This window comes from Arvicanthis niloticus, chromosome 4 (genome assembly GCF_011762505.2).
Source record: "Arvicanthis niloticus isolate mArvNil1 chromosome 4, mArvNil1.pat.X, whole genome shotgun sequence".
Taxonomy (NCBI): domain Eukaryota; kingdom Metazoa; phylum Chordata; class Mammalia; order Rodentia; family Muridae; genus Arvicanthis; species Arvicanthis niloticus.
This window is the reverse complement of record NC_047661.1, coordinates 17,942,597-18,003,544: the sequence shown is the minus strand read 5'-3', so window position 1 is coordinate 18,003,544 and position 60,948 is coordinate 17,942,597. Positions and strand designations below refer to the sequence as shown.

Sequence of the window (60,948 nt, the reverse complement as noted above, 5' to 3'; positions counted from 1 at the left end):
ACCAGATAACCTTAGGTAGAGCTGGAATTTAAGATGGTTGTAAACCACCTAAGATGGGTGCTGGGAACCAAACCTGGGGCAACATGTGCTCTTAACCACTGAGTCATGCCTCCAGCCACAGAGATTTTTTTTTTTTTTTTTTTTTTTTTTTTTTTTTTTTGGTTGAGACAGGGTCTTAAATTTTCTATATATCTGAAGACCTTGAGCTTCTGCTCTTCAAATGTCTATCTCCAGAGTACTTAGGATCCAAGTGTGTGCCATTACATCCTGCCCCAGATTTTTAGTGAGTTAAAATGAGCACGGTAGGATTGACCATGATTAGTCATTTAATAAGGACACAGAGATTTGGGACAGTGTCAGATCAGGAGAACCTCGTGTATCACAAAGACTGTCATGGACAAGCTGAGAAGCAAGGGTTGGATCCTTCCCTAGTTGCCCTCAGAAGGAGCAACCTCTGCCAGTCATTTCAGAACTGAGAGTTGGTTAAATTTCTATTATTTATGAGACCTGTTGTATAGCTGTCACAGCAGCCACGGGAATGTAGACAAACTACCACACTAGAAAACGTTCATCTCCATTCCCAACTTGATGCTAATACTTTAGTGGTTCTCAATTCATAGGTAAATTTTTGTTAGAAGTTGGGGCATAACTTTGTAGTTCTATAACTGAGGAGGAAATACCAAGTGCTCTGGTAACAGGTACTTAGATGAAGATAAAATGCCAATTGGTTATAAAGAGTATAAGGTGCTTGCATCTTTACTGTCTCACACCTTCCTGGCCCTCCCCCATTACATTACATCCTTCAACTCAAGTAGAGCCTTAAAAAGAATTCATCAGTGTGGTATTTTATGCATCCTATCCCAGCACCTGAGTGGCTGAGGCAGGACTGATGACAGTTTGAAACCAGCTTGAACTGTAGGGTAAAACCATGTTATCAGTGCAGTTATAGCTGTTATTAACCCCAGTTCCAGGGGATCTGATGCCCTCTCCTCAGGCCTCCATGGGCACTGCACACACCTCGTGTGCTTACCAACAGGCAAACACCCCATGTAAATTATAAAAACACCTCCACCACCACACATACGTACTCTATGCCCTACTACTATAGTCAATACATGTAGCCTACTTCATACAAGGTTGTCTTGGGTTTAAAAAGACAAGACAATAGTTCTTGTAGTCAGTTTCTTCAGTACCTTTGTTTCCACTCATGAACTTGGAGCACAGGCAAGAAATGAGTAGTAGTCACCAAAAGTGATAACTGTGACTGTCATGTAATTGAAACCACCATCAATAAGTATAATTATATACTGAAAAACACAGTGATGCCAGAAAGCTTATCAAAAGTATTTCAGCTTGCCCATATTTAACATTAAAAAAGAATTTATTGTTTTACATAAACATTATATAAAGATAACAGTCAGGTAGTCTCGTGGACTGGAAGGTGACTGATCAATTCCCTTTCGTTCCCAAACCTCATCAAGCAGTCACTACATTTATGAGGCAAGTCAGCTGAATGCTTGAAATCTAGATGAATCTTAAGATCTTCAATTTGTCCTGTTGAATATTCACAATATTGGCATAAATAAATCCCTTCAGATAGATGTGAATTTAGATGCTTACAATATTCCAACATGCTGGAAAAGCCCTTCCCACAGTCATCACAAACATGAGGGAATATTTTAGTATGCTCGATAGCCACATGTCTGTTGACGTTTGTGTGAAGTCTACTCCGAAAGCCACATACTTGACACACAAAGAAATTTTTGCATTTGTCAAAGGTGATCTTGCTTAAAAGGCTGCACTGCCCATGGCTACCACTGCCGCACTTGTCACTCAGCTCGATCAGTCTGCGAGCATGCTCATTGACGACATGGCTGTGCAAGTCCTCAGGGTCACCTGTCTCATGCTCACAGAACTGGCACAGGTACTGCTCATCACGGCTGTGCTCCTGGAAGTGCAGGTAGAGCTCACTGCTTGAGGAGAACTGCACATCACACTGCTCACACCAGTAAAGGTGGTCACTGAAGTGGGTGTCTGCAATGTGCTGGCTGAGGTTCTCAAAGATCACGGTCTTGTAGTCACAGTACTTACAGATGTAGGGATCTTCTTCATGCAGTTTGGCGTGCTCAATGAGAAGCATATTGGTGGAGAAGCTTTCCTTACACACCCGACACACATTCGAATCAGTGCGCTTGTGTTTCAGGATCACATGTTGCTTTAGATCAGAAAAATACTTACTGTTGAATTCACAGAGTTCACACTTGTAGAGGCCACTGCTGTTGGCTCGCAGTAAAGGCCACTTCTGTTGGGCAGTCACATTCAAAGCTTGGCTCTTGTCAAGTATTTTACAGAGTTTAGCTGGTGGTTCTTCATCAGTCTGATCTTGGAGGCTCTCAGAGGAATTGTTCTCTGCCTCTATATCATAATCTTCAGAAATCGCATGAACTTCTACAGCAATTGGGACATCTTCTGAGGTATGAACCTCTATAGGGCTCTCCTCTGGAGGATGCTGATGCACGGACTCAGGTGAGGCACACTCTTCATCACAGATCTCAACATCAGCAGACTTTTCTGAAACGAAGAAAACCCACTGCTGTAGCACTGCACTAATCTAATAAAGCCCCTGTAGAAACGGGCGTCCTCACTGCAGTAGCACTGCACTAATCTAATAAAGCCCCTGTAGAAACGGGCGTCCTCACTGCAGTAGCACTGCACTAATCTAATAAAGACGCTGTAGAAACGGGCGTCCTCACTGCAGTAGCACTGCACTAATCTAATAAAGACCCTGTAGAAACGGGCGCCCTCACTGCTGTAGCACTGCACTAATATAATAAAGACGCTGTAGAAACGGGCGTCCTCACTGCAGTAGCACTGCACTAATCTAATAAAGACGCTGTAGAAACGGGCGTCCTCACTGCAGTAGCACTGCACTAATCTAATAAAGACCCTGTAGAAACGGGCGTCCTCACTGCAGTAGCACTGCACTAATCTAATAAAGCCCCTGTAGAAACGGGCGCCCTCACTGCTGTAGCACTGCACTAATCTAATAAAGCCCCTGTAGAAACGGGCGCCCTCACTGCAGTAGCACTGCACTAATCTAATAAAGACGCTGTAGAAACGGGCGTCCTCACTGCAGTAGCACTGCACTAATCTAATAAAGACCCTGTAGAAACGGGCGCCCTCACTGCAGTAGCACTGCACTAATCTAATAAAGACCCTGTAGAAACGGGCGTCCTCACTGCTGTAGCACTGCACTAATCTAATAAAGACCCTGTAGAAACGGGCACCCTCACTGCAGTAGCACTGCACTAATCTAATAAAGCCCCTGTAGAAACGGGCATCCTCACTGCAGTAGCACTGCACTAATCTAATAAAGCCCCTGTAGAAACGGGCGTCCTCACTGCAGTAGCACTGCACTAATCTAATAAAGACCCTGTAGAAACGGGCGCCCTCACTGCTGTAGCACTGCACTAATCTAATAAAGCCCCTGTAGAAACGGGCGTCCTCACTGCAGTAGCACTGCACTAATCTAATAAAGCCCCTGTAGAAACGGGCGTCCTCACTGCTGTAGCACTGCACTAATATAGCCCCATTAGAAACAATCCTGTGAAAGGAAGTTACAGTATACATTACTTTTAACTGATCTGAAGAAAATATGCTAAATGCTATTGATGAGTTCCCCTAACCTGTGGAAAAGACCGTGTGGTCTAGAATCCTAAGCACAGGGCTGGGAACCAGGTAGTTCTGATTCCTGTTTCTGGCCTTGGTTCCATCTGTAAATTTTGGCAAGTCATTTGCTGTCTCAGGATCAGAATCATCATCTGTAAGAAGAATTTGGAAAAACATTTTGTATTAAAGCATTAAGCATCATAAAATACTATTTTTAACAGCAATAGAAACTAACAACTTAGATTTAGCCTTGAAAGGACATATTACTTATTATAGATCCCTAAAGACATTGAGAATACACCAAAACTAACCCCCACTGCCTTTGTTTATATGCTACTTACACTAGAACACATTCTGAACATCCTAAGGAATTTTAAGATACTGAGTGAGACCAAATCATTATTGCTTTACTCTAATCTCGTTCTCTCCAAGTTAGCACAGAGACTGAAATAAGGGTCAACAGACACACTGGACCACAACATGTATGTTTTAATAGACTGTTTTTTAAAAGAAGAGTTTTAGGGGGGAAAAAAATGTGAAAATAGGATACAGCGCTCCTAATACATCACAAGCACTTCCCTACTACTAATTTTTTACATGAATATGAGGCGTTTGTTACAACTAATAACTGACACATGACTACCGATGATACATTATTGGTAATGGAAGCCCACACTTTATCCAGGATTACTTGGTTTTTACCAGTGTCATTTTGGATCCCACACTAAATTTAGCCATGTCTCTCTAGGTAACTGGAAACTGACTGTTCTGATGACCACATTATAGACATTTTGTAACATCCCATGAATGACATTTACTTTTTTTTTTCATGCCTAGATTGTAATGAGTTCCTGGAGGGCAGAACCCTAGTACACACTGCTGAGCTGCCCCTCCTGACCTGGCTAATGGAGAACTTAGGTTTCTGTACTGTCCTTTTCCTACCCTACTCCCTGGAAGTCACTGTGAAGCCCACACTAAGAAGCATGGGTTTCCATCTCCCTAAGGAAGAACATTGAAATAAATAAATGGGAATTCTCTTTTCTTTCTTTCTTTCTTTCTTTCTTTCTTTCTTTCTTTCTTTCTTTCTTTCTTTCTCTTTTCGAGACATGGTTTCTCTATGTAGCCCTGGCTGTCCTGGAACTCACTCTGTAGACCAGGCTGGCCTCGAACTCAGAAACCCACCTGCCTCTGCCTCCCAAGTGCTGGGATTAAAGGCGTGCGCCACCACTGCCCAGCATAAATGGGAATTCTTTTGTGCAGACAATTTTTCTCTTCTATCCCTATATATTCACAAAATCATTTATAGCAGTATAGATTCATGTTTTCTCAAATTACTTTAGTTCTGGCTGTTGGAGCTTTTTTTTTGTCTTCACTGCTAGAGTGGAAGGCAGAGCCTTATGTGTGGTAGACAAGCAATCTGTTAGCAGAGCTCCACCAAGGCCCTCCAATTGGCTCTGTGCTTTCTTAGCTCATTCATACTGTGTGTCATTTTGCTTTTTAATATTTCCCTATTTTCCAGTACCACAAGATAATCCAAACACATCTTGTCTATTTCCTTCCCAGATCTAGAACCAGCCATGTCTATAGAGGCCTTAGTGCCTAAGCCAAGATCTGGACATAAAATGTGCTCACTACTATGGTATTTCTTTTAGGCCTCTCAACTGAAAAAGCAAAACAGTTCTGTGAACTCTCACAGGTACAAGATGCAGGTCTGTGAGCATGTCTGTGTATGAGCATGCGAGTCAGTACTGTGCCAGACATGGGCTCACACTTATGACTGAGTCACAGATGGGGAGCAGCTGTGGGTGCTCTAGAAGAGCAGGCAACAGAGAACTGGAGACTGAGGAACACCAAGCAGCCGCTCTCCATCCTTCCTTCCCTCCATCAGTCAGCACTCCAGGCTGAGAAAGTGGGCAAGATGCTTCCTAACACCTGATTACCAACACTCCAATTCTAGGTCACTTCAGGTTTGTATCAACTCTTAGCCAACTAAAAAGGACTTAAAGAGTTTGCTTAAAAATGGAAATTACTAATTTGATTTTTAAGAGCTTATTTTTTACATGGTCACAATGAGAAATGTTTTCCTGTCTTGAAACCATAAACCATAAACCACATTCAAACTACCTTTCGAGATAGCTCCCAAGGGAAAATATACAAAGGCAGCTTTTGTTTTATTTTTCTGTAGTACTACAGAGAAGTCAGGTCTTATATGGTAGACAGAAACTTACCCACAGGGAGGCATCCCTAGGTTCTGTAAAAACAAGTTACACAGAGTATTCTGGAAAATAGGAGACATACCTTTGTTGTCAAAATATTTTAAGTCTGGCTGTCTCATAGAACAGACACTGTAACAATGATCAGAAAAAATTCCACTGACCCCATCTGCAATTCTGCTTATCCCGGAAGAATCTGAATGTAAAACAAAATGAAGACAATTCCCAGCACAGTATAGACACGCATCTAACAATGCACAAGCTTGCATCTTTTGTCTGCGTTTTTCTCCCAATGTTAGATTGGACCCAGTGCCTTGCACGTGCCAGGCAAACCCTCTACCGTGACCTATATCCCTAACATATATTTTCATGAGTTTCAGTAGGAAAAATATAGCGTGTTCTTCAGCTTTATACTTCAGATCAAACACTAACATTTGGCTTTAAAAGAGCCATTGATTAGACTGTAGTAGAAGTCAAATGATGCTTCATGCCTACAGTGTCAGCACGAAGGTGGATCAGCAGTGAGGCCAGTCTGGGCCTTAATTCTAAAATGAATTTAAGTAATATAGGAATTTAAAACTTTACTTCATTTTAGAAACAGAAACTGTCTGGAGAGATGGCTCAGACACCCTGTTGTAAAGGACCTGGGTTCAGTTCACAATGCCCACATGGTGGTTCCTAACTGTTAGCTCCAATTCCAGGGAATTTGTCTGACACCTTCTTCTGCCTCCACAGGCACAGGCTTGTGGTACACATATACACATGTGGGCAAAACACTCATACACATAAAAATATACCTTTAAGAGCTTTTAAAATACACAAGGAAACATTTGCCTTATAATTTGAATCTTATAAAGTATACATATGTAATAAATATTGTGCTAATATTTAAAACAGTGAATTAACTACCATGAACAAGAAGGCATGCCACATAGTACCAAGAAAGCATAATACATGAGGAGAAACTGTCTCAAGAACAGAGATGGCTTCTGAATAGCAGCCATCCCAAATGCCACCAATAAGCAGGAGACAGGCTCACTATCTTCAGAGGGTACATGGGCATGGAACAAGCTAATGGGTATGTGTGAAACAGTCCTGGCTGTCCTGAAACTCGCTCTGTAGAGCAGCCTGGTCTCCAGAGAGCAGCCTGCCTCCTGATTGCTGAGATTAAACATGTGTACTACCAGCGCCTAGCCTCTCTCCCCGACCCTTTTTTTGAGACTAAGTCTCAGGTAGCCTAAGCTGGCCTCACTGATCTTGCCTACCTCCGCTTCTCAAGTGATGGGATTAGACATGGACCCAGGGCTGCATGTATGCTAGGCAAGGACTCTCTCTGGGGAGCTGACTCCCCAGGCCAGACCTATTCTTATATTAACATAGGAGAGCCAACTCAATCACAGATTATACAATCCAAATGAAAACTGAGGTAGAGAGATGGCTCAGTGACTAAGAGCACTTGTTACTCCTTGCAGAGAACCTGGGTTCAATTGTACCACACAACTGATAGTTCACAACCACATGTAATTATAGTTCCAGGGTATCCAATACCCACTTTTGACCTCCCTAGACATCAGGCATGCACATACACATGCAAATAAACACACAAAGTTCACAGTTCCAAAAATGGTGTATAAGACACAGCTTCTTTTCCTCAATGCAAAATACTTTCTGCTGAAGTTATTGCTGCACCTGAAGCACAACTTATGACTCTGACAGGCAAAATCCAATTATTCCTCATGAGGAGGAAGCTTAGAAATCTAGTTTTAAGTATTCCTAGCCCAGAGACCTGACGAGTAGAATGAAAAGTTGTAAAGCATCCCTGTAGCACTCCATCCACATAATAACGTGCATGCTGAGGATTTAGTCTGTGTTCTCATACCAGGAAAAGGTCCAGATATTGTCTTATCATTTATGCAAAAATTGATGGGAATAACAATAATCCATCACTCTTTCAAAAATAATTCAATTATAGACCAACCTGAATAGCGAGAAGGGTGTAAAGTCTTCCTTTTTCTTTTTTTAGGATATTCATTCATATCTTTTCAATCTAAAAAATGAAAAACATTTTAACAAACATGGTACAATAACTGATATTACTATAAAAACTCTTTTGAGCCAAAGAATTTATTAGCAACAAATCCTGGGGAGAGGGGGTGCTGGAGAAATGGCTCAGCAGTTTCTAAGCAGACAGACAGTTCTCCCAGAAGACCTGGGTTCAATTCCCAGCACCCACAAGGCACCTCACTACTACCTATAATTTGAATTCTAGAGGCTCTGACTCCATTCTATGGCCTTCAAGGACACCTGATATGCAAGTGGTGTAAGACGCCCATCCATACAAACTATCTTATAAAGGAGTCTATGTGGACCATGAAAACAGATGTCAAGAAGCACAACAAGCACTGCACAGTGCCTCTACTGAAAGCATTATGCCTTCCAGACAAGCCTAAACTATGAGACTCTGTCTCATAAAACAAAGCAAACACACACCTTCTAGTCCCAGAACTCCAGAGGTTGAGACAGGCAGAGGTCAAGGCTAGCCTGGTCTTTAGTTCTAGGCCAGCCATGGTTACAAAGTGAGACCCTGTCAGACACACACAAACAAGCTATTATGCCTGTAGGCATACACTTTCTACAGATTTCAACCTAAAGATGGATATTTTTCCTTAAAAATATACTTGTGAGTCTATATCAATGTAAGGGCTTCCAGAAAAAAAAAAGTGTTGCACAGAATCTTAGAACATAAGTAATCTTCAAGAAGAAAGAATCTTATGAGGTCACATTCAACATTCTACTAAGAAGTGTAACAACCGCCCCAACAACTAAACTCCCATGAGCCATTAGAAAATGTATAATTAGCTTGCTGTACTCCACTTACTTGGTATAACTCTCAATACTGCAGTGAGGAAAATGAATTATAGGCAAGTTTCCACAAATGGCCAAAAGCACCTACAAGTAAAAGACAGCAGCAGTCATGTAAGCAGCAGCACCACCGAGTGAGCCGTACATAGCTCATAGGTAAAAGCCTTCCACGTCTTAAATTAGCAACAGAAAGTATAAACTCGGACGTCTTCCTTATGCTTCCGAAACTATTTATATATATAATATGTAAATATATGTGTGTATATGTGTGTGTGTAAATATCCAATCATATATAAAAGTTCCTATTTCTCTGGAACAAATGTACCTTTTTATAGTCATAGCTATATCTTGATATCAAAATCACTGAATGAGTCTATATTAGTTTATGCAATCATTAGAAAAAAATTGCAAATGGCTAGTCGAAGTGGCACACACATTTAATTTAATTCAGCACTTGGAAAGCTGAGGCAGGCAGATCTCTGTGAGGTTGAGGCCAGCCTGGTCTACACAGTAAGCTTCAGGCCAGGGCTACAAAGGGATAACTATTAAACTGTCCAAGTTTTTACACATCAGTGCTAATTTACTGAATATCAGTTACATACCAGATAGTACATCTTCGTTCACTCAGGTTATATATCTACATCTTGTCAGAACTGTTGGTTATATACCTTGTTATTAATTAGTAAACAGAGATATAACAGAGTCAAGTCAGCTGGATATTAAGTACATGTGATAGGGTTAGATTTGACCAGAAGTCAATTTTAAAGTCCATGTTTTTCAGTTCATTTTAGTTTTAGAAATAAGCACAGAAATAAAGTGACCCATTAACCTCAAATTAAATGAAAGCTCTGTCTCTCCACCGGGCTGAACACCTGTGTGCTGCTGCAGAGAGCAGGGAGGGAGCACCCTAATCACTGCCTTTACCTCCATCCTTCCTTTTTAGTTTCCTGAGAAGGGTTTACGTGCATAGTCCAGGCTAGCCCTGAACCCCAGGCAAATGTAAGATGAATCTCTCGTTTCTAGTGAAAACCTCCCTGAGGGGCACTTGCTACTTCTCTACGTCACATGATCACACACTTATTAAGCACATTCTTATTGCTTAGGTCATCTTCACAACAATCCTGGGAGGAAAACAAAAGGGTTCCCTTATCAAACTCACCTCATTCTAAGCACAGAAGAGATCAACACCATTAAAGTCCATTACGACATAGACGGAACCAAAGGACCAAATATGGAACACTTGTCTTCGAACGGCTGGCATCAGGGAACTAACTGTGTATGTGTGAACCCTCATTGTCCCATACTGCCACCAGCAAGTTCATCTTGCTTCAAGTTCTTAACCACAAGCAGGAGAGGGGAGGTGATAATCTGAAAAACTGACAGCCATACTCTTATAGAAATGTTAGATACACAGACAAAATGCCTCACCTAACACCATAAACAGCATTCTGTTGGAGACAAAGTTTCTTATAGCTCATATTCTGTTCTAATATTGGGGAGAACACAACTTTCAAGAAAATATTTCAAGTTGTTCAGAACATGAGCAAAAAAGAAAAGGAAACGAAACATGGTATTACAAGTACTTAAAATTGCAATTTGGATTTGGCTTGTCATGTGAGAAAGGTGGAGGAGAGTTTGACTTTTCAGGGCTGAACATCACCAAAGGTTCATAAGGTCACTCACAACCAAGACCTGTCAACCAGCCTTTACATAAGCCAACAGTATTGGATTTGTGTATGCACAGGTGCCTTCATAAAGACATCTGGAGTGTACACACATGCAAGTGCCAAAGCACAGGACTGGCTGAGTCCTGGGGACTCGACTCAGACTTGGCAGCAGGTACCTTACTCAGTAAAGTGAGCTGGCCATCTTGCCAGCTTGAGAAATTTGGCTTCTTAATGAAATAATGTAAACCATATAAACTCCTGCTCACTAGTTATTCGTTCAAAAAAGACTGTGAACCATCTGAAACTTATCCCTCCCCAATTATACACAGGTGTCACTGTAGAAAACCAGGACATTTGAAATTTAATCACCTAAAATCTATTCACTCAGGAAAAATAGTTAATATCCTGGTGATATAGCCATAGTTTATAATGTATCATTTAAAAAAAAAAAAAATCAGCCTTCGGTGGTGACACACATCTTCAATCCCAGCACTCAAGAGGCAGAGGCAGGGAGATCTCTGAGTTCGAGGGCAGCCTGGTCTACAGAGTGAGTTCCAGGACAGCCAGGGCTACACAGAGAAGCCCTGTCTCAAAAGACTGAGTATTGTGACCCATGCCTTTATTCCCAGCCCTCAGGAGTCTCTTGAGTTCCTGACCAGCCAGAGTACAGAGTGTTTCAAAAACGAATTAACAGATGGGATGTAGTCATGTGCTAATTCTGAATTTATATTTATGTTTGGTGTTAGGCAGGTTTTTTGTTTGTTAAAGGCATGCAGCAATACTTCTGTCTTGCTCTCCATTTTTTGAGAAAACATGGAAGAAAGAAAAAAAAATCCCATTTAAAAGCCCAACACCATTCTCAGGCAAAGGGCAGGCAACTTCCATATCAACAGCAGAGGTCAGTGGCTCACAGCTGACATCCCCAGCACTCAGGATGCTGAGGCAAGATTACACAGAAAGACTCTTGTGTCCGAAAAACAAAACAAACACACCACCCACACGTAGGCATCTTGGCTCCTGGCATCTCCAAAACACTTAATAGTGCTTCCCAGAGACAAACCTTTTCAAAGGTTTCTCATGCAACCTCAGGTGTCTTTACACAATGCCAAGGCATATTTTAAAAAGACTATTTTCGGGCGTGTGTGTAGCCTGAAACGGGTTATCAGATCTGGAGGAGTTAGGGGCAATCACGAACCTACTTCAAATGGGTGTTCTCCTCAGTCCCCAGCACCAAATCTTTTGAGACTGGGTCGTTACGTTTTTAAGACGTTTCTAACACTTTATTTTTCATCTCCATAAAAACAACTATTTCCAGGGTCGGTGTGATGGCTCAGAAGGCGCTTACTGCTAAGCCTGACGACTTAAGTGCTATCACCGGAACCCACATGGTGGGAAGAACAGCCTCTTTGAGAGTTGTCCTCTGACCTCTCTCCTTGCGCCATGGCACACGTGCGCATGCATACACGCAATAAGCACGTAAAAATTCAAACATAAAGAGAATTTTCACGTTCTAATTGAAGCCCGGCGTGGCGGCACACGCCTCTAAGGCCAGCCTATGCTACCCAAGACCCTGTCACAAATAACAAGAATTGAAGCGGGGTTCGAAGAGCACTTGTCTAATTTGGCCTCTCCTGAGAGCCGCTGTCCGTGAGGACGCTAAGCCCCGGCCCCGCTGGATTCCGGGGTCTCCGGCGGGAGCGGCCTCCTGCAGGCCGGCATAGGCCCTCGGCCGCGGAGTCCACCCGAGCGGCCGACACGCACCGGGCCGGGCAGGCCCCGCTCGCCCTGCGGCCCTCGCTTGGCACGCAGGCCCCGGAGGCCGGCCCTCACCTCAGGCAGCAGCGCAGCTCCGGCGACGCACGCCCGGATGATGGTACGGAAGGGGCTGCCGGGCCACCGCCCGCGCCCTCCCCGGCCGCCCGCGCCCTCCCTGGCCCTGCCCTTCCCTGCCCGCCAGGCCCAGCCGCACTCACCCGGTCACCCCGCGCATGCGCCACAGCAGGCCGCGAGATTAAAGATGGGGAACGGGGGGGGGGCGGGAACCCTACGGGTAGGGGCGTGGCCTGAGCGCGAAGTGGGCGTGGTTTGTGTTAAGGGCGGGGCCTGGCAGCAGAACTAGGAGAGGCTAGCGGTGCTGCGAAATCTAGCGCCCCCTGCGGGCACATCCCGCCGTGCCACCCGCCCCTCTGAGCTCAGCGCTTTCCCACACAACGGTTCCCTGGAAGCCCGCAGCGATTGATCCTCAGGGTCCTCAGGAGCATAAGTGTTTCAAGCATGGCGGTTGTACTCATCAAGTCCCGACATTCGGGCTAGATAAGTCCAGGACGAAGGAAAAAACACTATGTGACTCAAGATGGGTCCTTAGACCACACCCTGGGTTCTTGAAATCTTGGGAGGTTGGAGGTAGAGTTAGAGAAGGGAGGGCTGAAGAAATGGCTCCCCCCAGTTAAGAGAGTATTACTTTTCTTCCAGAGAAAGCATGCACATGGTGGTTCACAAACGCCTCGTAACTCCAACAGCAAGAGATATGAAGCCTCCACAGGCATACACCTCACCACCTAAATACTAAAAAAAAATAAATAAATAAATCCTAAGAAGAAGTCCTGGTGGAGTGAACCGAGGCGATCACAAAGGATTGCATCCCATCATTTAAATCCTTTTCATACCTTGACCGTCAATAAGCGAAGGATTAAATTAAATGAACATAAATAACTGTGAACATAGGTTTTGAATTATCCCTCGGGCTGGCAGTAGAGTTCAGTGGTGGTCTGTGCTTGGCAGGGTGAGTACTGAGGTTTGAGCCCTCAGCATTACAAGTAACAATCCAGAGTGTGGCTGTGTTTTCTCGCCCCTCCTTCAGTGTTAAGAATGGATCCCAGAGCCAGGTGATGGTGGCGCATGCCTTTTGTCCCAGCACTTGGGAAGCAGAGGCAGGCGGATTTCTGAGTTCGAGGCCAGCCTGGTCTACAGAGTGAGTTCCAGGACAGAATGGATTCCAGGTGCTGGAGAGATGGCTCAGCTGTTAAGAAAACTGGCTCCTCTACTAGGAGACTCAGGTTTAATTCCCAACACCCACAACGAGGCTCATGTCTGAGCTCCAGGATAAATCCAGTTCCAGGTCACCTGAAGCCTTCTGGCCTCCATAGGCACCAGGAACACAAGCGGTGCACAGACATACATTCAGGCAAAATGCTCATACAAATAAAAATAAATATTTTTAAAACATTTTAAAATGTAATCCTAGGTCTCCTCCATTGAGCTGCCTCCCCAGCCCCCTAATCTGGGTGCGAGTTGAAGTGTTTCAGTACAATTATAAAAAACAAGCTTGTGAATGTTACTCGGTTTTGTAATTTAAACCCTTGGGGTTCAACTAATTGTAAGTGAATTGCTAAATCGAATCGGAGTACCTTATATCCCAAGTCACCTGCAAAGTCCCAGCTGCGGTTCGTGTCTCACCAACCCTGCGCCCTGTTCTTGCTGTCAGTCACCTGGTATTCAGCCAGTCGTCACTGACCCCCGCCCCTCAGTCGCCACGCCTGGGGAAATCCAGCTGTGCGATATTGGAGAGACTCAGCTTGATTGTGAGGTTCAGTTTGGTGACCTCATAATCGGTAGGCGTTCTCATCTTAGATGAATGAATATTCAGGCACGTCGATGTGACCCAAATAGAGTAAGATAAGATTCGCAGACACTCTTTACTCCTAGCATCTGGCACAGAGTAGGGAATTGAGGCGTGATCGATACCAGCCTGTTGAATTTATAAAGACGCTGCCCTCGGCTCTTGGTTTCTCATTGTGAATCTAGAAGAGGTCACAAGGGGGCGCCATGCGATCACCGTCAGTTACAGGGTTTCTCACTCTTGCCCTTGGGTTTAATTTACAGAGCAGTTTTGTTCGCATGGTCCTCTTGCCTGCTCGCTAGAGTGAGAGGGGGCAGGAGAAGGGGAGCCATGCATCATTGTCACAAATTTGGTCCTCTTTTTTTTTTTCAGGGTTCCCCTTTCCCCCTCCCTATCAATATGTGCAGCGAGGTAAAATTTTGAAAGCCCTTGGATGACATCTTACAGGAATATTTAACCACTATCCTCCTAACTTTTCCCTACAGGGATATCATAGCTTAAATTTTTCCTGATCACACAAATGTTTGTTATACAGTGGATAGTAGAACAGAATAAAGAAAGAAAACTACCAACTCCCACGTCCCTGAGCTGATTCCTTTGATCTAAGTAGCAGGTTGGTTTTTTTTTTTTTTTCAGTTACATATTTTTTCAGAATATAAATATTCCTGATGAAATTAAAATGTTAGTGGCAACTTACAAGTACTGCGAGTGACCGTAGAAAAGTTAAATAGTGATGTTTAAGCTGTTTGTACCTTTTTCAAAAACCTTGCCAAGCCAGGCATGGTGGCAAATTACTGTAATCCCAGCACTTAAGAGGTAGAGGCTGAATTAGTGTTCTCTAGAATAACAGAACTTGTGGAATATATATACATACATATACATATACATATACATATACATATACATATATATATATATATGAATGACTTACGGGCTGCAATCCAACTAATCTAACAATGGCCAGCTGTGAATGAGAAATTCTAGAATCTAGAATCAGCCTCATGAGGCTGGGTGTTTCAGCTGGTCTTCTGTATAAGCTGGAATCCTGAAGAAGTAGGCTCCAATAGATGTTCTGGCAAAGTCAATGCAAGCAGGCAAGGAAGAAGGTGGCTTCCTTCTTCTGTATTATGTAGGGCTCCAGCAGAAGGTGTGGTCCAGATTAAAGGTGTGACTCAAGATCTGGATTAAAGGTGTGTGTCTCCCATTCTCAAGCTCTGGATCAAAAGCTTGTATATACCAGCCTCAAGATTTGAAATCCATTTCTGGATTGTAGTTCATTCCAGATATAGTCAAGTTGACAACAGAGAATTGTAGGTTTCGATTTTTCAAAGCTTATGCCCCCCCACCCCCACCCCCTTCCCTTCTCCCTCTTGCTTCTGCCCAAAGGTTTATTTATTGTATGTAAGTACACTGTAGCTGTGTTCAGATCTCATTACAGATGGTTGGGAGCCACCATGAGGTTGCTGGGATTTGAACTCAGGACCTCCAGAAGAGCAGTCAGTGCTCTTAACCGCTGAGCCATCTCACCAGCCCTCAAAGCTTACTTTTAATGATGGTTTGTAAATCATCAGTTTAGTTCACAGAAACCAGCATCTGCAGCTCCATCCATTCACAAACACTTCACAAATATACCAGTAGTCCAGTTCAGTAATGTTGGGATAGCAGCGGAAACAGCTAGGCTTCCACTAAACCGGCCTGAGTCAGCAGGAGCAACCAGGACCAGCTGGGACTCTAGAAGTTCTCTGCCACGCCTTTCTCAAGGAAGTGAAGATCATTGAAGATGAAGACTCAAGACCAAGAAGTATTGCAAAGCTAGCTATGCAAGCTGTCACTGTCTGTTGAGTCCTGTTTATACTCCCTCCAAACATTTCATGTTCTCCCAGAGAGTCTGACTCACCACGTCAGTCTGTCTTAGCAAAACTCCACGTGAGTTTGTATCCATTGATATCATTCTGCCAATCAGCTGGAATCGGTGGAAGTGGCAAGAAGCTGCCAGAACACCACCAGCAGAGCTCAGTCAGCAACACAGTGTAAGGCAAACCAAGATAGGCATGTCGATAGCACAGGACAACAAGGCAGAGCAGAGCAAACCAATGCTCCAGCTCTCACTGTCTGTGGGGGCACATTTATGTTCCCGTATCACATGTCCTTTCATATATTTACTTTAGCAAAGCATCCTTGTCCAGCTCTCACTGTCTGTGGGGGCACATTTATGTTCCCGTATCACATGTCCTTTCACATATTTGCTTCAGCAAAACATCCTTGCACCCGTGTCTGCTTCAGTGAAGTGTTCCTTCTCATGTCTGCTTTAGCAAAATGTTCTTTTATCTGTGTCCACTTCGGGAAAATACTCTTTTATGTGTCTGTCCCAGCAAAACACCATCAGACACAACTTGTGGGGAGCCGACAGAAGGCAGCCATCATCCTTGCAGCCATCTTGAGCCATATACCCTGACAAGAGACTTGATTACATCAGCCTACAACAGCTGAGCACACTCTGATAACATCTTGCTTTAGATACCCAGGATTTTCCCTTGGGTGTGTGAGACTTAAAGCTGTGATTTAGAGCCAAGACTTAAGGGCGTGACTTAGAGATCAGATTTAGAGACAAGACCTAAGGGCATGACTTAAAGGCGTGACTTAGAGGCATGGCTTAGACGTGAGACAAATAAAAGGCAAGAGGCAGACAGAAGAGATGAGTACAACTTGGAACTAGGAATTAGGTTAGAGAGTACAGCTTAGAGTACAACTTGGAGTTAGTTATTAAGCATGAGGTAGAAGACGCTTAGACTAGAGAACTTGGAAGAAGAGTTATTATTATTAGGTAGTAGGCATTTAGCACTTGTAAGAAGTAACTTGGAATTAGACATTAGGCACTTAGCACTTGTAAGAAGTAACTTGGAACTTGGAGGCACTAGGGACTAAGAACTAGGGACTAGGAACTCAAGACTAGGGACTTGGAGAGAAGAAGAGAGACTGAAGAAAACGGGATTGAATCACACTCTGTCTGGTCTCCATGCCTCGCATCTGTCCTCACTCTCTCTCTTGCTGAACCCCGACCCACGGACTGGAGCAGCTTGGGGCAGTGCTGGCTCTAACAGTTTAGCCCCCAAGGCTTTTGGCAGTGTGGGTTAGAGCAGCTCTCAACAACAATTGATGTTTCAAAGAAAGCAAAAGTTTCCACTTCAGAGCACAGCCATCACAAATGAGGAAGGACCACAAGTTCAAGGCCACGATCAGATACATAGCAAGTTGGAGGCCAGCCTGGGCTAGATTAAGATGTCCTCGCCTCCACCTATATTCCAGGCACATGCATTTGGATTCATTAATGAACATTTAAGGCCTCCTGTTTAACATTTTCAAGGAAACTTCAGTAGCTACTGTAGAAGGGGTCAATACAAAAATATCTTTTTTGTTTCTTTTATGACAGGCATGAAAAGCCACAGGGGAAATCCTCCATGAGCCATAACTGAAGTATTTATGTATCTGAATTTTGAAGTCTCGGCACCAAGTGCCCCACATACTGAATGGAAAGCCCAGGGACTGGAAGACCCATGTTACCTAAAGGGCTAACATATTGGGTTTTAAGTTTAAACTACAATGATTAAAAGATCTATAAAATGAAAATGCCTTTAACCCATAAGCCCCACTTGCCCAAGGATAGACAGTTTCTTGGAATGGCTGGGTCTTTGTCTATGTAAGATAACAAACTGTGTGTTTTCCCTTCTGCAGACAAGCTTACAGCAAGCACACAACTGCATGGTAGGGTCCAGGGTTAGACTAGACTGTGCCAACCCTGTCTCAAGAAAAACTAAAATGGAAGCAGCAGAGTAAAGAAAGGCAATGGCTGGGGCATTCCCTCCTGGTCTCTGCAGGATGCAATCTGGCCCCTGACTGGATGAAGGTAGGAAGTAGGTAGCCTTGTGGGTTTTGCCTTTATAAGCCTCTGATTAATGGAATTTAGTGCCACACTCTGGGAATACGGATATGAACCTGGCCAGTGTCCATCATGCTGGCCAATATTTAATAAAGCTTGCTTCAAATTTGCCTCAAAGTTTGGGGTAGTGATCTTATTTTCACCCAGTGGGATTAACACTTACCTGCTGTTAACGGTGATTGGCCACACTGAGCAGCTGAGCATCCCCTCACCGGTGACTAAAATGGAGTGATTGCTAAGTGAAGTTTTTGAAACTTCTACTCATGAGGCAAAACAGGACTCCATCCATCTTTCCCACAATTCTTTCCTTCTCCTTCCACACCCCTGTTTCTTACTCTCCCTCCTCTTCCTCACCCCCTTTCCCCTTCCTCTTCTCTCCCCTCTGATTTTCTGCCCGAATTTCTTCATACATTCTTCCAGGCTGCATAGCCCAGGCTAGCTTCAAACTCCTGATCCTCCTACCTCTGCTTCACAAATGCAAGGGTGTGAGCTATCACGGCCACGTCGAGAAAATAGACATTTAAAACTTGGAAAAGAAAGGTAACTACAGATGAAGAACAAAGAAGAGGGGGGAATGACAAATGTTTCTACTTCACAGAGTCATTCATTCATATTGATGTAGATAAAGGGGACTCACTCCTCCCAGGGCACAGGGCAGGTGTTCATGTCAGCCGCTTAGGCTGCCAATCACAGCAGCCCAAGAAGTCCCCTCATCTTTTAGGAACCTTGGCTCAGGTAAAAACAGATCCTTAGCTTAAACACAGAAAAGACTTTGTCTAGTCAGTGTGAATAGATTGTCAATGTTATATGTGTTACATATGCGTGTATGTGTGTGTGTGTGTATGTGTGTGTGTATGTGTCATGTGAGTTAAGAGGAGGATCTTGGAAGAAAATTAGATACAGTAAGAGAATGCACGAGTGGAAGCTCATTGTTCTGGCAAAAGTCAGGTATGGGAGTCTGAGGCCGTTATTTTCAAAAGGTTGATAAGAGTATTGACAGGGGGGGTTCTGCCAAACACCTGACAAGATTAAATGTAATAAATTAGCAGTCTAGGTTGCAGGCTAGAAGACACAGAACATCTTCAAGATAAAAGAGTCTTGTTTGAAAATTACAGGAAATGTCAGGGAGAAAGCCCTACTCAAGGTCCCATACATTCAGGCCTTGATCCTGCCTCAGTGACATTTTAACATGAACTAGCTCTATATGAAAAGAATGTTCTGTGTCAGTCATCGTCACAGCAAATCATTGTGCTGGGATTCTTTTTTTCCCCACATATTAATTGAGACTTTCATACAATGCACCCTGCTTTAGTTAGGGTCCCCACTGCTGTGAACAGACACCATGACTAAGGCATGTGTATCTTCCATTCGAGAATCCACAACATTGGGGCTGTATTGAGGAACCCGCTGCCACCAGGATTAATCAACTACAGTTGATGGTACAGTGCATGGTGTGTACACACACACACACACACACACACACACACAAGGAAAAAAGAAAGGAAACCAAGTCCAAGTCCAATTTGTGTTGCTCACTGTCATCACGTGAGCACGATCAGACTCCCAAGGACCAACCCCTTAAAGGAAACTGAGACCTCCCGGCAAATACCACTCCCCAGAAGCCATCAATTGTAAAGAGTTACACTTCAGCCTCAGACCGTGGAGTAGCAGTGGTGGTGAGAAGCAGGCTTCAGGCTGAGTTACAAAAGTAGCAAGATAGCCAGCTACTGGTTGGCCGAAACAGCAGCTGAACCGTTCAAAAGTATCCAGGGCAGGAAACTGAAGCTGGAGAAACAGAGACGTCTCTAAGGAACCAGAGGCCAGATCACAAGCCTCTGGTTGCCAGCAGGGTTCCAGAGAACTGTCTTCAAGATTCCAGACCCCAGGCCAAGAGCTGTAACATTAGCTAGTGTTAAGGGACCAAGGAATCTGTACTTCCTAGCCCGGCATAACAGCTGTAATTAAGCGTCCTGCTGGGAGAAAGCTGTAAGAACACTGTTGCTGGCCCACCTGTCTGCTCTTGTCAGTCACTGCGGCCAAACGCCGCCGAGAGAAACAAAAGATACCAAAGGCTGGCACTGGAAGAGCTTTCTCACAGCCCACCTAGGTAGGGAGGGCAAAGGGTCTCCCAGCCACTGACTGTGAACAATATTAGAAACTATCAAGATTAGCTAGGTCTGGTGACGCAAGCCTGTAAGCTCTGCTCCCTGGGGGATGGGACAGAACATCACTTGCAGAATGCTTGTTACATGCCTGTTTATGTGACTACAGTCGATGACAGTCTACTGGTTAGTATTCTGTCTAAACTCCACCCCCTCAGTTACCTGGCAACAGCCAGGTAGGCCTGGCCCACTATAAAAGGAGCTGCTTGCCCCCTCCTCACTCTCTTAATCTCTTACCCTCTTGATCTCTTGCCTCCAGCTCCTCTCTGTCCCCTCGCCCCTCCCCCTTCACTTTCCCCTCTCTCCACATGGTCATGGCCAGCCTCTACTTCTCTGCTCCTCTACTTCTCTTCCTCCTTTCCTCTCCTCCTTCTCTCCTCCTCCCCTCCCTGCCCTCCCCTCCCCTCCCTCCCCTCCTCTCCCCTCCCTCCCCTCCCCTCCTCTGCTCTGCTCTTCCTCCATCTTCTTCCCCCCACCTTTGCCCTATCTCCTGAATAAACCTCCTCCCCTTGGAACCCTGTGGTCTGCAGTAATCTGTTCTGAGCTGTGTGGAGACGGCTAACGCTAACATCTAACACTCTACCTACAAGAACATACAGAACATACAGAATTAAACAAGTGTTACCTGCACTGGGGGTGTTGGTATTTTTTCTAAGCTCCACCCCACGGTTACTTGGCAACAGCCAGGTATGCCTGACTCATTATAAAAGGGGCTGCTTGCCCCTTGCTCTCTCTCTTGCCTTCTTGCTCTTGCTCTGTCCTCTCACCCCTTCCCCCTCTCTCCCCATTCCCTTCCCTCCTCTCTCTCCATGTGCTCATGGCCGGTCTCTCTCTCTCTCTCTCTCTCTCTCTCTCTCTCTCTCTCTCTCTCTCTCTCTGCTTTTCTAGGCTTCTACTACCCTCTCAGTTCCCCTCCCCATGCCCTGAATAAACTATTCTATACTATTCTGTCCTTGTGGTGTGGCTGGTCCCTCAGGGGGAAGGGATGCCTCAGTATGAGCCCGGGGGGGGGGGGGGGGGGGGGGGGGACATGCACCCCCTTCCCCCACACCTTACTGCACCTCCATCTCTCCCCTATCTTTTTATAAAACTTAATGGGGGAGGAGGGGTGCAGGTTAGCAATGAAGTGTCTTAGGGGTTTCCATTACTGTAAAGAGACCATGACCAAGGCAACTCTTATAAGGGAAATTATTTAACTGGGGCTGGCTTACAGTTTCAGAGATTCAGTCCATTATCATCATGGCAGGAAGCATGAGTGTCCAGGCAGACATGGTGCTGGAGAAGGAGCTGAGAGTTCTGTATCTTGATGGGAAGGCAACCAGGAGAGACTGGCTTCCAGGCAGCTATGGGGAAGGTCTCAAAACCCACCCTCACAGTAACACACTTCCTCCTCCAACAAGGCCACACCTACTCCAACAAACCATGCTTCCTAATAGTGCTACTTCCTGGGCTAAGCATATTCACATCACTACAGGCTTCTGGGAGAATTATTAGGAATTAGCCAAAGGACAAAGAGGAGGAAGGCTGCTGGCCATGGGGAAGGCGTGGACACAGGCAGCTGTGCTTCACAGTGGCCTAGATTCATCCCTGCTGCTGAGATGAACTAGAAAGGCAGCCTAGAGACAGGGTTTATTTTAGCTCACAGTGAACCTCCCCAGGCCTCTCACTGTATTAATCATGTCTTCCGAAGTTTTCACTTTTCACTACTATTACTTTTCAGGGTTTTTAAACTTTATTTTAAAGTGTGTGTGTGCGTGTACGTGTGTGTGTGTCCTTGAAGAGATCCCTCTACCTCGTCCCCCCCACCCACCCCAAGCAGGTTACTCGTTGGCCTGGAATTCTCCAGGTAAGCAGAGCTAGCTGGCCAGGAAGCCCAGGGATCCTGCTGTGTCTGCCGCCCCAGCCCTGGGGATTACTCACACAAGCTACTTCACCTGGCTTTTTAGATGGGCACTGGGGGACCAAACTTGGGTTCTCATGCTTCTCCAGCAAGCATTTTACTGACTGAGCCGTCTCCTCAGGCCTACCTTTGCTGTCTTGAGACTGGGTCCTACATAACTGAGGCTGGCCTGAAACTCACTGTGTCGCCAAAGAAGCTTGACCTTTTGACCTTCCCGCCTCCACCTCCTACAAACTGGGATCACAGGCATTTATCACCACACCTAGCCAAGGCTCAATCAGTTACCAGGCTGGGCTAGCACCCGCAGAAACCCTCCTATTCCTGCCTTCCAAATGCTGACATTACAGGACTTAGTCACCATGCTAGCCTGAGTATCAGTTCTTATCTGGGAAATGCCTTCTGTGAGAAGATACACGACCCCAGAGATCATTTTATACAGCGGATTTTGTGCACATGACGTAGCAGAAGAGAGGGCTCACCTGCATGAAATGACCCATCCTATTACTGAGAAAGTTGTGGAGTGACATGCTTATGCTGTTCCAAGCCTCCGGCACCTCAGAGAACGAGAAATCCCCAGGCAGGAAACAAACCTTGCCTGGGAAGCTTCCAGAGCATACCTAACATGATTCAAACTTGCCACATGAAAAGCCACAGATAATAGGATGATGCCGGGAAAAGAAGGGCTTAGTCCTCAGGTTTCACACTCAAGGTGACTTGAACCCATGCCTCTTGGCTACATCTCCTCTTTGCACATCTTTTTGTTGTTGTTGTTTTGTTTTGTTTTTCCAGACAGGGTTTCTCTGTATAGTCCTGGCTGTCCTGGAACTCACTCTGTAGACCAGACTGGCCTTGAACTCAGAAATCCACCTTCCTCTGCCTCCCAAGTTCTTGGATTAAAGGCGTGCGCCACCACCGCCCAGCAATCTTTGCACATCTTAATTAATCAATTTTGTTAAGACAGGGTGTCCTGTATCCCAGCCTGTCCTTGAACTCCTCTTCTTTCAGCTTCCCAAAGAACTAGAATTACATGCCTACTCTACCATGCTCGGCTAACAATGTATGTTCTTCTAAAAATTTATAGTTTTGACTTATATTTACATCTTTGATCATCTTAAGTTAATTTTTACATATTATGTGAAGTAGCATAAGATTAATTTAACTTTTTAAAAATTATATTTTGTGTGTGTGTGAGAGAGAGAGAAAGAGAGAAAGAGAGAGAGCTCACCTGTGCATGCCACAGTGTACATGTTGTTGGGGTCTGGGGATCGCTGCATAAACCACCCAGACACCACCATTCTCAGTCAAAAAAAGGATGAACTCCATACCCCAAGATTGGTCAATGAGGGCCACAGACAGACTTGGGAGCTGATCGGGAGCTGAATATGACATTGAGTTAAGATCCTATTGTACTTTTTTTTTTTTCCATGAAACTCAGGCAGAGTCTCACGGGGAAAGCGGGATTCGAACCGGGAGAGAGAGAGAGAGAGAGAGAGAGAGAGAAAGCAAAGGGCACGAGCTTGCCCTCTGCAGGCAGCTACCTTAGCCGCTACGCCACTGCTGGCTTCCTATTGTACTTTTAAGCCTAAAATCCACAAATATCTGTGCCAATCAGGATTTAGGGATAGGAGATTTCTTTAGGAACATGTCTTTGAGCCGGGCAGTGGTGGCACATGCCTTTAATCCAAGAACTTGGGAGGCAGAGGCAGGTGGATTTCTGAGCTTGAGGCCAGCCTGGTCTACAGAGTGAGTTCCAAGAGAGCCAGGGCTACACAGAGAAACCCTGTCTTGAAAACAAAAACAAAAACAAAACAAAAAAAAAGAGTAGAGGAACATGTGCATTTATCCTGTTCCCATTGGTTGGGATGTGCAACTGTAACAAGGGACTTGCCTTGCCTAACATTCGTGTCTTAACTTGCCAACCAGGATGTCAGTTACCCATGTACATGTCTCTTTCTGCCAAGTAGGATGACAATTCCCAGGGAGGTCTTGGGAACTTAAACTTCACTCAACCCCCTATTCAAAATGGAAGTCTTATTCCAAACAGCTTCTTATATCGGCACAGGTGTCTCTTTTATGTTGGGGTGCATCCCAGGCGTAGTAAGAAACCATAAAAGCCCATACATAGGTGCAGGAAGTGCTGCTGGGTGGTTAGTTCACATCCAAGCTTATTGTAGCCAACAGGGGTTCTCTGTATAGTCTTGGCTGTTCTGGAATTAGCTCTGTAGACCAGGCTTGTCTCAAACTCACAGAGACCTGTACATCCTGAGTGCTGGGATTAAAGATGTGTCACCACAACTGGCTTAAACTTCGAAGCTGTAAACTCATCAGGATGGGAGTTCAAATTCATTTTAACCGGGTACAAGTACATAAATAAGTAAACAAAGCCAGTCGGTCTTGATTAGAAACAGAAGGAGTCAGTGCTACTGCAGACGTGCAAACCTGACAGACAACAGAAGCAGCAGAGAGAAAAGTCAGAGGACAGAGCTTAGGCCAGGGAAGCTGAAGGGTAGGTAAGGTGGCTGTGCTGCCAGCTCCTACAGGAAAGGACATTTGCTTGACAAGGGAAGACAAGGACGGGAGGAACTTTCTAGAACCCCATGGCTATGCACTGCTATGGTTTAGCTCACTACCCTCTCAGGAAAAATAATAGACCAACTGAACTGCTTACAGAAGGTGTGGGATACCCGAACAGAGTGATCATTGACTCCTACAGTTTTTAGGAGAAGTAGCTCAGGCAGGTACGGAGGGTGCATGCGTGTGGGCAGAAGCAGGCGCATCAGGAGATCATCCTTGGCTACAAAATCAGTTTGGGGTCAGCCTGTTCTACATGGGACCCTGGATACACAGAGAAAGGGAGTGGTCTGACTATGTGTGAGTCCCATCATCTTTGTTGTTGGGGTTTTGAGCACTGGGGGTTGGACCTGTAGCCTTTGACATGCTGAGCCTGTGGCGCTGAGCTACAGACCAACAGGCCAGCCCTGAGTCTGCACTTTCCCTCACAGAACTCAGCTCTGATGTAGCTGCTGAAAATATTCCTGTTGTAGACAGTCCCTTGTCCCTGTGGACTGCATCTCTCTGCCCTTTCAGGGACTCTCAGCCTGGGACTTGGTCATGGAAATTGATCTGACAAGACAACCAAGTTTAATTTGGAAGTTCAGGCGCAAAGGAAGATTGATCCCTGGGGACACTGCCTCTCGGTTCAGAAGCAGGAGACTAATTACAAGGGAACACCTCGCCTGACTGAGAGGGGATGGAACATATTGGCTAACTAGCATTTCCACCCTCAGGGAAGCATGAAGACGTCTCATCTGACCTTTGTGAACTAATGTACCCAAATCTTAAATCCACTTTAATACAAAAAAGATGAATCTGAGGGATGCTTACAGCACATGAGAGACTACATAGGGGTCCTCCATTTGGCTTCTCAGAACGACGTACTTGTTGAATTGTGTGTTCTTTCTCCTCAGAATCTCTTCATGTGTCTCTGGTTAGTCTGGGACTCGCTATGTAAAGCAGGCTGGTCTTGAATTTGTAAAGACTCTTCTGTTTCTGCCTCCTTAGTGCCAAACCTACGTTTTTAGTGTGCATGTCCTGGCCCTATTTCAAAATCTCTTGATGAGAGGATTTGGGATAGCTCTCAGCTACCTTAATATTAAAATAGAAACTTGGAAACAGGAAACTTCTCCAAGACATATGCATGGGCAATGTCTTCTTGAAAAGAACTCCAGTAGCGTGGGAAACAGTACCTAAGACCCAACAAATGGATTTTAGGAAACCATAAGCAAAATGAATAAAGCCCACAGCATTGGGATGCGGGATAAACTAGCCCACTGTAATGATGCCATTTGTCTTGGTCAATGTTCTATTGCTGTGAAGAGACAGCACAACCAGGGCAATGTAGAAGTAAAACCCTTCGGTCTCCAACTTGCTTTTTGGTTATAGTGTTTTGTTGCAGCAATTCACACCCTAACTAAGACGCCAAGTCTTGCCTTAAACTTAATATCTTCATGGCATTTCAAGTGTGCACAACCTTGTCAGCTTATGTGCTGTTGAAGATGGAACTCAGGACTTCATGGATGCTCTACCAACAGAGGCTAGCTCCCCGGTATCAACATTCTACTTTAAAAAATAAAGATTTAGGGGCTGGAGAGATGGCTCAGCGGTTAAGAGCACTGACTACTCTTCCAGAGGTCCTGAGTTCAATTCCCAGCAACCACATGGTGGCTCAACCATCTGTAATGGGATCCGATGCCCTCTTCTGGCATGTCTGAAGACAGCTATAGTGTAGTGTACTCACATACATAAAATAAATAAGTAGCCGGGCAGTGGTGGCACTTGCCTTTGATCCCAATGCTTGGGAGGCAAAGGCAGGCGGATTTCTGAGTTCGAGGCTAGCTTGGTCTACAGAGTGAGTTCCAGGACTTCCAGGCAGCTAGGATGAAGGTTCTAAAGCCCGCACCCACAGTGACACACCCACTCCAACAGGGCCACACCTCCTAATAGTGCCACTCCCTGGGCTGAGCATATACAAACCATCACATACTACTTGAGCTAAACAAACAAGCAAACAAACAACAACAAAAACGAAAACCCTGAAGTCCCCTGGTTTATCCCTACTCGGATCTTTAGAATATATTCTTTGGTCCTCGAGACTTGGGCTTGTTGGCCAAGAGGTGGGCTGACATCCATCAAAGCCATACCTACTCCAGCAAGGCCATGTCTCCCTTCCTAAACATTCCACCAACTGGGAATCCAAACAGTCATCCAAAGTGCCATACCTGCACAGCACATGCAAACGATGCATAGATCTGGGTCACATCCACTGACTGTGTGCACCAACCCAGCAGGGTTGAACTAAAGACAGGGACATCTTTGGAAAGGACACAGATTGCTCTCTGGTACCTGTGGCAGGAGGAGAGCAGGAGAGGACACCACGGGTATTTCAGCAGAGAAAACTGAATCTAAACATTGATGGAAGGTGAAGAGCCTGATGATGGTTTCCAAGGTATCTTATGGGTGCCTCACCTCTCTCTACTCAGGGTTTACTATATGAGGCCCTGGTTCGGAGGATATTGGTGGGGTGGAGGTGGAGAGGGTGGAACCCCAGCTCCATCTACAGCCTCAAGAATGAGGTTTCTCTCTGGTCATTATATTTACATTTCAAGGTTTGGGCACCATTCAAAGGTAGCACACAATACTCTTTTACCTATAAAAAAGCATTTGAAGACACAAATTTGGGGTCTACCTAAGCCTACCTAGTGCTGCTCCTGGTGGGTGTCTGTGTCTGGAACGACCCACAAACCAGTGTGAAATCTTAGTGTCTAAATGCAGGAGTGTGTTAATATATGTCACCTTGGATTTTGTTTTTTTTTAAGGGCAGAGTTTGTTTAGCTTGTAATTCGAGAGGAACACAGCCCTCTCGAAGAGAGAGTTTAAAATAGATTTTAATCTAAGTTGAAATTCATTTTATGTTGGTTTTGCTTGAATGATGACAGTCTCAACTGTTAAGCTAGTCCTGCACATCGCTCTTTTGTACTTTAATTTCAGACTTTCTGCCATCTAGAAAATGAAATAATTGAAGCAACGTGCTATTGGCTGACAGAGAAAGACTCCGAACAGAAAGTGTTCTCACTTTGAGTGTGATACTGAACCCTTTCAGAAACATAGATAACATAATTTCTTAGTGTTGGGAACCGCAGTGATTCGCCATTCCAAGATGGCGCGGGCATCCTGTCCTCCCACTAGTAAACAATTGACTGCGCAGTTGCAAAAGGCAGAAAGCCCGCCAAAGTCACTGCCCATCCCGGGGTGTAATATGGGGTGATGAGTGAACAGCCAATCAGAAGTGAACACGCCACTCTAGGGTATATATAGCAGTGCCTTTCCCGGGCTTTGGGCCTTTTCTGCTTCTGCTGTTACAAGAAGTAAAGCCTCGTTTGTAGTGATACCCGATTACTGCCTCCATGTCCTTTTTCGTGGGCAAAGGGGACACGAAAGAGGTGCGTGCAACATCTTAGCATGTCAATGTCTGACCTATACAATAATGTTAAAAAAGGAAAATTAGCTGTGTCCTTTCTGTTGGAGAATGGAGTTAAATGTAAAGTTATTGGTGTATAACACTAAATTTTTATTAATGGGAGTATTATATAAATCATTACCTTTGATTTATATAGTCATATATATATGTGTGTATACATATACATACCTATACACACATATATACATGGAGAGAGAGAGACAGAGAGAGAGAGAGAGAGAGAGAGAGAGAGAGAGAATTACGTAGCCCAGACTGGTCTCAAAGTAATTGTGTAGAGTGACCTTGAATCTATGATCTTTCTTTCTTAAGTGTTGGAAGGGGTGTGCCACCACACCAGGGCAGTTCAGTTCCTCCTCCTCCTCTTCCTCCTCCTTCTCTTTCTCCTTCTCCTTTTAAGGTTTTGAAGACATGTGCATACCTGCAATTCCATCACTTCAAAGGTGGAGGCAGAGATCAGACTGTTCTTGCAGAACAGTCAGACTGTTCTGACTGTTCTTGCAGAAAGTTTGAGATAAGCCTGGGTGGGCTATGGAAACCCTGTCTCAAAATATTGTAAACTAAATTAGTGGCTACCAGAAAATGTTAAGTTAAATATATAATCCACACCATCTTTTGCTGAATTGTAAGGAACTACCATCTAAATTCCTTGCAAAGCCTTTTGTGAGGCTCACGTCTGAGTAGTGAGATTGCAAACTCTTGTTGCTAAACTTCCTTCCCTGGGGGAGACATAAGCACTGTTTACCCTTCTCCTAAGGCCCCAATGACAAACTGAGGCACTCTTCTGCTGAAGTTCCTGCTGGAGACCAATGCATTTATTGGGCTTCCTTACAGAGAACAGATGAGGTGCTACTTTCCCAACAGATGGCACCTGAAAAACCTTACCAGCAGAGCTGAGGGGCCCCACAGCCACATAGATGGAGTCCCCTACTGCCCCAGTCTTCCCTGGTTAATATACTTAGCCTCTCTCTCTCTGAGACCATGTACAATTACAGCAAGGTTGTAGACAACAGTTGCTAGGGAGGAGATGGATACTCAGTAAGGGTCTAGTCATCCTTCCCACCCCTCCATGAGAGGGTGTAAACAGATACAAGTCAAGCTGGGATGATATTTTTTTTTTTTTTTTTTTTTGCAAGGAGTCGCAAGTAAATGCCCCAAGATAGCAGTTGTTTGGCTCACTCACAAGCGATTCCAATGCAGAGGACTAATAATGCCTTCCGGCATATGTCTTAATTTCATGGGGATCTAGTTTCCTTATATGAGGAACTTGGGAAATCATGAACTTGGTGGTGCTCCTGTAAGACTCCCAGGAAGGGAGGACCTCACTCAAGCCTCGGGAATTCGAGGCTACCCATTAACTCACAAGACAACAAACATGATGCAATCAGCAAGAGGTATATTTCGATCAACATGTTGAGGTCAAGACCTGTAGCCCACGCAGGGGCAATGGGGTCTGACCCTGGGGCCTTGGAGACAGAGAGAATTTAAAGCCAAAAAACACAACTCAGGGGGGCAAAACACAACCCAGGGGGAGTGAAGGAGGGTTATTGGAGAGTACCTGTGGAAAGTCCCAACCCATTATTTAGTTTGTGACAGGGTCCAAGGAACAGTCATCATGGGGAACATTTTGTATAGGCTATTCTCTAAGAGCCTGTACGTAATCAGCCATCTATCTTGTGGTCAGCCAAGTTCCTGAAACACAGAGATCATGACCAAGCTGACCTGCACTCTTAGTTCTGCCCAGCCTGCTAGGCTGGGAGTTTTTGAAAAATTTTAACCCTTTCACTCCTGCACTTAGGATACAGCCAAGTAGTAGAGTGTGTGAGGCTCCACATTTTGATCCCCAGAATGAAGGAAGGGGCTGAGGGAGGAAAAGAGCTAGATTGTGCTGTTCTACCCACGGGTTAGGTATTTATGCCTTTTAAAATGTACATATTTCACTACAATTGCAACCCTCTGTAGCCCAGATTGGCCTCAAGCTCTACCTCTCAGATGCTGGGGTCACAGGCATACACCCAACACCCACTTGACTTAGTTTTTGTTGATTGTTTTTGTGAGGCAGAGTCTTTCTACTAGTCCTGGCTGTCCTGGAAACTCACTATGTAGACTAGGCTGGCCTCGAACTCATAGAGATCCACCTGCCCCTCTGCCTCTCTGCCCCTCTGCCCCTCTGCCCCTCTGCCCCTCTGCCCCTCTGCCCCTCTGCCCCTCTGCCCCTCTGCCCCTCTGCCCCTCTGCCCCTCTGCCCCTCTGCCCCTCTGCCCCTCTGCCCCTCTGCCCCTCTGCCCCTCTGCCCCTCTGCCTCTGCCCTGTGATAAAAGGCATGGGCCACTACATCCAGCTCACTTGACCTAGTTATGATGTTAAAGACTAACAGGACAATCTTCTGACTCACCTTCAAGGTCATAGATGTGGTTCTAGAAAGTAGACAAAGTTTATTTTATCAGTATAATCATTCTTAAGTTTTGTTCAAAGGATCTCCACAGTCTGTAGTGGAAAAGGAATGTGGCCTCTTGTGTGAGGTGAGGGGTGGAGCCTGAGGTGGGAGGCTGGTTAGGATGCTGGTCTTGAATTCTTCCTGTTCCTAGCATTTGTGTCTGACTAAAGAGACTGATGTGTGTTTGCTTCTACAGAGTTCTTCCAGACATACCTCTAATAACCTCACACAGGCTGTGAGCCTCTCTTCTGCAGGGGAGGGAGCTAAGTTGCACAGGGGCCGAGGAAGCTGCTACACACTCCACACAGCCCCTAAACTTGTGATTAGCCAAAGCCAACTGGTCCTGCCCTGGTCCTGAGGGAGAAAGGTTGGCAGATCAGAAGGGTTACCAGGTGGCTATGGTGACTCACAACTGTGGGTCTCGGATGGTGAACAAAGAGACAGGTGACTCAACCTTCAGCTGAATGCAGGGAAACACTGAAGCAACTCACTAAGACAGAGTGCGGCAGAACTGAGCCTGGCTAAATGTAACTCCCTACTAGTGGTAAGGTACTCATGAGCTGGCCTCTTCTGAGACTTGGTCTTTTGAGACAGAGTGCCATGTTGCCCAGGTGGGCCTTGAACTCCTTCCTCTTCCTCCTTCTTCTGCCTCCCCAGTGCTGGGAATCCAGAGCTTTGTGTTTTCTTACCAACCAAGCTCTTCCAGCTGCCTGGTTGTGGTGTCTTGTTATCGGTTCCATTGGCTGCTCCTTGCCAGGCTCTAGGCTCTCTATGCAGGGCCCGCGGCTTCCCATGACTTTCTCCAAGCTCGTTCACTTTCCTTTCTTCCCCACACTCAAGTATTTGGATTAACGGTGTTTGGGGCTCTATTTCCTTATGTCTCTGCAGTGGAATGAAAGGATCCAGTGGGCAGGAACTTCTCTGCTTATGCTCACAGTTACACTGAGGACCTGAAAAATTCTGGCCAAAGTGTGTATTCAGTAAACCCTTTCTAGAATGTTACTGTTTGGTTTGCGTTGCTGGGGTCACAGCATGCTATGCTGACCACAGCCTAGGGAGTGTGATAAATTAGCTATGCGAAGGCTCCTTCTCTAGCATGCTCTGCTTTGTCTGGGGGGCAGACTTTTATCCCTCTCTTCTTGCTGTCCTAACATCTTGGGGGTGGGGCAAGGTCTCTACATAGCTCTGAGTGTCCTGGAACTTGTTATGTAGACTACTCTGGCCTTGAATTCAGAGTTGCCCCTGCCCCTGCCCCTGCCCCTGCCCCTGCCCCTGCCCCTGCCCCTGCCCCTGCCCCTGCCCCTGCCCCTGCCCCTGCCCCTGCCCCTGCCCCTGCCCCTGCCCCTGCCCCTGCCCCTGCCCCTGCCCCTGCCCCTGCCCCTGCCCCTGCCCCTGCCCCTGCCCCTGCCCCTGCCCCTGCCCCTGCCCCTGCCCCTGCCCCTGCCCCTGCCCCTGCCCCTGCCCCTGCCCCTGCCCCTGCCCCTGCCCCTGCCCCTGCCCCTGCCCCTGCCCCTGCCCCTGCCCCTGCCCCTGCCCCTGCCCCTGCCCCTGCCCCTGCCCCTGCCCCTGCCCCTGCCCCTGCCCCTGCCCCTGCCCCTGCCCCTGCCCCTGCCCCTGCCCCTGCCCCTGCCCCTGCCCCTGCCCCTGCCCCTGCCCCTGCCCCTGCCCCTGCCCCTGCCCCTGCCCCTGCCCCTGCCCCTGCCCCTGCCCCTGCCCCTGCCCCTGCCCCTGCCCCTGCCCCTGCCCCTGCCCCTGCCCCTGCCCCTGCCCCTGCCCCTGCCCCTGCCCCTGCCCCTGCCCCTGCCCCTGCCCCTGCCCCTGCCCCTGCCCCTGCCCCTGCCCCTGCCCCTGCCCCTGCCCCTGCCCCTGCCCCTGCCCCTGCCCCTGCCCCTGCCCCTGCCCCTGCCCCTGCCCCTGCCCCTGCCCTGCCCCTGCCCCTGCCCCTGCCCCTGCCCCTGCCCCTGCCCCTGCCCCTGCCCCTGCCCCTGCCCCTGCCCCTGCCCCTGCCCCTGCCCCTGCCCCTGCCCCTGCCCCTGCCCCTGCCCCTGCCCCTGCCCCTGCCCCTGCCCCTGCCCCTGCCCCTGCCCCTGCCCCTGCCCCTGCCCCTGCCCCTGCCCCTGCCCCTGCCCCTGCCCCTGCCCCTGCCCCTGCCCCTGCCCCTGCCCCTGCCCCTGCCCCTGCCCCTGCCCCTGCCCCTGCCCCTGCCCCTGCCCCTGCCCCTGCCCCTGCCCCTGCCCCTGCCCCTGCCCCTGCCCCTGCCCCTGCCCCTGCCCCTGCCCCTGCCCCTGCCCCTGCCCCTGCCCCTGCCCCTGCCCCTGCCCCTGCCCCTGCCCCTGCCCCTGCCCCTGCCCCTGCCCCTGCCCCTGCCCCTGCCCCTGCCCCTGCCCCTGCCCCTGCCCCTGCCCCTGCCCCTGCCCCTGCCCCTGCCCCTGCCCCTGCCCCTGCCCCTGCCCCTGCCCCTGCCCCTGCCCCTGCCCCTGCCCCTGCCCCTGCCCCTGCCCCTGCCCCTGCCCCTGCCCCTGCCCCTGCCCCTGCCCCTGCCCCTGCCCCTGCCCCTGCCCCTGCCCCTGCCCCTGCCCCTGCCCCTGCCCCTGCCCCTGCCCCTGCCCCTGCCCCTGCCCCTGCCCCTGCCCCTGCCCCTGCCCCTGCCCCTGCCCCTGCCCCTGCCCCTGCCCCTGCCCCTGCCCCTGCCCCTGCCCCTGCCCCTGCCCCTGCCCCTGCCCCTGCCCCTGCCCCTGCCCCTGCCCCTGCCCCTGCCCCTGCCCCTGCCCCTGCCCCTGCCCCTGCCCCTGCCCCTGCCCCTGCCCCTGCCCCTGCCCCTGCCCCTGCCCCTGCCCCTGCCCCTGCCCCTGCCCCTGCCCCTGCCCCTGCCCCTGCCCCTGCCCCTGCCCCTGCCCCTGCCCCTGCCCCTGCCCCTGCCCCTGCCCCTGCCCCTGCCCCTGCCCCTGCCCCTGCCCCTGCCCCTGCCCCTGCCCCTGCCCCTGCCCCTGCCCCTGCCCCTGCCCCTGCCCCTGCCCCTGCCCCTGCCCCTGCCCCTGCCCCTGCCCCTGCCCCTGCCCCTGCCCCTGCCCCTGCCCCTGCCCCTGCCCCTGCCCCTGCCCCTGCCCCTGCCCCTGCCCCTGCCCCTGCCCCTGCCCCTGCCCCTGCCCCTGCCCCTGCCCCTGCCCCTGCCCCTGCCCCTGCCCCTGCCCCTGCCCCTGCCCCTGCCCCTGCCCCTGCCCCTGCCCCTGCCCCTGCCCCTGCCCCTGCCCCTGCCCCTGCCCCTGCCCCTGCCCCTGCCCCTGCCCCTGCCCCTGCCCCTGCCCCTGCCCCTGCCCCAGCCCCAGCCCCAGCCCCAGCCCCAGCCCCAGCCCCAGCCCCAGCCCCAGCCCCAGCCCCAGTGCTGGGAGAAAAGGCTTGTGCTACAACAACATCCACTGCTGTCCTAACATTTTTGAGCTTTTAATTTTCCTCTTGTCACAAAGCACTGTGCACTTTCTGCTTGCCTGCTTCCTCCCATCCTGTACCAGGAGCTTTAGTTAGCAGGAATTTGGTGAGTCCATCTGTGAGTCTCTGATACAGAGCTATAGTTTTTTGCTGGTGAGCCTTTGGTTTGTGTGTATTTTGAGACTTCAAGTATCTCAGACTGGCCTCTAATTTACTAAATAGCCAAAGCTGGCCTTGAAACTTTCCTTGTTCCCCCGGCTTCCACCTTCTAAACCCTGGGATTACAGGCATACCCCACCACACCTAGTATATGTGGTCCTGGAGGTTGAACACAGGTTTTGTGCATGCTAGCTAGGCAAGCACACTACCAGCTGAGCCACTTCCCCAACTCGATTCCAAATTTACTTGTGTGGGGCTGTGCCAGTTGAGTTCATCAGGAATTTGAATGTGTGACTGACATACAGGCATCAAAGCTCTGGCCTGTTGACTGTAATAAAACTCAAGGATTTCAAAGCCATTCATATGTTAAAAATCAAATAAACACAAGTGACTTTGAGATTGTGGTTGGTACATTCATTAGGGTTTTCTAATGAAGCAGAACTGCTAGAATATGTGGGGTTTATTAGGTTGACTTCCAGGGTGTCTGAAGTGTTCTGCAAACACTTTGGCCAGCAGATGTCACGATCCAAGAGAAGCAGAAAGGCAGTTTGGTTCAACCCGACTCAGTAGCCTGTGATGCTTCAAACTTCAAAAGTCTGACCTAATTTTAGGCACATTTAAACACAGCAGAATTTGGCAAAGAGTTTCCTGGTGATGATTAACTCAATCCCATGTGTACAACAAAAAGCTTGAGACATGACTCTATAGAAACTTTCTGTAAAGTACAAGTGACATCTTCCTTAAAGATTGATCCTATAGATTAACTGAGAAAATAAGCTCAAATTAAGGCCCCTGGGGAGGATCCGTGTGGTCTCTGCTACACAGGGAACAGAAAGGTCACAAGGGTATTATCCACATCTGCTCCCAGGCTTCTGGGCAGAAAGCAGGTTACATCACTCCCTTTGAAGAGACAAGCCCGAAAGTTTAACATTCCTGGTTCTGCCGGTGCTTATCTGCGAGCACAAGGATTTCCATGCCACCTACGTCGTTCAATAAAGACTGTCTCACACCGGCAAGGTTGGAAAACCACAGGGCTAGAGGTCTCAGAAATTGAAGGAGTGTGGCATCCCATGCTGCTTCCCGTCTTTACTCAGCCATGGCTACCAATGGTGAGTCTGAATCACTGGTCCAGAGTGAGTCCAGAGTTGTGATCGCAGCTCCTGATCGTCTCTACACACACCTAGTCTCAGCTCCAGTCAGGAGCCTGGTAAACTAGCCTTGTTGCTGGGGAGGGCATCAACCTCTTCCTGCCTGCGTGTGACTTAGTGACACGGCCGTGTTCTCGTCATATCTTGTCACCTCTCCTCTGCACATCACTTTACTAGCTGTGTTGCCAGACACTTGCGATTGGAGGACATAAGTCACTTGGTAATTTGATATAACACCACCCCTAGGATTTTATTTTAATTGGGAGAGAAAATTGGCCATGGAGCCAGTCACCATTTTTACTGTGTCCGGAATCCATGCATTCTGTAGGAGCTGAGAACAAGGATGAATGAGAGAAATGTCTTTATCTTTGAAGAGACACTACTCTGCAGGCCAATAGAAGACAAGGACCAGTGATTCAGACTCACCATTGGTAGCCTGGGTAAAGATGGGAAGGTTGAGTACAAACCAGTTAATAACTGAGTGGAGCTGCAAGAACCGGAGACAGGAGAGAAAGGCTGCTCAAGACAAGAAGTATGAGGGGCTGGAGAAGTGGTTCTGCGTTTAAGGGGACCAAAGTTCACTCCACCAGCCACACAATGGCTCCCAACCATCTGACACTCAAGTTAGTCCCGGATCTGATGCTCTTTTCTGGCCTCTGCAGGCACTGCTCATGCATGTAGTATTCAGACATACACTTCAGACATGCACATAGGCAAAACAGTCATACATTAAATGAACAAAGTAATTAATTAAAAATGATGGGATATGTTGTAATGTTTTTATTGTTTTGTGTGGTTGTTTAAATAACAATGGTCCTCATAGGTTCAAATATTTGAATACTTGGCCCCTGGTTAGTGGAACTGTTTGGGAACTCTCTCTCGCCCCCTGTCTCTCTTCCTCTCTCTCTTTCCTCTCTCTCTCTCTCTCTCTCTCTCTCTCTCTCTCTCTCTCTCTCTCTCTGTCTCTCCTTTTTCTCTTTCTCTCTCTGCCTGGTGGTTATGGATCAAGATGCTCCTTCACTGTGTTATCATGGACTCTAACTCTCTGAAACTGTAAGCCCAGTTAAACACTTTCCTGTATCAGTTGCTTTGCTCGTGGTGCTTTATCATAGCAGTAGAAAAGTAATGCATACAGTTAGAATAGTTCAATTGTAAAAATAGAATTCTTATGAGCTTATACAGTTGGTCCTGCTTAAGCAGCTTTCACTGGGTCAGCCGGTCTCCTGTAGCCTGTCTGGATGTAACAGGCAAAACTAGGAAAGGGAAAAAAGGTTTGCACATAGCCCCTCACATCTGTCATGTTCCCCAAATGCCACACTCCCTATATGAAGTCCACAGGTTTCTCTGGTCCTTGCAAGCACCTCTTTCCCACAGGAGAGGGTCCGCCCTTCGATGTTTTGAAATAAATAATATCTTCTGTTGAGGTCAGGCTAGACATTTGCTGCCTCCTGTCTCTTTAAGCTGCCTCAGAAATCTAACAAATATACTGTGATAAATCAACATGACTAAAAACAACCTGAGGAGAAAGGGTTTATTTGCACTGTGTATACTAGGACATCGAAGTCTATCACTGAGGGAAGCCAGAGCAGGACAGAGAGCTGGATGCAGGAAGAAAGAAGCCTTAGAGGAGTGTTGCTCATTAGTTTATCTCCATGGCTTAGCTGGCCTGCTTTTTTTTTTTTTTTTTTTTTTTTTTTTTTTTTTTTTTTTTTTTTTTTTTAAATAGCACTCGGTGCTCCCTCCGGGGATAGCAACTCCAATGGTCTGGGCATTTCCAGATGAAGCACTAGTTAAGAAAGGACAGTTGTAAGGATGTATTTTCTCAACTGAGAGTCCCTCTTCAACAACATTTTGAGTCTGAGAGATAACTGGACCTCACAGGGAGCCATTGTGATTTAGATACAATGTCTCCCTCCCCCCCCCCACAAAAAAAATTAAGAGTTCGGGGTTGGTCAAGAGTGTTGGCACCACTTTGGAAAAGTTCTGAAACTTGAGGAGATGGAGGAAGCAGGGCACCAGGACATATTTGGGGGAGGGGGGTTCACTCCTCACCCCTTTCTGTATTTTTACCTGCACCCTGCCCGTCATGAAGTGGTGAGCCTCCCTCTGTCAGCTACCACTGCTGAGCAGCTATAAGCTGAACCCCGAGACACCCAGAGACAAACTAGGTTCTTCCTCATTTACGTTGTTTTTCAAAGCGCAATATTGTTTTATTTTTTAATTATATTATCTTTTTTCTTTTACGTGTCTGAATATTTTGTATGGCTGTATATTGGTGCACTGTAGGCATGTCTCGTGCCCAGAGAGACAGAAGAGGGCCTTTCCTAAGGCTGGAGTTACAGATGGTTATGAGCCCTAATACCTGCGCTGGAAGCTGAACCCAGTTCTTCTGAAAGAGCAGCCAGTACAGTGCTCTTAACCACTGAGCCAACTCTCCAGCCCACTGTTTGTTGAGTCTTGAGAAATCTGGGAAATCATGACATGATACAGGAATGAATACTCTTTGTTTTCAGACAGAGTTTCCTTGTAGTGCAGAACGTTCTCAGACTCGCTCCGTAGTTGAGGGCGCCCCTGAACTCTGATCCTCTTACTGTTACTGTCTGAGTGGAGACTATTGTGTCTGCTGTAAAGCTAATTTCAAAAATTAAACTAATTAACATTATGATTACTGTGTGTGTGCATGACCTGTCCATGCCCTTGTGTGGAATTCAAAGGACAATTTTGTAGAGTTGTCTCTCTCACCTGCCACCTTCACTGGTGTCTGGGCATGGAACTCAGGCATGGACCTCAGGTCACCAGGCTTGGCCAGATGACCGTTTACCCACGGAGTCCCCTCACAGGTTTGTAAAGCTATTCTTTATTCAGAACAATTAACTAGAAAAGGCTACTATATTGAGCCTGTGCCCTAACATAATTTTTGGGAAAAAAAAGGGAATGTGTTTGGGACAGAACATTCCCTCTTCTTACACATAGTGTGTTGGGTGTGTCTGTCCCCAATTACACAGAGTCCCTGGGGGCTCAGAACTTTCCACAGTCCTTTTGGTCTCTATGACAATGCACCTGGTGGCTTCGGAGGAAACACAGGTGACATGTGGAACAGGCGCTAGGCAATGCTGGGGAAGAATTGTTAGCTGCAGAACCACCCAGCTACCCCTTGAGCTCTGACTAACGCCTGAGCTCTGCTTGCGGTCAGGCTGCCTGGGTTCCCACCTCTTTAGGAAACTTCTAGAGATCCTGCAGCTCTGGATGCAGCAAGGTCCTGGTGGCTGTGGCTAAGCACGGAATTGGGAAGTTCCTCTGGGACTCCACTTCCGATGATTCTTAAGCTTCCTGCGCTCTAAAAGGGCACAACTCAGTCGAGGAGCATCGGATCAGCCAGCCCCTGGCCTCATGCAGCCCTTCAGCATCCCGGTCCAAATCACACTACAGGGTGGCCGGAGGCGCCAAGGGAGGTAAGTCTTCACCTGAGTTTCCCATCAGTGTGCGTCCTGCTGAACAAGGCCAGTGCAGCTACGACACGGCATGCTGAAAGCTGAGTTCGGTAGGTGCTTTGAGGCGGCCAGATTGCAATGCCTCCCAGGTACCCTTACCATCCACCTCCACCCTGCCCCCACCTTTGGTTGCTGTTTTGAGACAGGCTCTCATGTAGCCCAGGCTGGCCTCAAGTTCTCTATACAGTTAGGAATGAGTCTCCTGCCTCCTGTTCTCCAGTGCTGGGATTCCAGGTGTGGACCGCTGTACCTGGATGCATAGGTGACACAGGCGGTGTGGGCTGTGGTCCCAGCACTCAGAGCAGTGCTCAGCACTCTATCTTTTGTATGAAGGAACAAAGAAATGACACCAGCCTTGGGTCTTACTGCTGAAGCCTTAGTGGTCCAGACTAAGATCCCCACCTAGGCATCTGTATGACTCTGGCTCTTTGCCTCTCATCTTCTTATCTTAAAATAGAGATCCTTGTCTTTGTTTGCTCTAGCACAGTGGTGCCTTCCTGGAACTCTCTAAACTAGATGGGTCTGTATGTTTTATGTACATTTATTATTATTATTATTATTTTGAGACAGTATCTCATGTAGCCCGGGCTGACTAAAAACTTGCTATGTACCTGATGCTGACTTTGAACTCCTGATTTTCCTGCCAATATTTCCTGAGTGTAGAGATTACTGGGGTTAACCACCCAGCTATACCGAATAAGTAGGAAGTGAAAAAGATTATTTTAGGACCCTTCTCCTCAAGGGTATGCAAAGCAGAAGAATTTTGAGGTTCAGAGAACTGGGGCCTTGAATTCCTGTGCTAGGGTTGGGGCAGCAGGGCAATCAGAAATGGTCAGAGGAGAGGTGACCCATGCCAGGCATTTGAGATGAGATATTAGAGATGTTCTGGCATGGTCTTGGAAGGGGGACACCTGGAAGCCAGGTTCTCCCACTATAGAAAAATTGAATGGCTTGTTAGCACTATAAGCAGAACTGAGAGCTGGGCACCCACTAACCTCCAGTTTTAACTTCCTTCCTGGGTATTTGGTTTAGGGCATGAAGGAGAGGCATTGGATGGATTGTGAGTGGGTTCTAGGCTGCTAGAAGGGTCAGACCACAAAGTAGAGAAACTCTCCTAGTTATGAACTAATGCTTCTATGAACAGACAATTACAGTGAGTCGCTTTGTGGCTTTGAGACCGAATAGCAACCAAGCCAGCAAGTGAAAGTGAAGATGCTCCTCATAACACAAACAGGATGGAAGACAGTCCAGCCTGTCCCCAACTCACCCCTAGTCTCACCTTCCTTCCTGAGATGCAGAGTTGGATAGCTTCTCATTGCTCCCACCCTGAACTTGGTGGTCTTTTTATCAGCCTCATTTGCTGTTTCGAAAAAAGTTGCTAAGCATTTTGTATTTTAAAAAACCCAAATACCCAGGAAGGTCTGAGCAATGACCAAAACCTCCTTTCAACGGAAACAAACGTCAGGAAGGTAGTAGTTGAATACGCATGCGCAGCATCGCACTCATACTGAATATGCATGCGCAGCGTCACATTCATACTTGGGGATCCTCATTAGGTGAATTGTGATGTGTGGCTGAGCTTCAGAGAGTTCTTGCACAGTTCAGATATCAAAAGGCAGGGCTGCTGGTTTCTGTCCCGACCACAGCCAGGCAAGCTGTGGCGCTACAGCTAGCCTGCTCATGCTGTTAGCAACTCAGTTTGCCTCAGCCTGAGAAGGTGGCATGGGAGCTTCTGCTGTGCTCAAGTCTGATTGGAAACTCACCCTCTGCTGGAGGACAGGGCAAGCAGGACTAGGACTGAGCAGGGAGGACAGGACAGAGAGGACAGGGCAGGACGCACTGGACAGGGAGGACCAAGCAAGGAAGACAGGGCAGGGAGGACAGGGCACAGAAGTCACTAGTTAATGTCTCCAGGACATCAATATTCCTGGTGAAAAATCTAATTAAAATGCTATTGACTCATCTCCCTGACTAGAGAGCAAGTGAGATCATTCTTAATCACTCTGAGATCCTGGGATAAAACGTGCTTTTAAATACCACTGAGTTCACCCCAGTGCTGTTACAGTCTCAGAAACTGAAGACCAGCCAGTGATGTTTAACTCTGAGGATGTGGGCAAGAACCATATACCTCATCTGATTGATGGACTGTGAAATCATAGGGAGCGTACAAATCATTGCTAATGGCATGGAAATAAGTGAAAAATACAAGATAAAAAAAACTAATAAAAAACTATATCTAATGTGATCGTATTTGTTTAAAATGATATGAAGACAGGAATAATCCAGGACAGGGGCTGTATTTAATATGACAAACTTGAAGAGCTGGAGAGATGGTGGCGTGGTTAAGAACATTGTCTCTGTCTGTCTGTCTGTCTCTCTTCTCTTTCCCTCTCTTTGTATGTGTGTGTGTGTGTGTCGTACGCGCATGTGCCCTTAAAGCCTAGAAGAGGGCATCATGTCTCTGAGCTGGAATTTCAGGCAGTTGTAAATTCTAGTCTTAACGTGGGTCCTTTGCAAGTGAGCCGTACCCACTCTTAACTCCTGAGCCAGCTCTCCAGCCCTTCGGCTTGCTTTTGTGACGCTTCGATCGATACCTTTCTTTATGTCTGTATTTTAGATTTAAAAGAAATTTATAACAATATTATCTTCTTACACCCAACCCTTTCTCTTCCTATCTCTTACACAAGGTCTCATGTAGATGAGGCTAGCCTCCAGCTCACTGTGTAGCCAAGGATGAGCTTGAGCTGCCATCCTTCCCACCTCCAGCCCTAACTACAGGAATTCCAGGCCTGGGTCTCTGCTTGCTTCTTCTATTTCCTTTCGCCTCTGACCTAAAAGTCTTTAACCTCAATTTTAAAAGCCAAATGCGTTACACTTTTGACATTTTGTAAACCCAGGTTCTTGGTTACTAACTATCATTTCAGGCATATCTCATTGATGATCGAGTCTGGTCACTAAGCTGCTTCTTCTGCCTCATCTCTCTTTTTCTTTTTTGAGACAATATCTTGCTATGCACAGTGTTCTGTGATGTTTGAGTGTGTATACACACTCCTCGGAACTCTGAGATGTTTTCCAGAACAAGGCTGGGACAGACTCCTCTACTGAGGCCTTGTTGGCTTTTCTGGGTGTCAGAGGAGACAGTGTTCAACTTACTTCTTGGTTTGAAGTCTTTGCATTTGGGGTATTATGACATCCAACTATAGACTCCAGCAATGTGCTGGCTCATGTCTATAGTCCCAGCCACTTAGGAGGCTAAGGCAGAAGGATCAGAAGTTCAAGGCCAGCCCTATTATAGAGGAAGATGATGTCTCAACCACACAACTACACAGAACCAGTACACCGAGCGCCAACTCCGTGAGGACTGCTGCAAGGTTGTAAAATTCCAGGGAAAGTGGGAATTTCCTTTCTCTTCCCAGCATCCTGTTATAGAAAGGATTCTTCTTAGGCCCTTAGGGCTCCCCCTGAATGATATATTAATCTATACTTGGCTAGCCCTGGGTATGACCTCTGTCTCTGTCACTGTACAAACCTGAGATACAGAAGGTGAAACTTTACTCTGCCTTTTGCTCTTTGTGTGTGTGTGTGTTTTAAATAAAACACAATTTTGCCCAGCCTCAAACTCATCGTCTTTCTGTCTTTGCTTCTGGCACCATGGCCAGGCTAGGGTTCGGGTTTTCAGGTACCATTAGTCCTTTGCAGTTTTGTTTGTTTGTTTGTTTTCTCTTTATTTTTAAGCTCTAGTCTGCATTGACAATGTGCTCGGTTGGAGTGGGGAGGCAATATACTACACAGCTGAAGGAGAAGCCTGTCATTTCTACAGTCATAAGATAATGAGTGTGTTGACAGCAGACACTTCTACTTCCTCCTCCACCTGCCAGCCTCCGTGTGTACTGCAGAAATTACTCTTTCTCAAGAGAATTTCTATGCAGATTTCCAATGACATTAGTTATCACTTTCTCTGTGGAATCACCTCCTCACAGTGGAGCGCTGACCGTTGGGCTCCTGCAAATACTTGGTATAAAGTGGGAAGAAATAGAAGAGATAGCATGTCTGGCCCAGGGTACTCCTGCTTCTACTCCTGACTCACGTCAGAGTCTGATGAGTCGGCCATTTTCCTGCAGCTGGCCACGTTAGTCAGATACAAGTGATGAGTATGTAAGAAGCACCACAGACAGTCTGGGGAGATGTTTCATGTGGTACATTGTTTATCTGAATGCAAGAGGACCCATGCTTGATCCTTCAGAACACACACAGAAAGCCAGACGCTGGTGGAGGCTGAGGTAGGAGGATGTCTGGGCTTGCTGGTTATCTGCCCTAGCTTAACTGAGGAGCCCCAGCACAGCCCACTGAGAGACCATGAGTCAAAACATAAAGTGGAGCGGGCTGGAGAGAGAGCTCAATGGGTGAAGAACTTGCTGCGTAAGTGTGAGGACAGGAGACCAACCCCTTAGAACCCACATTATAAAAAAAAAAAAAAAAAAAAAAAAAGCTGGGTTCAGTGGTCAGTGCCCATTACCTCAATGCTTTAACAGTGAAATGGGCGCAGAGCCAGAGGCTCCTAGTCTAGCACATGTAGTAGTCAAAAGAGAGAGACACTGTCTTCCGATCTTCTGATTCCATATGGAAGTGTGCACCAAAATGGTGTGTGCATGTACACACACACACACACACACACACACACACACACACACACGCACACACCAATTCAAGAAATTAAAAATTCCCAAGAAGGGCTGGCAAGAGCGCTCAGTGGGAATGGGTGCTTGATACCACATCCAATAATAACTTGGGTTCAGTTCCCAGAACCCACATGGTGGGAGGAAAGAACTGATTCTTGCAAGGTGTCCTCTGACGTCCACACAAGAGCCATAGTTTGTATGCAAACCAATCCGCATTACTCAGAATAGATAAATGCACTGCCCCACCCCAAGTACCCCTTTCAAGCAGGTCTTGCTGGTTCCCGTTAGCCATAGAGAGTAGGTTCTCTTCTCAGTCCGCAAGTAGGATCTTGTGATGTTTTCAAAGGGCAGAAACGAGCATCCGAATGAGAACTGTCATGATTTGAAATCATGCTGTGTGGCTGGATGGGGCCCACGGCTGCCGTGCTGTGTGATCGTGACGGCCTTCACCATTGAGCAGACACTTCTGTGAATGAACTCATCACAGCTCCTGGGAGACAAGAGATGAAAAGAAGCAGAGGCTGATGGGAGACACTGCTTTGTTTGCAGATGGTGGGATTGTGAGGGGAAGGAGAGGGACCTTAAACCTGTAGACCAGGCCAAGGGTCTCACTCAGGTGATGGGGAGGTGGGAAAGGGGTTGACAAAAAGAACATCCTCCTGTCCCAGGATATCGTCATCCATTCTAAACGTGGCTTCTCTGGTTGTGCTTCCCATACGGAATTCATGAGCATATGGAGAAATCACATTCAGAAAGGCCATAGAAATCACTGAAAGATGAACAGGTTCAGACCGTGAATCACGTATAACAAATGAGAGCCATACCCAGGCAATTCTGTCCTAGTCATGAATAGGCATCCTGTGATGTCACCAGGAACAGCAGTCTCTGCTTGGTACAGTTTCTGTCTTCCTCCCTCCCTTTCTTCGTTTAAAAAGTGAATTAAGAATTTTTATGTATATGAGTACCTGTTTGTCCTTATGTGCACCTATGCATGCAGGTGTCTGTGGAGTCTAGGGTATTGGGTTCTCTGATACTAGAGTTTTAGGCAATTGTGAGCCTCCTGATATGAGTGCCAGGAACTGACTGACACTATCCCCTGCAAGAGCACACACACACACACACACACACACACACACACACACACACAAACACACGTATATATTCGCACATATACGTATATATACATATATATATATATTCTTAATAGCTGACCAGTCCCTCATCATCTCTCCTTTTTTTTTTTTTTTTTAATTACAGGGTCTCAAGTAGCCCAGGTTGGCCTCAAACTATGAAGCCCAGGCTGGCCTTGAACTCCTAATCCCCCTGCATCTATTTCCTGAATGCTGGGATCACAGACATACACCAGCATGTGTCCTACAGGGAGAATAATCTAAGCTAGCTGTACTTTCAGTTTTAAATGAGTGAGTTTAATATGCATGAAGCGGGTAGGCAAAGGTAAAAGAAGACACCAAGCAACAGGTAGACTGAAAACACCATCCCCTTGGGGGCTTGTGATATCCAGAAGATGGGACAGAGGAAGCCTGCTCAAGGCAACATGCTGGAAGTTGAGGCTGAGAGGCTCCAAGTAGAGCATTATTATCTCCACGGATGCCATGGACGAGCCTTCCAGCTTCTGGTTCCCACCAGGCATTTTTATGTCATGGAATAAACAACAGTAACCTTTGGAAAGGTTTCACCTCTCGGCTGCTCAGGAATGCGGTGTTCTTTTTGTGTTTTCTGTGAGTCTGTGGTGTAAATGTGTGTGTTTGCACACACATGGGCGCATGTGTGTGTAGAGGCACTAGAGTGATGTTCTGAACCATTCCGGGTGTGCGCTACCATAGTATTCACTGAGGCAGGGTCCCTCAACCAACCCCAGGGCTTACTGATATGGCAACTCCTATGGACAGCTTGCACTGGGATCACCACCATCACCACCCCTGCCCCCGCCTGGAATTATAGGCAACTGCCATGTTTACCCTGATCTACTCAGATACATCTAGGATCTAGAAATGGGAACTTGAGTTCTTTAACTCTTTATCTACTTACTACACTTCCCCAGTCCCAAGCTATTCTCTGGTTTTTATAGTCTTAGCTGTCTACCATCCACCTTTCTCTCTGACACAGACTTAGGGACCAGCCTGACTAAGAATAGTGAAGCTTGGAGTGTATTTGATAAAAAACCAAACCAAACCAAACCAAACCGAACCAAACCACCACCAACAAAAACCTGGAATCTGGGAGAAGGGAATCGTCCTTGCTCTCAGAGTCCATTTTCAAACCTTAAAAAACACACAGTGATTTGACAATATATTATAAATTATGTCACACTCAACTTTTTATATCTTAAAAAGTATTTGGCAACGTATTATTTTAATAGCACCCACCCTCGGCTCGGAGCGTGATATCTGAGGCAATGCTGGGAACCTGTGTATGACTCTCAGTGAACCAGACTCAGGTTTGCCACAAGCTAAATGCTACAGCTCTCTTGAGCTCACACAGCATCCTTTCTGGCTTCCCCCAAAGGATAGCACTTCCGGCCTCAGGCAAAAGCCATGGAGATCCCCTGAAGGTGCACCCAAAGCTTCCATCAAGTGCTGGTGAGGACCGGGCCATGCTGCTGGGCATTGTCATGATGGCCTCCTCCGTGCTGATGTTCTTCCTGTTGGGGACCACTGTGTTGAAGCCCTTCATGCTCAGGTGAGACACAGGCTAAGACCCAAAGCTCCCAGATGGGCCCAGCCCCCCACTGGAGTCCATTCCCCTGAGCACACCCCGGAGAGCTTGCCGGTCAGTGCTGGAGACAGTGGTGGTAGAGGAAGTGTGAGACAGTCCTTTGCTCCCTGATGTTCACAGTCCACAGGTGCTTCTTGCTTGTTGAGATGGGCATGGTTGGTAACAGAAAAGTACCCCTGCTAGGAAATTCCAGCTGGCTTATGTAGTACAACCAATTTATGCGTATCCCCAGCTAGCTTACAAATAGGAGACTCTGACTATAGTTATTTTATTTGGCCTTTACAATTGCTGGGGGCTGGGGCAGGGCACCTTTCTTTTCTACTTTTCTAACTGATGGCCTGGCTACTTCCCCAGCAGTGTACCCAAGATCCTTGCTGTTTCTCCTGGCCACATGCTCATGGTCCATCTCTTCTCAGGGCAGCTTCCTCCTCTCTTCTTCTTCCTCTTTTCCCCTCGTTCTTCCTCCTTTCTTCTCAGTCTCTCCTGACTCCTTTCTCTTCTCCAACCAGCTAACTCAAAACCCACTTACCTCTAATACCTCCAGTAATTGGCTGTAGTCCATTTTATTTAACCAGTAGTTTTAAATCAAGGATCAAAATTTGCCCAACAAAAGCTTATAACTGTGAGGCCTAGACCCATGGGTACAGAATGTAGCATCATAATACAACAGACAAAACCTACACAGGTTTTCTCTCAGGTACCGCTACCAGGAACAACCTTCTCTGCTCCTGCTCAGCCTGGTAACTTACTGGAATCTTACATCTACTTCCTCCCTAATTACTATGGCTCTGAGGATACCCAGAGCCTAGTTTATTCTTGTAACCATGAGGGATTGTGTGACCTTCATTTGGACATTTGTAGCTCTTTATTAGGGTCCCAGCTTTCTCCCCCTTTCCTATTCTGTTTTCTCACCTTAAACAAACCTTGAATGCATAGCATGTGTCTATGCGAGTGAGCTGAAGAAATTTTACATCCACATCTGCACATATGTGCAGATTCAGAGAGAGGGAGAGGTGTGGGAAGGAGATGGAAGGAGAGGAGAGAGAGGAAGAGAGGGGATGGAGGAAGCGAGCGAGCTGGCTAGCTATGCCATGGAACAACTTAGGGGAGTCAGTTCTCTTCCTCAACCATGTGGATAGCATGGTAGCAATACATGCTTGCTACTGAAGACCAGAGGTGTCAGCTCTCCAGGAGCTGGAGTTACAGGAGGTTTTGGCTGACTGATGAGTACTGGGATTCAAACATGGATCTTCTGCAAGTAGTATGTGATCTGAATTGCTGAGCCATCTCTCTAGCCCCCAGACTGCTTATTTAAACATGTGATGTATCAGGGACATGGCTGCAGGATCTCTGTTGTAAGATCATGTCAATCAACCTGTGGCTCTCTCTCTCTCTCTCTCTCTCTCTCTCTCTCTCTCTCTCTCTCTTTAAACTTTCTATGTATTTCTGGAAATTGCTTAATGGGAATGGTGAGGATATGGCTTGAGCATCCAGCTTTCATTTCTCCACAATCTCAGGGAGCAGATATGGTTTCTAGGGTGACACAACCTCTCTCCACTCCTCATCTCACTTTTCAGTCAAGGGGACAGAGAATTGTGGGAAATCAAGCCAGCAAAATCCCAGCACGAACAGGGCAGCAGTGAGAAGTTTCACCTTTATCAGAGGAACTACTGGAGTCAGTTTCTTTAGGTATTTCACCCCCGAGAGGCTATCCATACTCCAGTAGATGGCTTGTCTTTCTCCTTTTAAAACTTTTTTATTTTTTAAACTTTTAATTGTTTCTTTCTGAGTTTCACATCATGCACCCCAATCCCACTCATCTCCAAACCATCCTTCATCCTTGCAACCTATACCCAAAATAACACACACACACACACACACACACACACACACACACACACACACACACAAAGCAAAACATAGACAACAACTCACGATAGAAGCTGTAGTGTGTCACTGTATGTCCCACAGTATATCCCTCTGTCTACACATCTTCACCAACGGCAATGAGTCCTTGGTCTGGTTTGGGATATCTGGCTTCTGTGACACCATCAATACTGGATCCTCATTAGGACTCCTGGTTTTCCTATTGCCGCCCTGTGTCATAGAGATCCTGCAGCTTTGGATCAGCAGGACCTGTCATTTCACAACTCTCAAGAGTTTACAAATGATACATATTTTGGGGTAGGCCTGGGTGGCAGCTGAGCTGATTGGCCCACCAGTTCTCCCTTATCCACTCCACCAGGGCAAGCTCTCCAGCCCCACTCTGGCTAGGCCAACAAATGGTGCCATTGGCAGGTGGCAGGGTCAGCTCTCCTACCTACAGGGTTGGCTCATCCACACCCACACCTCCAGAACCATTTCTGTTGTGCTGCCCAGACAATGTTTGGGGTCCCACTCTCCCAAGTGTTGCAACCTGCGAGGGGCTGGGTCAACACTCTAGCTCTCACACTCTCTGGGCTGGCTCACCCATACCTTTGCCACCAGGGCAAGTTCCACTGTATTGCCCAGGTGAGGTGCAAGGCCCTGCCTCACAAGTGCTACAATCGCCAGTGAGGAAACAGGACTAGCTGTTCTGGTCTCATGAACCCAGGGTCAGCTCTCCAGAGCACAGCATCCAGTGAGGGGCAGGGGCAGGGGCAGGGGCAGGGGCAGGGGCAGGGGCAGGGGCAGGGGCAGGGGCAGGGGCAGGGGCAGGGGCAGGGGCAGGGGCAGGGGCAGGGGCAGGGGCAGGGGCAGGGGCAGGGGCAGGGGCAGGGGCAGGGGCAGGGGCAGGGGCAGGGGCAGGGGCAGGGGCAGGGCAGGGGCAGGGGCAGGGGCAGGGGCAGGGGCAGGGGCAGGGGCAGGGGCAGGGGCAGGGGCAGGGGCAGGGGCAGGGGCAGAGTTATGCACAGCCCCTGGACATCCACAGGGTTCTTGGCGGCTGCCCTGGCCAGAGGCATCCTCATGTTCTCTCATGGTAATACAAGCCATAGACCCCTGCTTCTGCATAGCCACGGACTTAGACATGTTGTCCTCAGTGACAGCTTAGACTGGGCCCTCACCATGGCCCTAGGTGCTGGGCTGGCCACTCACAACTCTCTACTCTCTACCCTCGAGTCCCCAGCTCCACCTGTCTTCTTAATGTTCAAACTGCTCCACTCTTCTCTCTCATTTAACTACCACATATTCACATATTTTGATGGCTCCTGCTACAGGCTGGCTATGGCCATCGAGCTGGAGGGTGCAGGTCCGTGGGTGGCATGGTAGTCAGCAGGTCTCTGTCTTCCTCCCCTGGTGCTGTGCTGCATGGGCTGGATTTGATTTGACATCTTTTTCTTTTTATTCAGTCCAGGATCCCATTCCATGAGATGGCACCACTCAGTGTGGTTCTCCCCTCTCAATCCAGTCTAGAAACTTCCCTATAAACAAACATGTCTGGTGCCCGTTTCCAAGGTGTCCATAATGTATGTTCTGGTTTTCTTTCTGTTGCTCTGATTCAACATCCCAACCTGCTTCCAGCATCAGAGGTAAGGCATGTTGAGATCTCCACATGGAGATGAGGTGTGATTTTGTCTGTGAATTCCTCGAGGTGCCAAGCTATATCCTCCTGTTCATCTTGAGGCCCCAGAGAGCGCGGCCAGATGGCATGTGCTAGAAACACTATCATGGTGGACTGTAAGAGCTTGCCCTGCGTCATGTACAGATAATAGCTTGGGTACTGTAGTTACTTTCCTATTGCTATGATAAAACACCATGACCAAAGGCAACGTGTGGAAAGTTTATTTTGGCTTACGGTTCCATGAGGATAAAAGCTGCCATAGCGGGGAGGCATGGTGGTAATTAGGTGTTGTGGCAGGACCGGGAATGAGAGATCACATCCTCAGCTCCAAGCACAGAGCAGAGAGCAGACTGGAAGTTTTGATTCTTAAATTCTCAGAGCTCACTCCAGTGACATACTTCTTCCAGCAAGACAACACCATGAAATCTCCCCTAAACAGCACTACCAACCAAGTACTCCTTCCAAAGGCCCACTTTCACCAGGAAGCTGGAAGATACATTTAAAAGTGACCGCATGAGAGATGGTGGGTTATCCAATGTGCCTCTTGGGGGCTCAGTATTTAGGGTAATGATACTCAGTTCATTTCTCCTAATAGGTGCATCTTAACTATTAGTTTAAGAGATTCTCAGGCCTCAGCTCAGACCTCCTGAGCTAGAACCTCTGGAACACCTGGAATCCACACTAGCCAGTCTTGATGCCAACACATAACTCTGGGTTCCCATAGTATTATTGTATCAGGGCTGGCAGAGAGGAAATATACCCCTTGGATCAGAACTGAGGTAGTAGCCACCCGGCTCTTTTCCCATCTGTTTCCCTCACTTTCCTTGACCAGGATATCATGTTTGTGCTAACATATGTGACAGGCTAGTGGCTTAGCATGCCTCAGAATGCAGAAACTGGTTTTCCAGTGGCTGCCTTCAGTATCTCGAATCCCTACTTAGGAAAAACAATTTTCTTTTTCTTTTTTTTAATTTCAAAGCTCTCCCAGAGAAGAATCGAACTGTACCACTGTCCACACACACATTGCAGATGATTGGCTGGACTTTGCCTTCACCTGTGAGGATAGCTGCCAGGACCAGGGGAGATACCCCTGCCTGCAGGTGTTCGTAAACCTTGGCCACTCGGGACAGAAAGTGCTTCTTCACTATGATGAGGAGGCCATCAGGACCAACCCCAAGGTAATGTGACTTTGATAATTAAAAGTTTTCTGCTGTCCCGTCCATAGTGGTGTCCTGAGTAGGGTACACAGCATCTGTGAAAAGTCAGTTTCCTTCCAGTTAACTTTTTTGGGAGGGTGTCACGCAATCCTGGATGTTTCCAAACTTACTATGTAGCCAAGGATGGCCTCGAACTTTGAAATCATCTATCTCCATCTCCCAAGCGCTGGGATTACTGTGCTTTGTTATGAGGAGCTGAGGGATTTGTATATGCTGGGCTGTACTGACTGAGCAAAGGCTCACCTGCCTCTGAATATGTTCCACAGTATTACCATCAGCATAGATGAAGCTAAGCAGTCTTGGAGAAGACATGGGGGCATGCAGAAAGGAGAGGCACATTCCAGTTTCCTCACCTGGTATGAAGTCCTAAGTGGGCAATGTCTCCATACTGTGTAGCCTTGGTTAAAATGAATTCAGTCTCCACTTAGCCACACCAGTAATTCTTAAGACATTTAAAAAAACTTTTTTGGATGCAGCCATTTCATCATACATTAGAAAATGTGTTTGTAGGCACACACATCATGGTGTGTCTCTTGTGTGTAGGTATCATGGTACGTCATAGCCTGTATGTGAGCATGGCTGCCATGGTGTGTGGAGATCAGAGGATAACTCACAGGCGTTAGTTCTCTTCCGAGTGATCCTGGGGCTAGAGCTGAGGTGGTGAGGCTTGGCAGCAAGCACTTTCACCAGCTGAGCCATCTCCCTGGGCTCTCACATGGGAGCCCAGAAGCTAACAGACAATGGTTGGTCACTCATTCTGTATGCTCCTGCCGACCCTTCCCTTCCCCCATACTACAAAGTGAGCATGTCTCTATCCTGCATCCCCACTGTAGGATTAGCCTGGAGCCTTAATGCTGGCCACTGTTAACAGAGCTTTTCCCTCTTCCAAACTCCTAGTGCTTTTACACACCCAAGTGTCGCGGAGACAGGGATGATCTGCTCAACAGTGTCCTAGACATCAAGGAATTCTTCGATCACAACAATGGAACTTTCCCCTGCTTCTACAGTCCTGATGACCCCCTGGGAGTTGTCCTCAGGAAGTCCGGCCACAAGGTTGTCTTTCACTGCTTATTTTGGCCTTTCCTGACTTTGCTGGGAGGCGCCCTGATTGTTGGCTTGGTTAGGCTAACACAGCATCTGTCCTTTCAGTGTGAACAGTACAGCACAGTGCTAAGTGCTTAAGTAGGTAGAACACACTCTGTGGGCTGGCACAGGTCTACACCGTACAGTGTGGCAAAGAGCCAGGGAAGGAACAGAGAGAGCTGAAGAGGGCAGCTCCAGCTCTCCAATCCCAAGATGCCCCAGATGAAGACTTTGACCATGGCCAGGCATGGTGGTGCAGACTTGTGATCCCAGCCCTTGGGAGGCGGAGGCAGAAAGATCAGGTTCAAAGGCAGCTTGGGCTATATACAGATCTTGCCTAAAAAAACCAAAAAAGCATAGCTGTGGTTGTTGAGTACCTGCCTTGCATGAACAAGGCCCTGGGTTTGAATCCTAGCACTAGAAACAATCATATCTGCTTACAGCCCTGCTGTGTGAGGGCAAAGGTACAGCTTTCCATATGATAAAGTCTTTAAATGTTGACTGTTTTCTATACTAAACAATATGTACCATTTCAACAGTCTCTTTTCCCAGTCTTCTCCTCGTTGGCAAAATGAACTCAATGCAGTCCTTTATGTGACTTTAGCTTTCTGGCAGACTTGCCGGTATGTAACGAGCCACTGCTGGGTCTGTCTGTCCAACACTCAGCAGCCAACTTATGCAGTTCATATGAGAATATTTCTCATAGAAAAAAAAAATTAGGAGCTGGGGAGATGGCTCAGTTGGTAAAATGTTTGCCATGCAAGCATAAGTTTGAATTTTTGAATTGTCAGATACACCAAAAAAAAAAAAAAAAAGGCAAGCAAAACAACACAACAAAGACAAACAAGGCCTAGTGGCCTGAACCTGTAACCACAGCACTAGAGAGGTGACAGCCAGGAAGAGCCAAATTTGTGAGCTCCAGATCAATGAGAAAGACACCCTTGGCAAAAGTCAAGGTGGACAGTGATGGAGGACCAGCCTTGGAGTTGCTCTGGTCTCCGTATACCTACCTACGCACGGACACACATAGACACAAATTCATAGCTAGTAGTTAAATTACTACAAGTAGATAAAAGTTATAAAAATTAAGAAAACCCAGGTCTGCCACACGGACTCAGTTTGTTCTTCATGCTTCACTCCAGGGGAAATCCCACTGTTGACAGTTGCTCGTAGATGAGCTTGTCCTGCACCTCATCTTTTTCCTCTGTAGCATTTTCTAGTTAATGACCCTTGCCCTGGGCTCCTTTCCGTCTCTGCTCTGTGTGGGAACAGGAGACATGAAGTGTGAAGTAAGCTGTACCAGAATCCAACATTCACCTCAGATAACCCATGCTCCAGAATGGTACCATGATGCACAGTCATCTTTCTGTTAACAGTCTGCCAGGGGCTCAGTGGTTAAGAATGCTTGTTTCTCTTCCCAAGGACTTGAGTTTGGTTTCTGGCACCTGCATGTCAGCTCACAACCATCTGTAGCTTCAGTTCCAGGACATCCAACCCCCTTTCCGGCCTTGCAGCTATGACACGCATGTAGTGCTCATACATACATGCAGGCAAAACAGTCATACATGTAAGTTTTTTTTAAAAAGTCAACAAAGGTGACTAGTAATTGTCACAAGATTTCCAACACAGCCTTCCAGATTAAAATGTACAAGCTGAGGAGCTGGCTGTTTTTCCCAAAGGACCCCAATGTATCTTTACAGTTCCATATACAAAAATGAAAACCCTTCATTGTAGACAATGGAATGAGACTTTTGAAACAACTTCTGACATGGTGATGTAATCAAGGCACAACTTGATTCTAAGCCTGTTTAAAGACTGTTCGTAATTAAGTTCAAGTCATGAATCGTAAAGTGGGGGGCTTAGTGTAGCAGCTATAGACGATGGGGTATTGGCATCTCACCTTCTGAGGCTGGGATGAGCAGGCTTTAGATCCATTCAAAACTTCTTAGGTGTCAGTCCTTGGAAATGTCTTTTGACCATCTTTAGGCATAAAAATCGGGTGTGTGGACAGTAAGTTTAGTTTTTGGTAACTTGTGAAAGTGACGCAGACACATGGCTGTGGAACCTTACACTGAGCTGCAGAAGCCCACTTGGATCGTCTCCAGTGACAGTAAGGAGCAGGTAAGCTCTGACAGGCGCCTCTCTGCTACCCTACCGTCTAGTCCCTTGGCCAACTGATCTGCTCTGTAAAGGTTGTGAACAATGCTTTGTACAGACCTTCCTGTAATAATAAAATCCTAAAATAAAATACATGTGTGCCAACATGTTTTTTTTTTTTTTTAAAGTCCACCAAAATCCTGCAACCGGAGATTGTAATTTTCTCAAATTAAAGATAACTCTTGAGTCATTTCCTAGTAAATTTGAGTTCCAACTTAACATAGACTTTGTGCTTTCCCTACCATCCACAACAGGGACACCCCAGGTGTTTCATCATCACAGAGGTCTTCCAAGCAGGCAAGAGGCTAGTGGTTCATGCCAGGGAAGACAGATATCAAGTTTGAGGCACTTGGCAGTTCAGTAAAATGTAATCGGCGGCGGCAGGCTCAGTTGTGAAAGCAGGAAGCATTGATGCTCACTCACTCACTCACGTCTTGTTAGCGAGCACATCCCAGACTCACCTGCATATATAATGGAGGGAACACAGTTTGCCTCTAAACTCATGCTATAGACAGTCTAGTTTGTAACAGATGTGAGGAAATGACCCATTTCCTACCCACTTTTACACACACGCTCACACCTACATGTAAGTATGCATGTCTGCTTAAAATACAAGTGTCTAAATCTGTTTTTAGTGTTCAGGCCTCTAATTTTTCTTTTGTTTTTACTACTGAGAATTGAACCTAACGTCTTGTAGTAGGTACACTACCACTGACAGATACTGTGAATGCTAGCATACTAGCCAAGGAATGCATTAATAATTCCTCATGCTTTAGAGAAATTAGCATTCATTTCTCTACTATTCATTGCCAGGGCAGGAAAAAAAATTGGTTGTTTTTCTTGTCTTTCTTCCTTTCATTTTTGAGACAAGGTTTTTCTGTGTAGGCCTGGCTATCCTTTAACTCACAGAGGTTCGTCTGCCTCTGCCCCGAGTGCTCTGACTAAAGGTGTGCACTACCACACCTGGCTTGATTCAGTTTTTCAATCAAGTATTCTTAGTAATTACAAAATAAACTAGACTCTGTTCATAGTAACAGTAGTTTGCCTTTCAAGAGAAAGAGCAAAAGGGATTCTCAGAGCTCTTGTTTGTATCACACACTAAGGACCATTTAGACACAAGGTAAGTTTTCTTTCTTTTGGAATCAACAGATGTTGGCATGCACAGACTGTGCAGCTGGGGACAAGCAGACGCTGACAGTGGCGATTAGCACTGACACTGAGTGCAGTCTCAGGCTGAACTCCTTGTTGGGAACAGCATGACAGAGATGTATTCAAGTTTGTGAGCTACAGTCATCTATATTCTAAGCCCCTAGTTCCCAACCTTCCTAATGCTGCCACCCTTTTAGTACAGTTCCTCATGTTGTGGTGACCCCAACCATTCATTGCTACTTTGTAACTAACTTTGCTACTGTTATATGAACCATAATGTAAATATTTCTGTTTTCCAATGGTCTGAAACCCCTGTGACTTGGTTGTTTGACCCCCCAGGCTGAGAACTGGACATGAAGCCTTGCTGGGCTTCTGGGGCCAGGGTGAAAAGAACACTAAGAATGGTTCTAACTAAAGCCTCTTATAAAGACCCTCGACTTGCTGAATGAACAAATGGAGAGAAGCAGTCTGGCTAAAAGGAGGGGCAAGCTCACTGCAAAAGTGTGTGCAGCTGTCTTTTCATAGTTCTGTATTCACCAAGATATTAAAGTGTCGTGTTCAATATATGTATTATTATTATTATTATTATTTTTTTAGATTTTATTTGGCTGAGCTAAGTCCAAAGACCAAATGACAATAGAACCATCGTTTGAAACATGGATTCTTGGAGCCTGGTGTGGGGCACTGTAGCCTCAGCACTAGGGAGCTAAGACTAGAGGATCTTGAGTTTGAGGCCAGTCTGGGCTACAGTGAGACCCCGTACCAACAATAAAATGACAAAACCCTAAAAGAATCCCTCATCCTCACCACGACAAATTCCTTTCGATTCCATAATCAAAAACATTTCTAGAAATCACATTTCCCAGCTACTCTTAGAAACATACAGTAAATCTATTAAAGTATTTTTTTCTTATGAACCAATAGAAATAACTACATTTGCAAATTCATAGAACTAAGTAGTAGGGACTTTTTGGAGACACAGCATCCCAGCCATGCTCTGAACCTCGTAATGGAAGCTGAGGGTGACCCTGAACTTCAATATTACAGCCTCAACCTCCTAAGTGGTAGAATTACAGGCAGGTGTTGTCATACCCTGTGTATGTTTGCTGGGGTCAAACCCAGGTCTCCACTCCACACGTGCTAGTCCGGCTCTCTAACAACTAAGTCAAATTCCCATGTTTTAGTAGAAAACGCCAAAGGTTTTCTACCTCCTTGCTAACCCAGATCAACAAAAACGGTATTTAAAAATATATAGTTCTGCCACAAACTTATTGCGACATGAGATGACGTTATATAAAGTCCACACGGCCTATAAGATTATTTTTCTTTTGGTACTCACTACCACGAGCAATGGTGGCTGCTGCTGGTGGTGAGTGAAAATCAGGTGCCAGTGCACAGTAAGGAGACTCATTTCAGTCCTGCCCACCAACACAAGCGGGATAACCAGCCCATTCCCATTCTTGTAAGCAGCACACGGCTGATACCCTGCCATACCCAAAAGCCAAGCGAAGGAAAAGGCACCGTGTAATAAGATGGAGGTGCACAACTCCACACAAAACTCACTCAGGATTGCCCATCCAATCTGGGCGACTCCTAATGAGTTCCAGTCTCTTCTGCATTTTAGAACCTTGGTGTCTGTTTCCCCCTTTGGTTACAGAGCCTTGGCCAGAGCTAGCAAAGCACCGCAGGACAGCACAGGCGCTATGATCCACGGTCGAGAACTGGCAGCTTGAGCTGCTCTGACAATAAAGCCTTCCCAAGTGGCTGAGCCGGAACATTTTAGCTCCATTCCTGACCCCACCGTCTCCTGTGCCAGGAACAGCATCGCGTGCCAAATCTGACTGGTAACCCTAAACTGTAGGCCCTGCTGTACTGACAGCCGAGGCACAGAGTGGCAGCTTGGCTATCTCCCTCACCTCTGGAGTTGGAGTTACCAGGGTTATCAGGAGTGCGGCCCTTTTCTCCAGAGAGCAAAAACTGTTTTTGTTTTTTAATAAGGGGGGTGGGGGGAGGCTTCCCAGGCCATGACACTGTTTACAGTTTTAATAACCAAAATGCTTTTGTCTGTTTAAAACAGCTCAGCTGGACTCCTCTGTCAGCAAGAGTTATTAACTAAAGATGATGTCAAGACTGAGTTCAGCCTTCAAAATTTCAAACTGAAAGTGATTCCTTTCCAGTATGTTCCTTCCAGCCTTCAGGTGGACATGCCCTTTGTGCTTCTCCCTGCTCAGGCCCTTCCCGCCACACCCCCTTCCCCCAAACATCTGAAGCACATGTACCATAATCTTCGACACCACAAAATGCCTCTGAATTTGGCGTTTTAGCAATGTTGTAGACATCAAAAGTAATTCCTTAATATTCTGTAGTGTGTGGGTCCTGCCCAGGTCTGCAGTTTGCAGAGCACAGGAAAAAAAAGTAGAAACTGTAATATTCAGAAAAGATTAACATATTGCTGGAAATTAAATTTCTTCAAAGAGCTGGCAAGCATGGACATCAAACTTACAAAAATTATGTTAATAAACATAACAAAGTTTATGTGCTATGAGGCATCTACTGTACCCTTAAAACATGCTCCTCCTCTTTTCTGTGATACCAGATCAGCTAGCTCCTGATGAGCAGAGAACACAGACGGACTGTGCTGTCTATGTGATGACTACCAATCTCTTTTAGATAAAGTTCAAGAGGGCATACACATCTAATCAAGTCATCATTTCCTGATTAATAAGAACTACACTTTACACAAAATACTTTATGAGCAGCTGTTTTCATCAAAAAAACCAAGTCAGTTTCACAGTTGAAAAAGTTACACATTTAAAATATTTTACAATTCATTATATATTCACCAGGTTCCCATTTCCTGATGGGCAGTAATATAAAGCAGAACAGAAGGGACAGCCTTAAAGTTGATGAGTCTTGACACCAAGTTTTACAGAGGACATGAAGAACCATAAAAAGTCTCAGGTTCTACCTTAAAATAGCAACCAGATTCCATTCTTCTTTTTAAAAAAAAAAAATCTAATTAGAAACATCTTTAAAAACAAACAGAAAGCAAACAAACGAACAAACTCCACAGTAAGAACAACAGATTTCAAATTAACAGCAGTCTAAAACCTTCAAACTAAAGTTTTCTGTGTAGCTGAGAATATGGTAAAAAGTGAAAGCATGATTTAAGAGTTACTTCTTGCTATAGTGTATTTAGTTTCTTTCTTTAGATTTGCTTTCTTTCCTTCCAGAAGTAATTACTGATAAACATCCTCAAGTGACTTAGTGAAATTATGGAGCCCAAGTCATTTACACAATATTCAAGGACAAGACCGTCATCTACAAAGGTGACCGGGTCTGCAGGACTTTCTGGTAGTGAAGCACCTGGGAGTGAGTGGCACATTATTGCTCTCTAGAAACAGATATTGATCATCCCAGCTGCAATTCAACTTTGGCTTTTGCCTTTTTTGAATACAACCAGTTCTCTTTTCTTTACTTATACCCTTTATAGAATATAGACTTTCTTTCAAATAAAATCAACGTGGTTGTAAATGACAAAATAAGCTACGTGGCTGTGTTTTAACTGTGCAGAGACCCTGGGAGGCGATACTGCGGCAACTAATGAACTAATGTTAAACACACACACACACACACACACACACACACACACACACACACACCCCTATCAATTTTGTGCAAGGAGGCTCGAGGCTTTTTTTTTTTTTTTTTTTTTTTTTTTTGGCACTCAGGAAAACACAATTCTCTGTAATTCTTCAGTTTCCACCATCAAACTTGTAGATTTGTACCATGTCACTGAGTTTGACTGTAATAATCCCTGATATAGAGAAGAATGGGTGTTAGTACCTAGCAACTGCATGTCTAAGTAACACAAGGTGTTAAATGCCAAGTTTAAATAAGTTAGGAAGTTTTCTATATCTGCAAAAGAATCTATCTGGTTTTCTGCATAAAACAGAGCTTAAATTCTGCTTAACTATTCCAAGACAGCTTACAGAACTAAGTTCCCTAATCTTCAGATTTATTTTTCTTGTTGGCAATAATATATACATGCTTTAATGAAGTACCTAAATCTTCAATAATTATGCCCTTTAAGGGTTCTAAAAATAGGCAGATATTAAGAGTATTTTTATTAGAGTCCCCTGCTCACTATTCGAAACTTCTATATAGGTGTCTGACCTCAAGGTGAGCGTTTTATTAAAGGGATTCTGCTTCTAGAGTGTACAGCGCGCGCTCTCCATAAAGATGCTCCCGGTAACGCCTAAGCTAGGAACTGTCAGTAAATTATTGCACATTTTTTTCTTTTTTTTTTCTTTTTATTTATTCTTTTTTTTCTTTTTTTCTTCTTTTTGGTGTGGCATCTGAATATCTGCTAAAGCTATTTTCTAGGACATGAATCATTCAGACACTGAGTAGAAATCTAGAGTGACCACTAACATTAGCCCTACGTCTTGGATGGATGCTTTTCAGAATGCTCATAACGCACTCTGTGCCTCAATGGGATTTAATGAAGTTGGAGTGAGACCTCACCACTTGGAAATGGGACATGATAGTAAAATGGGTTAATGTCCTACTTTTATCATTGAAATATGGATACATAGTTTACAAAGGTAAAAAAAATTCATGGTTTCCAGTCTCTCATAATGTAAAAAGTCATTCATGACTAGACCTCTGTAGAGGGATTAAGAGTCAGGATGATAGTCTACTTTGTATTCACTTTAGTAACTGGTTCATATGATTGTGCCGTCTCAACTAAAGATGGATGCACGATGAAAGCATCGTGTAAACAACGGACAGCAGCAGAAGGAAAGCGTGTGCAGCTCAACCTGTTCCTTAGGAGTCATACAGGGTATTTGGATAAATGGAATAGTGCCTGAGCCTCATCTACAGACCAAGAGAAAAGCTAACCATGCTGTTACCAACGATAAAAAATTTGGGGTGCAAAACAATGCATGACTATGGGACAGATTATGTAAATAAAGAATATATATTAATGATAGTTTCTATAATATAAATAGCCTTTAATAAAAAAAAATAATCTTTTTAATAACATTAATACTCACTTCTATTTTCTGGAAAACATGCATGAAAAAAAAGTATTCAGTTCAATTGCAAAAGGAAAACAATCAGCTTAAAGTGAATACTGTACACGTCAGGCAGGAGCGCCCTGCCGCCTCTCCTCTGTGGTTACTGCTGCACTTGATGCGAGCCCAGAATTTCCCTAGGAAATAAGTCAGATCCTTGTAAATACTGTTCAGAGAAAAAAACAACAAAAAACAAAACCCAACAAAAATGCAGCTGTCTGCAGGTATCATTTGTGACTGCTTTCAAAACTGCAGGTGAGACCCCAAGTCCATCGAAGGGTTGTTTGTTCAAAGCAAAAAGCAAGTCCCTTCACCAAGTGTTGTTCCTCATTAAGCAGGGAGTCAAAATACCCACTTCAAATCATTAAGTCTGAACAGCAATGGGAAAATCAGAAATTTCCTTCTTCTCCAATTTCATGTAACTTAATATAAGCTTTAGCTTACTCAGACCTATAGCAGTCACAGCCTGGGTGTGTCCACATCTTAGAACACTGGCAGACAAACAACAGCATTCTCTTTTTGTCTCCATCATTTGTATGTATTTTGGGGATTTTTGTTTTGTTTTGTTTTTTTAAAAAAAG

At 46.4% G+C, this 60,948-nt stretch overlaps 3 protein-coding genes across 9 annotated transcripts in view; 1 reads left to right on the top strand and 2 right to left on the bottom strand.

Moving 5' to 3' along the window:
- Positions 1 to 1,362: 1,362 nt before the first annotated feature.
- On the bottom strand, positions 1,363 to 12,431 carry Znf639 (zinc finger protein 639). Of its 6 annotated transcripts, none has more exons than XM_076932249.1 (7): positions 12,385 to 12,401; positions 9,904 to 10,120; positions 8,761 to 8,831; positions 7,861 to 7,929; positions 5,968 to 6,078; positions 3,687 to 3,821; positions 1,363 to 2,571 (listed from the first exon to the last, which is right to left on the bottom strand). In XM_076932249.1, exons 4-7 carry the CDS (start codon positions 7,916 to 7,918, stop codon positions 1,418 to 1,420), a joined length of 1,458 nt encoding a protein of 485 aa, XP_076788364.1. In that variant the 5' UTR covers positions 7,919 to 7,929; positions 8,761 to 8,831; positions 9,904 to 10,120; positions 12,385 to 12,401; the 3' UTR covers positions 1,363 to 1,417. The 6 variants fall into 6 exon arrangements, with proteins under 6 accessions (XP_076788364.1, XP_034356500.1, XP_076788365.1 ...); XM_034500609.2 differs by lacking the exon at positions 12,385 to 12,401 and adding an exon at positions 12,242 to 12,378; XM_076932250.1 differs by lacking the exon at positions 12,385 to 12,401 and adding an exon at positions 11,607 to 12,223.
- Positions 12,432 to 38,551: 26,120 nt separating this feature from the next.
- On the top strand, positions 38,552 to 54,230 carry Kcnmb3 (potassium calcium-activated channel subfamily M regulatory beta subunit 3). The gene is made up of 4 exons (XM_034501369.2): positions 38,552 to 38,685; positions 45,930 to 46,103; positions 50,660 to 50,858; positions 51,795 to 54,230. Exons 1-4 carry the CDS (start codon positions 38,624 to 38,626, stop codon positions 52,077 to 52,079), a joined length of 720 nt encoding a protein of 239 aa, XP_034357260.1. The 5' UTR covers positions 38,552 to 38,623; the 3' UTR covers positions 52,080 to 54,230.
- A 3,801-nt stretch (positions 54,231 to 58,031) lies between these two features.
- Pik3ca (phosphatidylinositol-4,5-bisphosphate 3-kinase catalytic subunit alpha) overlaps positions 58,032 to 60,948 on the bottom strand; it is a 72,728-nt gene continuing 69,811 nt past the window's right edge. For both annotated transcript variants that reach the window (XM_034499578.2, XM_076932247.1), the window contains exon 21: positions 58,032 to 60,948. This exon is cut by the window's right edge and continues 545 nt beyond it. The gene's annotated coding sequence lies outside the window, so the exon portion shown is untranslated.

What these genes read in the sequence shown, in the direction of transcription:
- Kcnmb3 (XM_034501369.2), top strand. Translation starts at nt 38,624, where the DNA reads ATGCAGCCCTTCAGCATCCCGGTCCAAATCACACTACAGGGTGGCCGG. An exon ending in GGCCGGAGGCGCCAAGGGAG is followed by an intron (nt 38,686 to 45,929) that starts GTAAGTCTTCAC and finishes CTTCCCCCAAAG; the next exon opens with GATAGCACTTCCGGCCTCAG. An exon ending in TTGAAGCCCTTCATGCTCAG is followed by an intron (nt 46,104 to 50,659) that starts GTGAGACACAGG and finishes TTAATTTCAAAG; the next exon opens with CTCTCCCAGAGAAGAATCGA.
- Znf639 (XM_034500612.2), bottom strand. Translation starts at nt 7,918, where the DNA reads ATGAATGAATATCCTAAAAAAAGAAAAAGGAAGACTTTACACCCTTCT. An exon ending in ACACCCTTCTCGCTATTCAG is followed by an intron (nt 6,079 to 7,860) that starts GTTGGTCTATAA and finishes TTTTACATTCAG; the next exon opens with ATTCTTCCGGGATAAGCAGA. An exon ending in CCACACGGTCTTTTCCACAG is followed by an intron (nt 2,572 to 3,686) that starts GTTAGGGGAACT and finishes TCTTCGTTTCAG; the next exon opens with AAAAGTCTGCTGATGTTGAG.